The sequence below is a fragment of the Benincasa hispida genome, chromosome 1 (genome assembly GCF_027475165.1).
Source record: "Benincasa hispida cultivar pf3 chromosome 1, pf3_genome.v1.1, whole genome shotgun sequence".
Lineage (NCBI taxonomy): Eukaryota > Viridiplantae > Streptophyta > Magnoliopsida > Cucurbitales > Cucurbitaceae > Benincasa > Benincasa hispida.
The window spans coordinates 2052327-2124415 of NC_143478.1; the positions used below are offsets into that span (position 1 = coordinate 2052327).

Here is a 72089-nt window from a genome sequence, read left to right on the forward strand (position 1 = left end):
TCTTCAGAGGGAGAAATACTACTAAATGACTCTACAAGTCGAAATCTTGAACTTTAGGTTTATACTAGAAGAAACTTGACTCAAAGAGTCCGAGATCAGACAATTGACTTATCACAGGACCAATCAAATACTCCGATGAATGATCTTGAAGATCCAGGTATTAGACACTCTACTCCTATTTCTCCTAGTTCTTCATCTCCTTCTAATCCTTTACCTGATGTCTCTGATCTTGATATTCCAATTTCCCATAGGAAAGATACTCGTAAATGCACCAAATATCTCATTGAAAGCTATCTTTCTTATCATAGATTGTCCAACTGTCATAAAGCCTTCACATCCAAAATAACCAACCTATTTGTTCCAAGGAATATACAAGAAGCCCTAAATGATTTGAATTGGAACTTAGCAGTGATGGAAGAGTTCAATGCACTGAAACAAAATTGCACATGGGACATAGTCGAACTACCAAAAGATAAGAAGACAGTGTGATGCAAATGGGTGTTCACTGTAAAATGTAAAGCTGATGGTAGTATTGAAAGGTACAAGGCCAGATTGGTTGCCAATGGGTTCATTCAGAGCTATGGGTTTAATTATCAAGAAACATTTGCTCCAGTAGCTAAAATTAATTCTATTAGAATCTTGTTGTCTGTGGCAATTAATTTTGATTGACCTTTTTATCAACTTGATGTGAAAAATGCCTTTCTCAATGGGGATCTTGAAGAAGAGGTTTTTATGGACTTGCCACCTTGTTTTGAGGTGGATCTCGGGATTAACAAAGTGTGCAAGTAAAATAAATCATTATATGGGCTTAAACAATCTCCCAGAGCATGGTTTGAATGGTTTGGAAAGGCAGTCATAGGCTATGGATTCAGTCAAAGTCAAGTTGACCATACTATGTTCTATAAACATACTGGAAGTGGTAAGTTGGTCGTTTTGATAGTGCATGTTGATGATATCATTCTTACAGGTAATGATGAGACAAGACTAAATATCTTGAAGAAAAACCTTGCTAATGATTTTCAAATCAAGGACTTGGAAACCTTAAAGTATTTCCTAGGAATGGAGTTTTCCAGATCTAAAAATGGCATTTTTGTCAACCAGAGGAAGTATATTCTTGACCTACTGAATGAGACAGGTTTACTTGGTTACAAGATAGCAGAAACTCCTATTGAGCAAAATTTAAAATTGGTTGCTGCAACTGAAAAAGAAGTAAAAGAAAAGGAAAATTACCAGAAGCTTGTAGGGAGACTCATATACCTTTCTCACACACGTCTTGACATTGCTTTGCAGTTAGTGTAGTAAACCAGTTCATGCATGCTCTCGAGTCAGTTCACTTTGAAGCAGTTTATAGCATTTTGAGATATTTGAAAGGTACTCCAGGATAAGGTATATTATTCACGAAACATGATCACCTAAATATTGAGGTTTACACTGATGTTGATTGGGCAGGAAGCACGACTGATAGAAGATTTACTTCGGGGTATTGTTCTTTTGTTGGAGAAAATCTGGTTACTTGGCGAAGTAAAAAAACAAAGTGTGGTTGCAAGAAGTAGTGCTGAAACAAAATTTAGGGCATTAGCCCATGGTATTTGTGAAAGCACATGGATAAGAAGACTATTGGAAGAATTGAATTTCTCTCAGACAATGCCCATACGCATCTATTGTGATAACAAGTCAGCAATTTCCATTGCCCACAATCCAGTCCTTCATGATAGAATCAAACATATTGAAGTTGATAAACACTTCATAAAGGAAAAGATTGATGTAGGAATAATATGCATTCTCTTTCTCCCGACAACAGAGCAAATTGCAGATGTGTTAACCAAAGGTCTTTCAAAGTAGCAATTCAACAAGTTGATTGACAAGTTGGCTATGAATGATATCTTCAAACCAGCTTGAGGGAGAGTGTTGGTTATTTCCTTTATTGTGAAATTTTATATTGTACTTATTGTATTATATTTGCTATATTTTATTCATTCCTTATTTGTAATTGAGTCTTCTATTTAAGAAACTCTTTTCTCCTAAGATTAATAAGAGAAAAGAATAATGGTTTCTAGCAGCGATGATATTAGGAGGGTTCAAAATAGTGGAGTTAGTATATCGGCTACCACAATGCAAGTCTCTAGTGCTAAGGACAAGCTCTGTCATGTCATATATGACCTTTTATGGTGTAATACAAGAAATATGGGAGTTTGACTATCATGGATTATCATTTATTTTATTCAAATGTAATTGGGTTGAGAATAGAAATGGAGTCAAAACAGACGAGTTTGGGTTTACTATTGTGGACCTCAATCGTATTGAATATAAGTCAGACCCATTTATTTTAGCCTCTCAAGAAAAACAGGTTTTCTATGTAAAAGACCCCGCAAATTCGGGTTGGTCATTATTTTAACATTTCCACAACGAACAATTGAAGATGAAATAGGAGATATGCTACAAGAGTGTGGTTATGGAGGTATGCAAAGAATGCCCAATGTTGATACATCTATTGAGATTGATGATACAACATCCACATAGATTAGAAATGGTTGTGAGGGTAGATGAGTTGATAAATAATGTATTAAACATGGTATGTCATTTACTATGGTTATATGTATTAAATATTAAGATTATATGTTTTTTGTGTGAATAATTTTTTTTTGTTTTTGTTTTTGTTTTGTTTTTTTTTTTTTGCAGATTCACATGGAAATTCAACAAGTAGCAGTAAGGATGATAGAAATATGATTAGTATTCCATGTGGCCTAACTACTATGTTTGAGTTGGCACAAATAAGAACATCTGGGCAACGGTTGGCCATTGATTATAATGAACATGGACAACCGATTAGATTTGGTGCAAAGAAAATGCAAAGTTATATCTGAGGTTGTGTTCGACAACAAATACCTATAACATATAATTCTTGGAAAAAAAGTTCCAAACCATCTAAAAGATAAACTTTTTGATTGTATAGCGGTATGTTTTCTAAAACTTTAATTCATGTGCATAATAGTTTATTAGTTTATTATTTACTACTTTTTCATTGTGCAGATGTCGTTCGATGTGGACTCTAAGTCCAAGTATGGTATACTCATGTCTGCTTCTAGGAAGTTTCAGACTTTCAAGACCACATTGACTCAAAAGTTCATACTCTCATTTAAAGATGAACCCTCGGTCTTGCAATTTCCTCCTCAACAATATTCTCACTTAAATCAAGATCAGTGGACATCGTTTGTTAATGAACGATTAAGTGAAGAATAGGATGTAAGTCATTCTAAATAAATGTAATATTACCATTGTTTTGATAGGCAACTTCAACTAAATTGGTTGAACAGGAAATCAGTCGTCTTCAATTTCTCGTAAGGGTTATGCGAATTTTGCCTAAGAATTAGTAAATTTTTCGATTTAAATTAAATCTTTTTATTCTAATATGTTTATGCTAATTAAATGTGTATATTCATGTAGAATATATCGAGTGATCCTTCTTATCGGGCGACTTTATGGAAAGAAGCACGAAAAGGAAAAAATAATGAATACTTTGATGAAGCCACTTGAGAATGTGCCAGTCGAATTGTAAGTTTATATTGTGCAAAGTTTGAGATGAAATATATATAATGTCTGAAACTTGTGATAACATAGATATTGTGTGAAAATTGTAATATGTTTTATAGGATAAATTGGCCAAAGTCTATGAAGGTGAAGATGTTTTGACCAAAGCATTGGGTACAGATGAACATTGGGGACATGGTAAAAGAGTGGGTGATTTTGTTTACCATTTCCAATATTACAAATTAGTAAAACCAAAGTCCACAATGAGCCAAGAAATTGAAGGAGGCTTTAATGAAAAAAAATGTTTGACATGTTAAAGTGTCAAGAGAAAAAACTCATAGCAAAAAATCTCATCAAACCAAATCATCTATTGGAAGTGTCGCATTTAGTGCATCTGAAGAAGAAGATACTGAGAAGATGCCTAAAGAAGATTTAGAGGTAATTTATTTATTGTGACTTTTAAATTTTAATCATATTGTGCTTAACCGTGCATGACATTAGTTCTTTTAAATTTGTTAAGGGGACACTATACCACTAGGCCATAGGAACTCTAGATAATATTGTTGTAGTAGCCACAACATTTGATGATGGTGTGTCATGCTTAACTGTTAAAGTACTGATTGACATTGTCATGGGAGAAGATTTGTCAATACCAATTCCTGTGAAGGGAAAAATAGAGTCCTTAAATCAAACAGTGGGCAACTTCATAACATGGCCTCGTGAACTTATAATTATAGTTGACGAGAAAAAAGTATGTCGTTTTTTCAGTATATGAGTTTGGTTATTTATTATTTTTCGTACTTTGAATTTTTGTAACTTTGGTTATGGTAGGACCATTCAACAATTAAGAGTGTCGGCCACTCCTCCAAATATACAGACACCAATGGCACCATCAAATTCTTGAACGGACATGTCATACACAACATGAACGATGTAGACATGATCCGTATCAATTTGAACGAGCATATATTTGGAAGAGATAAATTTGTTTATTTAGATCGCGATGATCTGATCCAATATTGCAATATGGTTGAAATTGGTTACATGTTTATTGACATACATTGTGTAAGTATTACTCATCTAGATTCACTTATATATATTTTGTTTCATGTTTAATATAATAACTTTTACTTTGTTTAGGTATCTTTGGGATTAATATGGCCGTGATATTATGAAGAAGTTTTTTATAATTGATCAAGCAAAAATATCGTCACATGTGAAGTCTCAAGATATTTGATCCAAAAATTTAGCCAACCAACTAGAATTGGCTAATTTGGACCAATTAGTTCTTATTCCATACAACACAGGGTAAGTAAATACAAGTTCTTTAGTTATTTTTAATTTGCATTATATGCGTACTAATATTTCAAAATTGTTGCTTATTATAGTTATCATTGGATATTGATTGTAATCAATCTACAAGAAAATTGTGTTCATGTTTTAGACTCTATTCGAAGTAAGGTTCAAGAGGATTTTCATGGAGTTATAAATATGTAAGTGTAATTGAACTTTCTTAGCTCTTAATTGAAGTATTTATGTTTAACTAATGTTTTCAAACTATTTAGTGATCGAAAACATGGCAAGCCAAGCATGATCTCCAACACCATCGGTCTTCTCCAAAATAGAAACCTGTAAAGGTAAATTTACATTAATTTTTTAATAGTTTATGTTCATTCGAACATAAGAATAATTATTTTCAACTTCTTTATATGCAGTGCCCCCATTAATTAGATTATATAGGATGCGGGTACTATGTGCAAAAGTATATGTACGAAATAGTGCATAATCCTACTACTCCCATTACTAGCCTCGTACATAAATTATTTATTTTTTCTACTACTTCTATTACTAGCCTCGTACATAAATTATTTATTTTTTATATACTAGCTTTAATTTAATAAATGATGTAAACTTATGTTGAGTTTATCTTTTTTTTTTTCTTTTTTTTTTTTTGTAGTTCAATACAAAAAATGCATAATACCCAAGGAGAGATTGACGTAATTCGAACCCAATGGCCAAGTTTTGTTGGCCGATTTGTGTAAGGATGTACTTCTTGTTTTTTTGTATCAATAGAATGTAAATGCTAGCTTAGAATGAATGCTGATGAGTTTTGAGTAAAATATGCAAGTTTAGAATGAATCCGAAGTACTAATCGTTGGTTTGTGGATAGACGAATTGTTATCTAACCATGATCTGTTCATTGGAAGATTTATGTATAATTTTTTTATTTATGGGGTATTTGGTGTAAGTATTCATGGAAGTACTAATTGATATTTGTGAATGGAAGAAATGATTATTAATATTATAGAGGTGATTGATAATTATAATCATTGTTCTATGAAAGTGTGTTATCGATATATAAATGTTGGTTAGTATGTTTATTTCACATTTGATGAGTACTTATAGAATGGATTGGAAATATTAATTATTTTTTGTGGATAAATTATTATAGAAGTGTGCTTCATTGTAGGTAACTTTGTATTTAGTTTTGTGGTAGAGTGTATTGTTCTGTCTATTGTTATATTTCAGGTTTGAGTTCATTGAATTCATAAGTGGAAGACAAATATTGTTGGCTTGCCATGTAGAATATAACAAGCACGCATTATAATGAACAATTTTTTTTTTATATATTTTTTAATAAAAAAACAATGACGAACATTTCTTGACCCAACATGAGTCATATAATGTCGTTTTTAACTTTTTGACCCACATTAAAAATGGATTCGACAACGAAATTTAAAAAAACGGACAATAATTGAAAAAAAGGGACATGGATTTTGGGCTTCTGTCACACCCCGCCTTGAGCCCGCACTCCTGAACCCGAGGAGAGGCGTGAGAGACCGCAGATAACACCCTTTTGTGATACCTACCGTCCAGCTGAACCTCTTTAACATACACTCAGTAAACTTTAAGTCAAGGAGATAACAACAACTGGTTAAGTAGGCCCATTTTATTACAACAACAAAGTTTACAAGAACAACTCTTTAAAACCCTCTGGAAGTGTAACTGTGGCTTGTGGCAGACCTTGACCTTAGCAGCACCTTAGAATTTCTCACCTGTCGCTACCTGGGAAGAAAACATGAAATAACATAATGAGCTTCACAAAGCTCAGTGAGTGGTAAGCAACTTGTAGAGTCTATTTCAACTCATAAATAACAAGCATGTCATAAATACGATATTACATTCAAACCTCAGCCTTGAATGAGTATGTTCTCAACTCTATCTACACGCACGGTAGATAGCTAAACTGATAACTACTTAGAATGAGTACACTGTCTACCTACACACACGGTAGATAGTTAACTAATACTAATCATGAATACTTACTCAACTGAGTTTCCTTTTGTTCCCAATGTCTCCTATGTGAACATAGCTTTTTGTGCATGGGTTCAGAAGCTAGGCCCGTCGACCCTTTGACCATCCCATACGAGGTTCCTCCCACAAGCTCAGGAACTAGACCTCTCGGTCCCCTGACCATCCCGTGAGGTTTTACTTACGGGCTAAGGAACTAGGTCTATTGACCCCCTGACCATCCCGCTCACATAATCTCATTCTCATGCTAGGTACTCATTCATAACATAAGCATATACAATTTACTCTAAAAGATATGTTTTAAGACTTAAAGGAAAGTACCACTTACCTTGGTCGTTTAGGAACCTTTCTCTCTAGAAGTTCCTTGGTCTTCTCGGGCTCCTCTTGAACCCTAAATTCCATATTCAATTTAAAGCTTAGATTACTCATAGTTATAAGCTTTATCTCGAGCTACTTCCTTCTACAAACATGCTCTAAAATGTCTCAGGAAGCTTACCTTAAAACCTTAGCTCATAACTCCTCGTGATTTGGCCGAAATCTTCAAAATATCAAGACTGGCCCAAGATTACCCGACAGCTCGACCCTTCTGTATTTTCCTCATTCTCTAGCCCGATTCCTTGGAGCTTATTCTCCAGCAGCCATACCCTAAAAACTAGACTCTCATAGCTTTCAGGTGGCTTTGGAATCACTCCAAACACATGAGTATTCTGGGAGAACTCTTCGTCCCAAATTGATGCTACTTCCTGTTCTTTCTGTCCGACAACATCTCCTTCTCTAGAAACCCCTTAACCAACGCATGGTCTTGTTACCAATGCATGCGTTCTTCATCAACGCATAGTCTCCTCCCATTCATCCTTCATACACTCTTCTGAATGTCCTTTGAGGAGAATTTGATTTATGTTCTGAAGTCTTTGGCCCTATTTATAGGCGTCCAAGATTGCTCTAAGGCCGACACTTTCTACTTGGCCGCATGTCCAAGTGTCTTTTCCTTACACTATTACTGCAATCTTGTGTCAGTGCAAGCCAAGGTGTCTTGCTCCCTTTTTACCAATGCATAGCCCTCAATTTTGTATGTCTTCTTGTGTAGGCCTAAGACTTCTTCCTAACAAGCCACATGTCTAGATGACGTCCTTGAATGCGTCCATCCATCCTCATATGCGTTCGTCCAACTTCATATGCAGTCATCTAGCCACGAATGCGCCCATCCAATTGCCGCAATATTTCTATGTCTAGACACCACCAATTGGCGCATGCGTCCATCCTGGCTCATCTTACTGCCGCATAGTTCATCGTCTAACGTTGTTGCCGCATACTACCAATGCATAACGTTGCCACATAGCATCGACGCATAGTGTTGCTGCATAGCATCGATGCATAGCACCACTGTATGACACCAACGCATCCATCGCCGCATGCCCCTATCGCCACATGCCTCCATCGTTGCATGCCCCCATCACCACATTCCTCCATCGCCGCATACCTTCCTTGCCATATGCCTTCCTCGCCGCATGCCTCTATCGCCACATGCCTTCATCGCCTCATGCCTTCATGAACAACTGGCGCGCGCAACTCCAACGCCCAGCGCCCTTGTCCGTGCAACTTGAGGCTACCACATGCGTTGTTCTAACCTCTCAAGAGTGTTGTCGTATACCATCGACGCATACCTTCGGCCACACACCTTCGCATTGCCGCATGCGTAGCCTCATCGCATGCCCCCACACCGTATATCCTCGCGTAGCCTCACCGCATGCCTCGCATAGCACTGCCGCATCCATCGCACCGTATGCGTTGTTCTCTTGGCCACACTTTGGCTTCCTTCAACGCCCCAAATAGCCTCTAAATGAGCAAGGCCAACGCATGGACAACCCTTAGTCATTTTTTTCCCTTGGCTTCCAACACATGGTCATACTTAGCCAAATTTTCACTAGTTATGACTTATTTCCAAAGCTATTTATCAAATCCTATTTAAACACTTAGAATTTTTCTACTCTTTATCTTAGGATCTAACTCATACTTAGTTAATCTCTTTTATTTCCTGCTTAAAAGGGAAAATGGAATTTTGGGTTTCACAGCTTCAATATTGATTTAAAACCGACATTAAAGATGGTGTTATTAAAGCCCTATTATGTCGATTTTAAACCGATATTGTACACCGTCTTCAATGTCAGTTTAAAGACAACCGCATTAAAGGGCTTTAATAACACTATCTTTAATGTCAGTTGTCAACCGACATTAAAGCCTAGAATTCTTGTAGTGTATGTGAAATATTCCATTGTTTGTTCACTTGTACATGTAATATATTTCATTGTTTATTCGTACATATCAATTTATTGGATTTTTTTTACGGGTTAATGGTTATTTTAAATATACCTTAGAACATTTTGTTAGGTATTTAAAAATATTCTAACCAATATATGAAATATATTACAATTTATAAATTAGAGATGAACTCAATGCTTGACATAAATCACAGTATAAACCAGTACATGAAATATATTACAATATATAAATCTTCATAAATTCCATTTACACCACAATATAAATCATAATACAATAAGTCTAAATAAAAAAAAACACTTGTTTATATCAAATAAACGAATAAATATACCACAATGTATATTAAATTTCCTACAAAAGCTAAAAAAATATTACATATATATCACAACACATATAAAAAATAGGAAAAAAGTAAAGTTCATCTTCATACGGGGGTTTATAATACATAACACTCCATCTTCATCTCTTATTTTTCTTCAGCCATGGCTGCCGCAGATCTCTCTCCCTGTCGTTGTCGATCAGATTTGTTTGCCCTACTGTGCCGTCAATCGAACTGCTCCACCTTTCACCATCGGATTCACCCCACGCCGTTCGCACCATCGATTTGTCCAAGTCGTTCGTGTCACCTCATGTCGAGCCATCAATTTGCCCCACACTATCATCTACCGCCTACAACTCACATCGCCGGAATGAGAAAAAAGGAGGGGGAAGGAGAAAAAAGAGGGAAGAGGAAGAAATGAATTTGAATTATGAGGGAGAGAATATATGAAATATATTATTGGGAGAGAGAATATGCATGACGGAGAGAAGTATGCATGGAGGAGAGAGAAATACATGCATGAATATATATATATATATATAACGTAGGTGAGGGCCACTTATATGAGTGAAAAAAGGGAGATCAATAGTTTTTTTTTTTTTTTTTTTTTTTTTTTTGTATAAAATGAAATGTTTAAGATATTAATGTCTATTATTAAGGCATTTTATGTAGAAATCCCCATAAGAAATCTTTTTATTCTCAATTTCGCGGGTAAACCTTGCAGCCAAAGCCCAATATTCAAGTGCTCGGCTTTAATCTTCGGGTTTGGTCCAAATAAGCCACCATGGTCATGGGAGAACTGAAAATTGAGAAATTGTTACTAAATATTATATCAAATTATTGCATATTTTTTCAATTCCTTAACATATATTTGACAAAATTTCAAATGAATTTTTCAGTTATATATTTTTTAAAATTAATTTAATATTTTTAAATTTTGAGAAAGATCCATTTTTTTTTAAAAAATTAAGATTTAAGATATATATAAAATTGTGATGTTAATCTTATTTGAGATTTCATCCAACTCAAAAATATGAATTTCGATATTGATTATGTTCGAAATTTTATATATCAATTAAATTTTTAACTAAAATATCGTTGAACTAGTGACGAAAACTATTTTTACGAATTTTTAAAAAAAGTTTTATAAGCTAAAACAATTTGCCCTGAAAATTCTCTCTAGTTCTTTCTCATTTTGAATTTTGGCACAGAAACGCGAGGAATCTCTGTCGGTTCTGTGCAAATTCCGGCAGAAGAAGGAGGAAAAGGATGCCAGAATCTATGGAAGCTACACCGTCTGTACCTCCAAGCCTCGATCTTCAAGCAGTTCGCAGGTTTCTTCTGTCTTGCTTCTATGTGCACTAATTATGTGTAACAATGTATAATTCGACGGCATTTTTACTCTTATTGAAATCGCATCAGCGAGCTAGAAGAGTTGCAGAGATCGTTGGAGGAAAATGAAGCTTATACGCCGGATTCATTAGGTTCTGAGAAGTTACTGAAGGAGTGTGCTCTCCATCTCGAGGTTTTCTTTTGCAGTTTATCTTACTTTTATCCATCCCTTGCTTTTTCTCCATTTTGTGTTAAAGAGAAAAATTTGTGGCTCTTTTTCTTTGAAATGTGCAGAGCAGACTACAGCAGATTCTGTCAGAATACTCTAATGTCGATAGTTTCTTGGGGATTGATGATTTAGGTAATTCTATTAAGCTTACTTTTATGTTTCTTAAGCTTTGAATGCATTTGTGTGCGTTCATTTCAAAATTTTGTCCTCCATTGTGTTAGATGAATTTTGCTTCATTTTAGTGGCTATTACTATATTAACGACTTATATTTCCTTTCCTGCGTTTTGATCCATCTCTCCAATGTTTTTTTTTTTTTTTTTTGCTCCATAATTTGTTATATCTCTTTCTAGATGCGTATGTTGAACATATGAAAGAGGAACTTGTCGCGGTGGAAGCTGAAAGCAGCAAAATCTCCAATGAGATCGAGGTTCTTAAGAGAACCAATATAGAAGGCATTCTCTTTGTTTATGTTTTGATTTATACTTATCAGCCTCCTCTTTGTGTTGACATCCTCCTTTGGCTTCCAATTACAGATTCTAATAAATTAAAGATGGATCTTGAAGTATTAAAATTGTCACTAGATCGTTTTACATCACAGGTTGGTTTCTATTGCAAACAAAATTTACGATACCAATAGTTACCGGACTAGGATGAGCGGATGATGACCATGATTTACTTAAATTTTCTTAAAAGTTGCATTGCTTAAATGTTGAAACGGGATATATCAAGTGAATCCAACTATGGAAGGTGAATGTCCTTGTTTTCATCTCAATAATTAGGCGAATGAGAAATAAGGCAAAAACCAGATGGAGGAAGCTCTAGGAAATGCAATATCTGACAATAATCAACGAAGTCATATTATGTAGCAGGCTTGCTCCTTCTGTTATTTAATTGGTCTGGTTTGTCATTATGGAAAAACAAATGAAAATAGATTCTTTAATATATTGGATAAGATATTCTGCAAATGTTTTTCTAGACGTTACTGCCAATGCTTGGTTTTTGTTTACATGTCTTTCTCTCTCTCTCTGCTTTTTTTCCCCACCTTCCAATGATTTCCTCATTTTCAATTTTATTTTCTCTATTCTGTTTGGCCTAACGTGTGATTAGCATATACTTGTTTATATGCCTAATCAAAGGTCTTTCCAAGTGAGAATGTCTATCACCATGTTAACATTACAAATTACAATCTTGTAGGATCCTGAAGAGGCAACATTTAATTGCAGCTCTATGAATGGTGAAGATCAGATGAACATAGTCAACCGTGAATGCAATGCATTTGAGGTTGGTTCTATCACTTTTTTGCTTCTGACTTCATTTTTGGTTGTCATATCTTCTTTATAAAATTTTGATCAATTATAAGCAAGTTTCTAGGGAGCGTGCAATGGTTCCATTAACTGTTTCAACCACGATTTTGCAGCTTAGTGACAAACTATATGTGGTTTGACTTATCCTGAAGTGGTTCTTTTCTTACCCATTCATTTATAAGGCTTACAATCATCAACTATTTTACGAAACTGTTTATGCTTCTTCCAGGTTTTGGAACTTGAAGGTCAGATTGAGCAGAACAAAAAAATTCTAAAATCTTTGCAAGAAGTAGATAAGATATTCAAAAGGTAATATGTGTTTTGAGATGTGAATTGTATTTAAATCTCTTGATCTTGATACCTCAGTTATGCAACTCAGTTCTGTCTCTAAATTACATCTCCCAAGCTTAAGATTTTTAGTCTAAGATCAATTAACATATGATCAGTAGATTAGAAGCATGAAAAATAGATAAACATTAATAAAACGTCCAATTTCATTCCATCAAGAGTAATAAAAAACCGGTCTATAAAATCTGGAGGCTACATTAGTCCCTAAGAGCTAAAAGATTAACTATCATATTTCGCTCTGCACAAACAAATCTAATGAAAATACAGTAGTAAAGAGATAAATTGTTTTGGAAAAGGAGAAAAACTAAATCCAACGTGTCAATTGTCTGTCCTTAAGGAGATATCCACAATCTTGAGCTTCAAATATCTTTTCTGTCCGCTCCAATATGCTCTCCTTGCCCTCAGTTTTTGATCGAAATATCTTAAATCTGAAAATTTCTCTTTGTTAAATCTTCCTGCTCGCAGTGCACGAAACCTGGGTTGTGCTATTGCCATGGCATTGTAGGGTGGTGCCATGGTGCTGCCCTCAATTAGGGGGAAATTAGAAGTTCGGAGTGCCATGACCTTTCAAGGAAGCACCATGGCATTGTGCTGTAGCACCATTGTGCCTTGTGGTAGCACCCTTTTCTTTTTTTTCTTCATGCTGCTGCAGCACCACGATTTTGTAACATGCACCTTGGTGCTATTCCCTCGGATATTAGGCTCCTACCATCCTTGTGTGGTCTTCTCGCATATAGATTCTGATTTTCTCCAAATATCTCTATAGAGTGTAGATCTTCACTCTCTCTTTATCGTTTTATTTGTACACAACAAAAGTATACATACACAAATTTTGTTGAAAAATCAGAGTAGTTCTATACCAATGTTGAAAAAATCAAAGTAGTTCTGATACCATTGTTGAGAAAATGGAATCGATGAAAAATAAGTAAATGTTGTGGAAGCAAACCAACATCTCAATGTTCGTTAAACAAAGAGAAGAAAAAAGAAAATGAGAGTGAAACTCAAACTTCTTATTGAAGTAGGAAAAAAATTGGTGATACTCAAAATGTGATACTCAAAATGTAGTACACAAAATGCATGGTAGCTCACCCTTATATAGGACAAGGATATGAACTTAATTAATACTACTAACTTACAATTTAAAACAATATTAAAAAGAGAAACTCACAAAACGTTAAAAGCTTAAAAATAACAAACAACTTAAATCTTAGATCTAACATAGACGTCAAACTTAAAAGTAAATATAATAATAAATTTAAAAGACTTAAAAATTGAAATTTTAATGAAGAAAAACCTCAAATCTCAACACTTCTCCTTGAGGGTTTTCTTTGTCGCACCCAACTTTTGGTGTGGAAATATAAATTGCCTATGTGGTAGAGCTTTTGTGAGAATGCTGAAAAATTGTTCCATGATTTCACTTTCTTTCTTTCTCTGCTTCTTTCAATAAATAAAATCTTGACTTTGATGTGCCTTATTCTTCCATCTTGTACCAAAATGAAGACACTAGCAACCAAATCAAGTTTTCCTTTTAGATAAGGTAGACCGTGCATCTTTCCCCCTTCTTGAAAACCGTTGTAAATCTAATCAATAAAGGTAAATTTGAAAATGTTATCAACCATGTTAGAAGAAGGCAAAATTTTCAAAGCTTCGTTGTTTTCGTGTCCAAAGCATTGATGCCACCTTTTGCTTTCTTCTACTTTGGCATTAAAAGCATGATGACACAGTGAGTCACCACATAAAACAAAAGACACAAACTTGGTCTTTGAAAAACACATAAAATTGATTATGCAACAATTGAGCAATACTAAGCAAGTTTTGAGATAACTTTGGAACATATAAAATGTTGGATATTTTATATTCACCTTGCTTAGTATGCATGACAACAATACTTTTGCCTTCAACTAGTAATGTCTCGCCATGTTCGAGGATCACATAGACCATGTAGATATATCAATCTAGCTAAAAAGATTGACATCTTTTGCCATATGGGAAGTGCATCCACTGTCAATAAGCCACGAGGTCGACACTTTGTCATCAAAATGAGATGCCATAAACAAAAAAATTGTTCCTTCATTGTCATCTGCGCAATTTGCTAGTTGTTGAGAATTTTGGATTTGGTTTTGTTTACTATAACAAAACTTCTCTGTATGACCGTCCTTGTTGCAATAATCGCAATGGTAGACTTGCTTGTTTTTTAACCTACAATTCTTTTCAGCATGTTTTAGTCTTTTTACAAAAACAAGGAGGAAATTTATCTTTTCTTGACACTCCTCCTTTTTCCATACTCACCCGATTTTTAATTGCATGTCTATCATCTTCTCCAACAAGTTTCTTGTCTTTAAACTTTGCATGGAATGCACCCTCAACTTGCTCCTCATTACGCATTATACCCCTTTTTTCATGGGCTTGTAATTTGCTAAACAATTCAACTATAGAGAGAGTTGTTAGATCAGAAGACTCTTCTATGGTTGAGAGTTTTTACTCAAATTTATCAAGAACACTGACCATTATTCTTTCCACGACTCTTTGATCTGGAAAATTTTCACTAGCTAGTTTTATCTGGTTTACAATGGTCATCACTTTTGTTGTGTAGTTCCTCACAAAATTTGAATCCTTCATTTTTGACATCTCAAACTCTTTCTCAGTTTGACAATTTTCACCCTTGCACTTTCTTCAAATTCCTCATGCAATTTATCCCAAGCTTCTTTTGCCGTTTTACAATCAATAATCCTACAAAATATAGGGTCTGATAAAGCAGCATGAATCAGATAAAACTTTGGGCTTCTTCAATTTCTCCTCTTCATGAAGTCTGATCTGATTCAACGTAGGATTTTCTCCCAGTGGTTGAGGATCAACATCAGTTGAAACTGATTCCCAAAGGCCAAGTGCCTTGAGATAGGATTGCATTTTAGCAACCCAAAACTGGTAGTTTTCACCATTGAAATGTGGAGGAGAGGAAATACCAAAATTAGAAGACATTTTTCAAATACAAAAAATGGAAAAAAAAAATCACTATCAAACAAAATCACAGGCCTCTAAACTAAGGCTCTGATATCACTGTTGAAAAAATCAAAGTTGCTCTGATACCATTGTTGAAAAAATTAAAGTAGTTTCGATACCACTATTGAGAGAATGGAATCGATGAAAAATAAATAAATGTTGCGGAAGCAAACCGATATCTCAATGTTTGTTAAACAAAGAGAAGAAAAAAGAAAATGAGAGTGAAATTCAAACTTTTATTGAAGTAGGAAAAAAATTGATGATACTCAAAATGTAGTACACAAAATTGTGATACACAAAATGCATGGTAGCTCACCCTTATATAGGACAAGGATATGAACCTAATTAATACTACTAACTTACAATTTAAAACAATATTAAAAATAGAAATTCACAAAACGTTAAAAGCTTAAAAATAACAAACAACTTAAATCTTAGATCTAACATAGACATCAAACTTAAAAGTAAATATAATAATAAATTTAAAAGACTTAAAATTGAAATTTTATTGAAGAAAAACCTCAAATCTCAACAAATTTGACATAATTATCATAAAAGTAACAACAATCAAGTTATAATACACGTGAATTACAGCCCAGAAAGTGTGCTATCAATCTAGTACTGACGCTTCTCTCTCCCTTACTTCCTCATAACTTTCTCTTTCTAGTTTGGATGTTATTGAGCAGGTTGAGGACACAATTGGTGGTATGAAGGTCATTGATGTTGCTGATAATTTCATTAGATTATCATTACGTACACACATTCCAAACTTGGAAGATTTTTCAACCTTACAAAGACTTGAAGGTATAATTGAGAAATCTGTATTGGATCACGAGTTGCTAATAGAAGTTTTGGAGGGGACAATGGAGTTAAAGAATGCTGAGGTATATTTGGTTAAGTACCACAATTAATTGCATCCAAGGTTATGTTGGTGTAATCATTATTAGAATTAAGAGTCTAAGTAATTCCATCTGTTGGCACCTATTTCTCTCTCATTTATATAAACTCTGTTGAAGGATTCATTAATAATTTGCACAGATCTTTCCTGGTGATGTCCACTTGCACGATATCATCAATGCTTCAAAGTCAATCAGGTATGTTTCTTAAAAATTCCTGTATACATTTGGCTCCACTGTAGTCAAGGAGAATTCGGAGAAACTGGGAAGATTCTGTTTCTTAAATTGTAATGATTTGGCTACTATTTAAAGACTCTTTTGGTCGGTTGGAATTAGAATCAAGATCATTCTAGTGAACTGTTATTTAAATAGGCTTATTTTCAGAGAGAGAAAGAGAGAGTAAAGGGAACCATGCAGTTTAATTAAGCATATCTAGCTGGTACTGGCGTATAGGCTGCTATAAACATCATATAGTGACATCACCTCTATTTATCCGTAATTGAGATGATTTGGCTATAACTGATTTATTCACTTGTGGAACTCAGCAATTTATCTTACCCATTCATTGCTTTTGCCTGAGCAGCAATTCTTCATTGGAATGGTTTGTGAGAAAAGTACAAGATAGGATTGTTTTGTGTACTCTTAGGCGGTTTGTTGTGAAGAGTGCAAACAAATCAAGGTGAGTCTCGTGAAATTTTCAGATCTTTTGGATAATTAAAACTAATGTATAAAATAGTAGGGATTTTCCCCCCCTTGTGGAGAATTCCATCTCCATACAGGAATTCCTCAACCCACATTTCCAATATCAGAACGGGATGGGGAATGCACCTCAATCTTGACGTAAAATAATGTAATTCTATCTTTTATTTGTTTTTGAGACTGAAATGCTTACTTTTGATGCAGTCATTCTTTTGAGTATTTTGATCAAGACGAAATGATAATATGTAGTATGATTGGAGGGATTGATGCGTGTATTAAGGTGTCTCAAGGTTGGCCATTAGCCGATTCTCCTCTGAAACTTATATCGCTCAAGAGCTCAGATCATTATACAAAAGGAGTTTCTTTAAGCCTCATTTGCAAGGTGGAGGTAATATGCGTTTATCTTTTTGGTTTTTGTTCATCGTCTTTTCCTTTTTGTCATTAGGGGATTATGTGTATAATCATCTTCCGATTATGTCTGCATCCTTCAGAAAATGGCGAATTCCTTGGACGCTCGTATTTGCCGAAATCTATCAAGCTTTGCGGACGCTGTTGAAAAAATATTGAAGGAGCAAATGCATTTAGAACTCCAAGCTGACAGTGGTTAAGAACTTTGGTTCTTCATCATGCGATTCAGATTTCTAAATTCTATCTACTAGTTTCAAGTGCCCTGTAGAGTTGTTGCTGAGGAATTTTGATTTCTGAAAATTTTAGCTCAATTATTAATTGCTATATATTTTTTCCCTTTTGTCTGTATAGACTAAAGATTTGTTGCTTTGTGTATTTATTTATTGTTATTGTTTTTTTTTTTTTTTTTCCTACAATTGGGATATCAAAAGCCCTATTTCTTTGCATCTTGCTGAAAGCCCATCCCAGAAGTATCTAGAGAACTTGGGGAGACCAAGATTTTATTTTAAAGCTAAATTACGTATTTTATATATAAACCTTTTTAACTTTACCCTTTGTTTCAAAAATACTTTTATTCTTTTCGACTTTTGCATATTCATTTCAAAAGTATCCTTGAATTTTATGGTCTTCATTCAGAAGATGGAAGTTGAGACTTGGAATAGTGTGGTGGTAGCCTAGAATGAGTGTCGATCCAATTTTTCGTCCCAATTTTCATTCAAAATTTTAAAGTATTTCTACTCCAATGATAGTTTTTATGATAAAAGGTCAAGAGTAATCTTAGTTTTATTAACAAGTTTTGAATCCAAAACTTAGAATTTGGGACCTTGGACGAACTAAACATAACCTTAACTGATTGAGACATATCATGTTTCCGCTTCAAGCACTTGACTTTTAGGATAAATTTATAGTTTGGTTAAAAGTAAAACATCACAAGTTAGTTGTTTGCTACCAACTAATAAGAAAAGTAAAAGGAGACTATAAACAATATCATTAGGCTCAGTCGTATCATTGTATATATCAACAATATCATTGTATATATCAACAACAGTCAAATTAATCACTGTTAAATGAACTTTCTGTCAAAATAATTACAATTGTTGAATCATCAAAACTAAATGTTGGAGAGTGAGAGAAAGAGAACATGATCGATATTGAAATCCCCAAACCTAGAATTTCTGCCAGAAATTTGAAATTGTGTCCTCAAATGTTAGCTAGTAACTTCTATTGAGTACCTTGTTTACCACAACCTATAATGTATATTGTATGATTTTTCTTTTTGATTTTTTTTTCTTTTAAAAAAATTAAAATTTGAATCTGTACCTCACAGATGAAAAGTGAGAGAACCAATCCCTTGAACTCCATTTGCCTTTTGCTAATGTGCCACCTGGTTTGCTTCTTACAATAAATTAACAAGAATCTTCCATACAAAAAGCAATGATCCCTCAATGATGAGTGAATTTGTATATCTAAACAAAGTCTTTTGGAGGGGCTATGGATGGAAAGAGATTGGGTTTGTGATGCTCTGCTCTTCATTTGTTTTTCTTTTTCTTTTTGTTTTTTGTTTTGCTCTGCTGCTAGTCAGAATTTGTGTTCGTAGTAGGTCGTTTCGGGGACCTAACGACAATTGGGCCATCGGAGGAAGGAGAATTTCCCATATCCCTAGTTTTATGTAGGAGAAAAGTTCCAGAAAGAATGGTAACGAAACCGCATAGTTCGGTTGCAATTTGTGATGCATTTTGTGAGTCCCATTCCTGTTGTAGGTAAAACAATCAGAGAGAGAGGGAAAAACATAGGGATTAGGTGAGAGGGGGAAAATAAGTAGAAATTTCCGCAGAGATGGTTAGCATTTAGAGCTTAACAAAACTAGTCAAGTAGAAATATTGTGTACAAAATATCTAGAGGTTGACCCGACCAACATAAGACTTTGATGGCAAAACACGAACATTAACTCAATATCATAGGGAGTATAAAAAGAATAGTTAAAAGCATATGCATAAGGGAATGTTTGAATGTGATTGAAATGGTTAAAATCTTCCTTTTTTAAGGTTGGAAATGAAAAAAGTAATTTTAATTATTTCAAAATCACTTTCAAACATGTTTAGGAGTGATTCATTAAAATCACTATGAAATATATTTTAGACTTTGTTTGGTAACTATTTCATTTTTTTTTTTTTTTACAATTAACTTTATTTCTTCTCAATTTCTTTCAGGTTTAATTCTTAACCAAATTAAAAAAAAAAAACAAAAACAAGTTTTTAAAAGCTACTTTTTTTAGTTTTCAAAAATTTAACTTATTTTTTAAACCATTAGATAACGAAAAAAAATTGGAGGTAGAAGTAGTGTTTATAGGCTTAATTTTTTTTTAAAAAAAACTAAAAACTAAATGATTATCAACCGATATCTTAATCATTCGAAACTAACTTTGATGATATGTAAAATTAAATATTAAACTAATTTTGAATGATTAAACCTGAAATAGTATTCTTGAGTTATTTTGAAAGTTTTTTGACAATTTCAAAATAACTCCATTAAGATTGATAGTGTGGGAACTAGAACTTGATCTTTTTATGATTGGATATGGACAAAAACATGATGAAATTAGTTGGTAATTTGGAGCATAAAAAAGGTATCTATTCACTGAGAATTACATGCCATTCCACTATATGAATATAATTTTAAGTTTCTTTTACGAGTGCTGAATGCTATGTTTGTTTGCAATACAAATTATTTATAGTGTAATAAGCATTCATTTACATAATATTAATCCTCAAATTATTCATATTATTATTATTATTATAAAGAGAGAACACATTTTGGTACTATTATTATTCTGTTACAAATAAACATTTTTTTAAATTATATAGACACATAGACATGAGTGAAATGGTGATCATGGTAAGTCCAACTGATAATATTTTAGGGAAAGAAGAAATATGGTATAAATTACCTTGAACATAATCATACTGGCAAGGATGGTGAGTGATGTGAACATCACATAGTAAACTGGAGATACAACAGCAGTGTTAAAGGTGTCCAAAGCCTGCAGGATTTAATATAAAATTACACCTTTCATGTTGCCAACTTAAAATAAATAAATAACAATAATAAAATAAAATACACAGTACAACTAATATATCTAAACTAAGATAGAAACAGTACAAAAATACAACGTGATAAATAAAATACACAGTACAACTTAAAATAAATAAATAACAACAATACATTAATTAAGGAAAACAAAAGAGAAAAAAATGGAGAGAAAAACTTCCACTCTCTAGTCACTTATATATACTGAGTAAAAACTACCAAGTTAATATGTGCATATGGATCTTAAAGATTTTAAATTTGGTATGGTCCATACTCGTTTTCTATCTCAATAAGGTATTTTAAAAATTATTTTTAAATAAGATATTAAAATTTAAAATAAAAAATATGTTTCTCCCTCACTTCTCGTTCTCGTCCTCTCTCTCCTTCCCTTCCTACGCTGTTTTTTTTTCCCTCTTCATCTTCTTTTTAAGCCCTCGTCCCACAGATGTCGATCGACGCTAAGGAAAATCGACTCTGCCCGAGAGGGAAATTCTGAGAAAAGAAACTCCCATTTGTTAAAAGAATGCTTCAAGAAAATTTTCTCCCTATTGAGTCCACCCAAATCCCCTGTTTGTTTGGCTATTGAGAAAATTTCAAAATAAAACGAAGAAGAGAGAAAATCACGTCTCCAAAAGTTCAAGTTCCCAGTTTAGATACTAAAGCAATCAAATTAACAAAATTCTCCCATAAAAAATCTAGGAAGAAAGAAACCCCCAAACCATAGTCCCTTGTTTCATAGTCATAACCAATGGAAAACTTTTTAGTTCCTCAAACTAGAAAAGGAAACAAATATCAAATCCCAAAATGAAACCCTCGAAATCAAAGATCAAAAGAGCGGTTGCAGAAGCTTTACCAGAAATTAACAGAATTCTGATGAAGGGAGTGACTGGAGATTGCAGAGAGGTAAAGATGAAGATGAAGAGAAAAGAAGAGAGAGAATGGGAGGTGAGAGGAAACAAATAGTTTTTCCATTTTGAATTTAAATATGTTTTTCAAATAATTAAAAAACCTAAATAATGTAAAAAAAAAAAATAGAAAAGAAAAGAAAAATAGGATGGAACTTTTAAACTTATTTTTTAAAACTTGAGATCTAAAACGACTAAAATGAAACCTTGGGACTAAATGTACCCATTCCTGATACTAACTTGACTTTATAATATATATATATATATGTACTCTTTATTTAATATGGAGATTTAGATTTGATAATTTTATGTATTTAATTGCTTAAAAAATAATGAGATTGATGCATTATGTTCTTAAATTTATTAGGGAAAAAAATATCTTTTTTATGACTAGATTTTGAGTCTAATTTTTCATTTTTAAAATTTTATAAATTTACCTTTAAGTTTTGAATTTTGTTTCAATTTAGTTCCTAAAGTTTCAAAAAATATATTTAACAAACTTATTTTTAGTTAACACCCACTTTTAGTTTTTTTTTTTTTTTTTAATATTCATTCATTAATTTAAAAGAATTAAATTAATTTTCAATAATTTTTTTATCACTATTAAAATTAATTTAAAATTTTCTTGAAGTTATTTGGGTTAAGCATTTAATTGGTTTTCTTCTTCTTTTTATTTTCCTTTTTCTATATAATATATTTTACGGAAAAGCATCCCTAATACACTCTAAATATGCAATAATTACAATGTTAGTAAGCAGAAACATGTATAGGAATAAATCAAAAGAAAGATGGAAGTGAAAAGAATGAGAGGATTATACTGAGAAGGCTTGGAGTTGAATATACCTTGTTTAAGTAGTTGACCTGTAAAATGCTACCTCCTACCACAAGGACCGTAAAAAACCACGTCTCAAAGTACTTAAACTGATTCATCCCTGAAAACGTCAGCTTAAGTGCAATTCCTACTGCTTTTACGCTCATAACCTACAAATTAATTCGAAACTAATTAATTAAAAGACGGGGAAAATTGAAAATTATAAACATGTATGAACGTGAGTGACGTGATGGTGAGAACAAACCGTAAGAGAACCCATGAGAGAACAAATTCCAACATAAACAATCATGTGGGTTTGTCCAAATCTTGGAACATATCGAACAATGAGAACAGCAACTAGAACCAAAACTATGACGGAGTATACCAGAAAACCTGGTAACAAACCAAAGTATTGTGTTAATTCTCTAAAACACCAAAGATAGAATAAAGTAAAAACTGAAAAAAAAACAAAACAAACAAAACAAACAAAAACAAAAAACAAAAACGAAACAAAACTCTGGAAATTTATTAGTTTAAATTCATTAATTTTGAGGAATTGAAAAGATTAAAATCTTTCAAACAGCACAAATTTTAACAAAAATGTCATTTAAACACCAACTTTCTATTAAAGCTTCATTAGCTCCGTATTAGGCGCATGATTTATATTGATTAATTAAAAGCATATGAAAATATTTTCATTGATGATTTTTATGGAAAAATACAACTTTGATCCTTAGGTTTTAATTTGGTTTCTAGTTAACCCTTAAATTTCAAAATGTACACATTCAGTCAATAAATTTGGTTTATTTTAGTCCATAGATTATAAAATTTTATAAATTTATCCTTGAAATTTGAACTATATTCTAATTTGATCATAAGTTTCAAGATTTACACTTTTATCCTCGATTAATTACTAAAAACTCACTTTCCGTTTTTAGTGTTAATGTCTAATAATTACTTAAAAAAATTAAACGAATTATAATTAATTAAGTTTTTTTAATCATTAGTGAAATTAGATTTAAAATGTCAACATCATAATTATTTTGAATTAATAGGCATTAATGTCAATTACTAAAAGTAAGTATTTAATGAAATGACGAGATTAAAATTGTAAATCTTGAAATCTAGGGATCAAAATTGAAACAAAACTCAAATTTTAAGGATAAAATTGTAATATTTGAAATCTAAGGACTAAATTGAAACAAAACTCAAAATTTAATGACTAAATGTGCGATATTTTGAAATCTATGGATCAAATATAATTTAATTTAAAAATTCAGGGACCATATGAAGTATTTTTCTTATTTTAAAATAAAAGCCTTTCAAAAGGGTAAATTAGGAAGGAAATGAGAAACCTGGCTCCGTAGCAAGCACCCAAACTTCCTTGACGGATTCAATATTTCTCTCCTGAGGAGCATGCAAAACAATAGTTGTTGATCCCACCACACATAGAGCACATCCCAGCATGCCGAAGATATGTAGCCTCTCCTCCAAAATGAAATGAGCTAGTACTGCACTGCAGAACGGTGTTGCTTCATCAATGTATTCGCACAGTTTAGCACACAAATACGATTGAAATATCAATAATGAGATTTCTGTTTTTCAGATATGTCAATGGATATAATTAATATAATATCGATATTGACAAATCTGTTAAAAAAATATATTTTAATTAATGGTCAAAGTTGTGTATTTCCTTCCAAATCTAGCTATAGATCCTTGTCATTGTTATTCATATCCATATTCAGATTAATAGAATATATATTTTCTTAGATCAATGCCGAATCTTCCAACTTATAAATATATCAATATATCCACGGCCATAGATGTTTTAAGTGTATATTGAGTGGTATTAGAAGTATCAAAGTTTTCTTTATATACCTGAAAATTATACTTAAAGCTCCCAAAGGAGTTACGAGAATTGCAGGAGCATAAGCATAAGCAACGAAATTAGCAACCTCTCCAACAATCACTACACAAAATGAAATAAACTTATTGTTAGTAGAAAATTCATAAGCAATCTAATAATAGTATATGTAAACATTCAAAAGCAATCTAATACATGCATCTCGCCTCTGTTTTGGTTATTTAAAAAACAAAACCATGAGAATTATCTCAGCTCTTACTGTGATCAGCAAATGTTGTTACAGTTATCCAACTCCAAATCACTCTACGCAACTCAAGAAGCCTTATATTGATCACATCTTTAAAATTCTTCCAAAATACATCTTTAATCGCTCAAATTTATTTTAATATTTTATTTTATTTTTAAATACAATTTTCTTTTTCATCAAAATTGATTTTGAATAAATAAAAAACATATTTAGGAGTGATTTTGAAAATGTAAAAAATGATTTTAACTATTTCATAATCTTAAAAAGCATGGACACTAATACGCGACACGAATACGACATGACAACACATCAATTTATAAAAAAGTAGGACATGACATGTTGGAGATACGTATTTATTTATTTATTTTTAAAAATAAATGTACGTGATATATTGTGAAATTTGTGCACATATATTTAACAAAAAAAAAATTATGAAAAAACATAAATGGAAAAACAAGTAAAGATAAAAACAAAAGTTTAAAACAGAAATGAGGAAAAAAACAGGAAGAGAAATCGCATAAGTTGTCGGCGGTCGTGGGTCTTGAATTTGAAGTCACCACCATCGATGAAGTTAGAAAGAAGAATTAGGTAACATAGTGAGTTTTTTATTTTTATTTTTTTGAAAAAGGTTGTAGGTAGATGAAGTGTGCTAGTATGGATAAGTGTGTAAACATTCTAGAATTTTGAAAAGGTTGGGCTGAATAGTTAATTTTAAGCCGAAATGTTCTTAAATGAGCTACCAATAGTTGGTCTTGTTTCATTATTTTTTTTCTATAAAAAATTGTATATGGAGTGTCCTTGGTATGTCCTAGACGTGTCTTGGCGAGTCCTGACATGTCAAAAAATTAAAAAATAATAATAAAATAGCTGACATGTTGGTGTCCGATACTAACACTAACGACACCAACATGTCGCTAGTTTAGAAGTGTCGGTGCTTTTTAGTCAAAATCACTTCCAAACATACTATGTAAGTTCTTAAAAAAAAAATCCTATCAATAATTATCCATGTTTGATGGATCAAGTATTTCATCAAAAAGTGAATGAAACCTATTACAGTTGTAACATGTGTGCTCGTCCTTTCTCTTGGTAATTAAAAATAAATATATGATTCTGTGTGGACAAAGAAAATGAGGGAAGAAGACGGGAGAGAGATCCAAGATATGTTTAGAACATATTTGAAGATAATTTTGAAACGGTTAAAATTATTCTTGTCAGGTATAAAATTACTCTCCAATCCATCTTTAATCTCTCAAAATCAATTTCAATACTTGATTTTTATATTTCTCATGCAAGTTTTATATTATTAAAATTAATTTTGAATGATTAAGAATATTTTATGATTGATTTTGAGAACTCCCAAACATGCCATTAAGCTCCCACATATGGTAAAATTAGAAAAACTCATAATTCCAAAGGGAAAAGCAGCGGCAACTAATTTGTACCTTTATATTGAAGCATGCATATCCATAGATAAGAATGCTTCGACTTCCTAAATCTTAACTATTTGGAATTGAAAAAAGAAACACTCATAGATGAATCAGCTGGAAAAAAAGAGATCAAACACACACGAGCAGAGTTTGAAAACTTATGAAACAAATATCACTTCAAGTGCAAGTGTAATAATGCTTTCTTGAGGACAACTGCTAGTTTTAGCAATTCGAGGTTTAAACAGAACAAAATTATGAATAAGCAACCAAATAAATGAAGAAGAAACTTACTACTTATCATCCCAGCCCACCACATAGGTTCATACAAATACGAATATCCTCCAGAACCTGATTCACTTGAAAACAAGTTCAATAAAATAGAAGAATTCTAGAAATTATCAAAATATCGTCCCTAACTACACACAAAGCCCTATATCAAAATCATGAACTAATCGCTTCTACTTTTACGCAAACATGAAATTCAACTATTAAATCGAAATTATTCAAAGATGATTGAAGTATTCTAAAAGCAAGCAAACCTGCTCTGGTTCCACTACTACCGGCTTTCATAAGACCTTTCTTCTTGATAATGAAGCTACTACCGATGAAGATACTCGAAGAAACAGCAAGAATGAGGCCATGAATGTTATCGGAAGATAATCCCATTGCTTATAGAAACGGAAAAGAAAGACTCAGAGATAATCTTCCGATGCCGAAATTGACGATCCGGATGGTTCCTGTGGATTGAAACATCACGGAATTTTATCAGAGAAAGCAAACGACGATGCATTATTATTACTAGAGGTACATATATGAAATTGCGTTTGATTGAAGGTAATTGCAGAGAGAAAAATGGCGGAAATCTGACCTTCATAACATCAAATTGTTGATGAATCTGGAAGCTGGAGATCGAAGAAGGAACGAATCGGATCAGAAAGTGAATGGAATTGGAAAGGATAGAAAGAAGGGGAGAAAGAGAGAGAGAGAGAGAATGTGGGAATTGGAGGCGCTAAGTGGCAAACGGTGAATCCGTTACATTTGTTTCTTTTTTGTTTTTTAATTTTTAATTATTTGTTTTAATTTCACAAAAAGAAATTATGGGCCACAATTTAAAACTTTCGCCTCCGAATCCCGCGTTTCTTTTGCTGTTGCTTGACGAAACTGAAAAATCCTACGACGTCGTTTCATTTCGTTTCTTGTTCTTCCTGTCTCTTTTCCTCTCTGTACTTTGGATGGGAATTCGAACGTCCTCCACAAGATGAAGGTTTGAAATTTTGTTCTCATGCATTTAAAAATATTGTCAATTATGTTGGTGTTGGTATTAAAATTGATCGTCTGATCTTTCACTGTTATATCAATCCAAACTTAATCATCATGGATTGGCCTAATGATCGAGAGAGGTCATAAATTTGATAAAAGACACGGAATGAGTTCAATTCATGGTAATTACCAACCTAAGATTTGATAATCTCACAAATCTTGTGAGATTAGTCAATGTGTGTATAAATTGGTCCAAACACTTATATATATATATATATCAATCCAAACTTAATCATCATGGATTGACTTATGAGATTAGTCATTGTTATATCAATCTGAACTTAATCATCATGGATTGACCTAATGATCGAGAGATGTCATAAGTTTGATAAAAGACACGAATGAATTCAATTCATGGTAATTACCAACCTAAGATTTAATAATCTCACAAATCTTGTGAGATTAGTCAAATGTGTGTATAAATTGGTCCGAACACTTATATATACACATATACACATTTAATTTGATGGATAAAAGTTATGAAGTTGTTGGTGGTTGAGTTGGAAGCAACAATTTCAGAGTTTTGATTGCCTTTTGTATCAATCTCATAGCTTAGAAGTGATTTATAATTTATGTTAGTATATTAGTTTTTATTATGTATTACACCTTCAATTTAGAAAGAAGATAATATATCTTTATCTAATGAGTTAGGTGCGTGAGTAGACTATAACTACTTTTTTAGTTCATAGATCATTTGTCTTTGTATTCAATTTCTAACACTAAAATTTTTATTGTGTTTGACAACATATAAGAGTGAAAAGTAATTTGAATCTATGACCTCTTTGATGTATATGTTTTAAAAGCTAAGATATGCTCAAGTTGGCCCTATGATGATAAAATGAAGGCTTATCCAATAAACTCTTAATGTCTCTATCAAAGGCAAACTTAGAACTAACACAATGTAGGAGATAGTTTAATTTTTATAAACAAATCTTATTAGTTCTTTTTTTAAATTTTACGACAAATAGAGTTGGACGCCTAAATCTTCTACATTTTGATAAAAGATGTATGTCTTAACCCATTAATCTATACTCAAATTAGATATAGGTTTTAAAATATAATTTTATTTTTAAAAGTGGACAAAATTATTTGAAGTAATTAATTTTAGAGCATTTTTTATTCTTTCTTTTCTCAAGTCAATAACATTTATTATTTCTCAAAAAGAATATTTATTATTGTATATTGATAAAATAAATAAAATAAAATGTTGTAACCTCATAATGTCCAAGAATAATTAAGTGGTACTTTAAAGACAAAATTTCTTATTGTAAAGCATGTTAATATCATTTAAGGATAGCGTAAAATGGTAACATTTCTAATGGTAAGAAATGTCAATATCATTTAAAGATGGTGTAAAGCCCGTAGCATTAAAATATTAATTAATAAAATAAAATTTATAGTGTGATAAGTAAATTAACGTCAAAATGAGATTGACTTAACGAAACCTTTTTCTCTAGAGGTGGAAGCTTGGTCTCCCATCTTGCAAATGTGATACTTAATACTGAAGCAACTCTTTTATCATCCTCAAATAAATTTTCTTCCTATTCATATGTCTAGGATTGCCTTTCTTCGTATAAGGATCCATCATTACTAGAAAAAATTGATTTGATTTTTTTTTTTTTTACAAAGGTGTTGAATTAAATACATAGGATAGAAGAATCGAACCTCTAACATCAAGATTAGTGGTACAAACACTATGCCAGTTGAACTATACTCATTTTAGATTTATTTTGATTCTAATTTAGGAAGCAATACTAAATGAGAGAGGTAAAACGTTGGGGAATTATTTAAGATTTTTTCTTTGATTACTGTCATTATTATAGTAACTCAATTTTTTAAATCCTGCCATTATTATAGTAACTTTCTTTTTTAATTCCTGTCATTATTATGGTAACTGAAGCATTGATGTAATTAGAATAGCAATTTGGCACAATTTTTTTTAAAAATTTTTTTAAGAGAAATAAATTTTATTAATGAATGAAACGAGGAGAAACCAATGCCTATAGGTGTATGTGTATTACACGAACGTTCTTCAATTTGAAATCAAGGACAAGCTGTAATTGTTAAACAGGCATGAAAATGAATAAATCCAAAAAAATATTAAAAAAAAAAATTGAGAATGTCCCAAAGATTCAACCACTCCTTTCACCACCTTGAAAAGAAAAAACTCAAAAACTATAACGAAAACAAGTCATGATAACTTTTTGGCGCCATGAGATGGATGTCCCACCAAAAGGAAAGCTAGGAGATGATAAATGTCGTTCGACAAGGCCAAATACCACACAAAGGCATCCAAAATCGTTTCTCAATTAGCAGGAAAAAAATACCCAAAATCTCAAAAAGATCGTTGCACACATAGTACACGGAGGAGAAAGATTGAGTTAAGGCATTCTCCCTTGAATAAAATCATCTCTGTGTTTATAGCTCTGACTGAACTCCCAAAGAAAGATCTTAATCTTCCTCTGATAGAAGCCATGTCAAATCGCTCAATAAAGGTTATTTAGAAGACTTAGAAAAGGTCTTGCATAAGAAATTCAGGAGTAAAAATATTGAAAGAACCGAGAGGTGAAGACCAATAATTATTTATATTTCAAAAATGGATGTAAGGAGATGAGATAAAAGCAATCCATCCAACTATTTCCAAATCATTAAGCTTCCATCAAAGAATCAAATCTCAAACTGCAGATGCAGTAAGACGAAATAAAGAAGAGAAAAGCCGTAGCAATAACTCCACAACCCAACCAAGGATTATGCCAAAAACTGAAAAAACTATTTCAAATAACACTAATTTAAAAACATACCAAAACAAGTAGTAATTTTTAACAGAGATGAAAGAGAAGCACATTAATTTGTCTGTTAGATTACTATGGGTCGTTATGACACAAATATTGGCAACAGAAGCATCCTGTAGCTAGACATTTATAAGAAATTAAATGCAAAATTTAAAAACTAGTTTTTAAATCTCAAATTGGAGCAATCCAGGACAAGGAAAAAAAAATCTGAACTTCTTAAATCCCAACTATTCATCAAAGTTGATGCAAAAAGTTCTAACCTATCCTAACCAGGTTATAGCATAAACATGATGAAGACTCAACCTGTCAGGTTCAACGTTATAGCTCGGTGCTCAATTCCTTCAGAAACAATAGACCGAGCACAAACTAAGACATTGACATCCACCTCATCCAAGTCGCAACCCGAGTTTGAAATCAAAGACTGCAGCTCTCATACCGTCGTTTTCCAGGTTATCCTACCAAGAAATTATTTGAAAAGGAAAGACGAGAAGATGGGGAGTGGGCGGGGAGAAAAGAACAAACACCAGAGAAAAAGACTAAACAATTAAGTTTTTACCCAACCAATATCTACCACTACACTACACCCAACAATCAGATAAATTACGTGAAGCTTAGTCCAATATTCTCCCACAAACAATTCACAATCAATTTCATCAATCATGGTGGTATTTTTTAAAACTCAAAGGCTAATTATTATTATTTATAGGAAACAGAAAATTCAAAGACATTATGTGCTACAAAAAAGTCTATAATTAAAAGAAAAGAAAACCTGTAGCCATGCATCGAGTCTCATCCAACATGCATTTCCCTATAAATATCTTCAACCAAGCAGTTGCATACAACATTACCTGCCATATATATATATATATGCAATTCACCGCGATTAAAAATTGCTTCCAAGTGAGTCAGCCATTCTGATCATACCCAGAAGGAGGAAATTTTGATGCAATTTATCTCAGCAACATCTGGTTTCAACCGACCTTTAATGATAGCTTGGCCTAACGAAATAAAATTTGGGAAATTGGAGGAAAAGAGGAAAGGAGAAAAAAAAAGGAAAAAAGAAGACAGAAGAGATATGAGGGAAGAAGACAACAGCACCAGAGCAAATTGTACTGCGTAAAAAAATGTATAAGATGTTCCAAAATATACAAATCATCGTGCAAATGATCCAGGACTTAAATGGAAGGTTGCTGTTAATAACTTCCCACCGCAAAAGCATACCTTCGTGTAAACAAGAGAAAATCAACCCCGACAAACCTCCAATGACAATCACCCCGAATAACCTGCATGTATATTGGATAGAACAGGTCCAACGCCCATTCAAATGGATATTAAAATGAAACCCATGCATCGGCCACATCAAAAGAACTTCTAGTGTGAGCACTAAAAATTCTAACCTAAAACAAGAGGTATTTTGATTGTGCATAGGAGAAACCCTAAGAAATATAAACTTGAAACTCATAATGAGATCGACTCTTTAGCCCCAACCATGGTTGTCCTCTCAGCACCCAAAAATAAAAATAAAAAATAAACAAAAATAAAAAAGGAAATACCAACATACTTCAATTCCTAAGTTAACAATATCCTTGTTCAAATAGACAATTCTATCGAAAATTCACCATGTAAAAGAAGGTCATAGTTAAACATACATCAAGTAGTAAAAGAAGCTCGCTACAGATACTGGGTGTCTTGTCTCGTAGACAAAAGAACAGCAATACTTCAAACGCTTAAAGCAGACCAACATCAACTGAAAGAGTCTAGACTATAGCCTGCCAACCTGCAAAAGATAACCAAAGACAAAAGACATGGATGAAAACTAAAAATCAGAATTTTCTGAGCACCCAAAGAAATGGAAACAAATCTTCAATCAAGTAGCCCTTTCTCAAATGAAGTATGCCCCCGAATACGCCAACAAGCCAGCCTGAAATTGCTGAGCGTGAAATTTGACCTAGGTTATCAAGGTATTCAAGTCCGCAACAATCTTCTATTCATGTGATTCATGAGTTACAGTAAAGCATTTCCATGTCAAATTTTAAATGTAACTCCATCTCCTGAAGGTCAATCACCAGAAATTGCATCTGTATTAAGGTGACATCGAGCATCTACTGTCAGCATTATCCAATGAGAACTTGAAAAACTACAACCTCCATTAAACTCTAGTCTCTAACTTCCTGCGTTAACACCCATGAACCTATTTGTATAAATATTCATTGCAATTGAAAATGGGAAACCCAAAAGAAACGCATTTGCTGATCTTACCAGCTAAATCAACTTGCTCAACACCAGCCACTTCGATTTTGCTTGGTTCCTCGACATTAGAATATTGGGAATTTAAACCTTCTCTACCCTGATCTTCTCCTGGTATGTCATCCTTTGAGAGACTAGATTCATGGCCTGAAAAGATCAATCCATATCCATCAATGTTTATATGATTCACGACTCTTTAATTGTTCATCAATATTTTGATATCTTAAATCATTTAATTGTACTTACCTCCTACAGGTTCTAGTATTGATTTCTCTCCATGTTTAAATTCATTTTCCTTCGTACTTGGAGATAAATTACTTTCTCCATTTTCTCCTGAAATTGACCTAGACCTCTGTCTCCCATGATGCTTTGAATTTTCAGCTATATATCCATTATCTATATCAGTAACATCAACACGAGGCTTATCTTCAGGAGAGAGTGATCTCCTACGTTTTGATTTATTTTCATCAGAACTGGTAGGTGACAACCTAGTCACTTTTTGCCGTCCAGCCTCAGGAGATATAGATCTGGATGACCTTCTATCATGATGCCTCAACTTTTTGTCTCTGCTTCTATCTGATTTCTCCCTCCTGTGATGCTTACCATCTACAGATTTTGACCTGGATCTTCTTCTGCTACGATGTTTCAGTTTTTCATCTCTAGAGCTATCCACCTTACCATCAGGGAGATGTTTACTTTCTGAAGAACTTGACCGTGATCGCCTTCTACCATGATATTTTGATGTGGTATCATCAACCTTTTCCCTAGAATTTGATCTAGACCGCCTTCTATGTTTAGAAATGTTCTTGTCCATGCTTCTAGGCGATGATCTTCTTTTACTATGCTTGTTTTCCAGCGAGGCAGATCTCAACCGCCTTCTATCCCGATTCTTTGACTTTCCATGTCGCGTTTCATTAATTTTTTCATCAGAATGATGCTTAGTCTCAAGAGATTTAGACCTTGACCGTCTTCTATGTTTTAGTTTGTCACCATCATCCTTTCTTGGGGATGATCTGCTTTTCCCATGATGGCGACTAGGTGATCTTAAATCAGAATGATCTGATTTCCTACCTCTTTGTGGTGAACGTTCACGCTGGTGACTGGGAGAATCAGAACCTGCTCGGTATGATTTTCTTCTGCGAGGACTTATGCTTCTACTTCTATTTTTCCTTGAGATGGGTGAACGATGACTTCTTGATCTATCTAGATCACGCCTTCTAGATCTTTCACTAGCATCTCTCCCTTCTCTATAAGCCCTCCTATCATCTTCATACCTAGAATAATGGCGAGATCTCAATGGTGATCTAGATCTATGATCTCTTGAGTGCCGATACGGAGGTGAATAAGTTGGAGATCTCCGCCTACTTCGGTACTTAATAGGTGATTTTGATTTGGATTTTGACCTCTCCCTGGACAAGGAAGGTGACCTGCAAAGAGAAGGGGGAAAATCAAAATTATACTTATTAAGATGGAATGAACTCAACTCGAAGAGGATAGACCCTGGACTTTATACACATGACATACGACACAAGTGAAAGGCATACAAGTTCATGAGCAATTTCCTTCCTGCCAAATCATACATGTGGAGAAAGGGGATGATAAAATGCAGTTGTGGTATATTTCAACAGAATAATGTGGTTGATATTATTGAATAAAGGATTGAATAATTTGAATTTATCCAAGCCATCAATGCTCATTGCTTGCAAATTCAAGTCTCTTGAATTTACTCAAGAACCCTGAGGTCCTTTGTCCTATTTTATTTTATAACTCAAGGCAGGGATATATTATGTATAGCAGAGGGTGCAGGATTGATGATCTCACTATAGCATACCTTGATTTTTCTTTTGTCTCAGTTTCTTCATTCCCAATTCCATCAACTTTAAGTTTTTTGCTTATTTCCGCTGCTCTAGCTGCTGCCAACTCTGTTGCAGACTTCATAGTTGCTGCACGATTAGCAGCCTGCTGAGCTGTCATAGTTTGTTGCATCAACAAAGCCTGTTGGAATTGCATTTGTTGCATGGCTACAGCTTGCTGCATCATCATGGGCAGAGAAGATGAAGCAAGTGAAGGGTTCACCGCAGCTGGTTTCTGTGGAAGCGACTTTGCCATCTCTACATTTAAAGGTCGACCTCCAACATCCATATTGTTCAATGCCAAAGCAGCAGTAGCTTCTTCGGGCTTTGAGTATTCGATGTAAGCAAAATGCTTTGAATCAGTAATGGTACATTCAACAACAGTTCCACAAAAACTAAAAAGTTGCTTCAGCTGTTCCACGGTGAGAAGTGGGCTTAGATTGCTAACTTGCAATGTTCTCTTCAGTGCATCAGCAGCCTTTCCAGATTTGTCAGATGAACCTTGCCAGAGAAACATCGATAAATAACCAGAAGCTCATTAAAAAATAAAATATATAATTTATGCAGTCTAAAAGTTAAACGACAGAACATAAGAGAGCCAAAACACAAACAAATGCACCTCAAAACACCGTAAGGTACATTTCAAAAGAGAAGCACAGGCACAAATAACCAAAGAGTAAAAATTAAATTATCCCAAAAACTAAGAATACCAGAAGAGTCTTTGGCAGACTGAGCTTGTTGAGCTTGCACTTGAGCAGCATGGGCTTGAAGCGCTTGGGCAGCAACAATAGCCTGAGCAGCTGCCATAGCAGCAGCAGAAGGGGCCATAGGCACTTGACTGATAGTTCCCATGCTGGTTGTTGCAGCTATTGCAGTCATAAGCAAATTGTGAGGTGGATGATTTAACTTACAATCTGTTTTCGCACATTGACCATTAAGGTATTCTCGACATACTTCTCCAAGAGATGCTCCAATTCCAGGCAAGATAGCACCACCAGAAGCACCAGCTACAATGCCTGGAATCATTCCCATCAGCCCAGGAAACGCCCCCGAAACAGACCCTGAGTAATTAGGCATGTTGGGCATATTTTGATTCACCAAATTTGGAAATGAGGATGCAGGAGCTAATCCCAGGAGTCCACCAGAGCTTGTTCCTGGTTGGTGACAACAGATAGCTCAGTCATAGATAACATTGCATTGCAGACTGAATCAGACAGATGATTCGATAAGATATGAGGAAGATCAAAGCAATTAAAGATAGCCAAGGAATTAAGTTATCAATGTCTAATAAATATTCATACCAATTTTTCATTTCCTCTTCTCCCTCGCCATCTTTATTTCATTTTTATGTCCAAACATCTCAAGTACAAAAATACAAGTCACATTGAAAGAGCACTGCCACACTAGCCACCTGGTTCATCCAGTCGGCCTATTCCAACTAACAGAGTGAGTAACTTTCCTTTTTTTCCCTCCATTTTGAATTCACATGCATTATCTTTCTTCTCCAACTCATTCATTCAAATACATGAAGCATAATCATATAATAATTACATATCATCAAAATATCCTAATTAATTCTCAATATCGCATGAAACATTCAGGACTTAGGATATTCTATGCACTTAATAGATTAATCAAACTTCAAAACCTCTAAAAACTAAATCTATAAAATAAGACCATGAATATTACATAATCATCGAGTACCTGCACTAAAGAACACTGGGAACGGACTACCCATGATTGGTCTTCCGTTGCACTCAATATTAACCATGTAATTTCCTCTTTTTGGCACCACATAAGTTATCGTATATGTACCATCATTCATATCCTTCACAATGCCATCTTGCTCGGTTCCACCAACACCTACGCCAGGTGACACCTTTACTTTAATCTGTGCACCACCATGGGGAACTTTCCTCCCATCGACATCCTTAGTTACCACAGTAAACGAAGCTGGCACACACGCTGTGCCACCAGCTATGCCTGCTCCAGCTGCTGTGCATCTAGCAGGGTCAACAGGGCCAATCGGCTTGTGTTCCAAGTCCTCAGTATCTTCAAAATCACTATCTGAGGATGCTGCTTCTTTTGCAGGAATCTTATCTACGCCTTTAAAAGTAGCTTCGAAAGCAGCTTTAGCCGCTGCATCTTTCTCAGCCTCGCTCTTCAGTTTCGCCTCTTCAGCCTGCTTCATCCAGATTGGTTTCGCAACAACCAAGTTACGATCAGCCATCAAACCTAAGTCTCCTCGATTATTATGTTTGCGTAAATATCAAACCCTTAATTTCCCCCCAAAAAGAAAAAAAATAAATAAAACTAAATCAAATCAACCCACCAAGGCTTCCACAACATCAAAATTCGCGCCACGGAACTCTAATACCTTGGATAGCGGGAAGAATTCCAATAACAACACACCAAACTTTACCCAAACAGATCAATAAGTCTATAAAATCTCAGACGTTCAAATACCCAATCCGAACAAGAAATTTCCCGCTCGTTTGCAGAGAAGACTAAGTTTCGCCAATATTTTCCTTGTAATTGTTAGCGCAAACATAAAACATAAAAACGAAAACGAATCCTTGTAGTTTCCAGGAAAATTAAAGAACAGCAGAGAGAGTAATCCCTTAATTTCCCAGGAGCCAATGAGTAAACCCTAGATCTGGTGGAAGTCCGATGAAGCGAGAGCCAACAGCGCGCTATCGATGAAGAATGTCGAAGGAAAACGTACCTATTTCGGCGACGGCGATGAGATAGGGCGCGCGATTGAGTGGAAGGAACGAGGAGGACAAGTGGAGTGGCTTCTTTGAACCCCGGATTTTTCTCCTCTCTGTGATTAATTTTTTCACCAATTTTTTTTTTTTCATTTTTGTTAAATCGCAAAACTTAGGTTTATAATGGGAATAGTTTTGCTTTATGATAAGAATTTAGTTCCATTTGATTTGACGAAATTATTTATGAAAATTTTATTAAATTATAGATAAGTTTTATTAAATTATAAAAATTAAATTCGATCTATAGCAATCAATTTTATAATTTATTTTTTTTAATAATGTTATTTCTAATTTTATATGAAACATGTTTAGGTGTTGGCTACTTCCTTATCCCTTAATTAAAATTTATCATATGACAAATATTTATTTAAATAAATAAAAATTTATTTTATTTTATTATTATGCAATAAAGGAGGGATACATGAAATATAAGGGTAGCTAATATTTATCAAAATTACTTTTATCATTTTTAAAATTACTATATAACATATTTTTAATCCTTTCAAACTAATTTCGACGACATGAAAATTGTATTTAAATATGTAAAATTTAATATTAAGTTAATTTTGAGTAATTAAATGAATGAATTCGATGATTTTAAACCAGTCTCAAACATACACTAAAAACATTACTTAGATTTTTTTTTTTTTTAACTTAAAAGGATTCAAATTTCCTCATCTTTACTTATAGTTATTTGATGGCGATATGCCATGTTGGACCATTGGTAATTTAAACTCGTGTTTTAAAAAGAAAACAGAAATAAATTTCTTGCTTGGTTTTGGTGAAAAACTTGTGATATAAATTTAAATTTTGTAAACTGTGTTTGGTAAATTTTATTATCTAAAAAAAATATTATTGAATACAATTATTTCTAGTTGAGAATCTTGATGAATAAATATTGTTTAAAAGAGTAGAATAAGGTCAATCGAGTTGGTGCTTAATCCTAAGCCGATGGAATCTGATTAGTCGATTCTCCCAAGTGTTGTTAATTGTGAGGGAGATATTTCCGAATTGTTTGGCTTGACCCAATAGATTATTTATTTATTCGATTAATAAAATACTTTTTAAAAGTTAAATACTTTTTAAAAGAATGGAATAAGGTCAGTCGGTTTAGTTTGAAAATTTTGTGTTCTATTTTGTAATTTCTCTTCTTCCCCTATAGATTAGGGGTATTCAAAATATCGATCAACCCAATCTAACCCGTACAATTTGGGTTGGATTATCAACTCATGTTTTACCTAGTATAACTCAAACCAACCCGAACAAATCTGAATTTATTATTAACTTTAAAATATATATTTCTTATTACTTATAACATAATTATTTATATATATTTATTTTAATTTTATTTAATTCCAATATTTTTTTAATATTGTATTTTTCAACAACTCTTAAAAGTAGTTTTTTTTGCATTATAGAAAGAAAATCTTCACTAGATAAATTGAAATTGAGTTGTTAATCTTAATTCAATATATAAAAATAATTAAATTAAATTTTTATATATTTACATTTGCTTATTTTTAGAACAAAATTTTAAATACATGACCCAATTAACCCAAACCAACCCAACCCAACCCAAGTATTTCATGGTTGAGTTGAGTTGGGTTCATTTTTTAATAAGGGTTATTTAGGTTGAAAAAATTTACAATCGAAGTTGAATCTAAAAAGTCTTCCAACTCAACCCAACCCAACCCATAAACACCCCTACCTAGAAAAGATGATGGGCTATGTTCTTCTCTGGTTCTTCTCAACTCAACTATTTTTGAGGTGGTTGATGTTTTTGTTTCTACTTTAGTTGAATGAACTGTTTTTCATAATAACAATAACAATAATAATAGTTGATGTCAAATGGTTATTATAGCTCACTCTATAAATCTATAAATTTATGTAAACTATTTCTTACTCATCATCTATTTTTCTTTTTGTTACAATGCTATTAACACAGACTATTATAACTTATTATAATAACTAATTCAATGTCACAAATGGCCAAAAATTTTATCGAATGTTTTTATAGTTTGTTGGCTTAGAGAGTGGACTAAAATGTAATCCAACCCTTTAGTCATAGATTCGAAGCCTAGTATTAGAAGTTGATTGATATTCTTCCCACGTGTGTTACACTATGTTCATATTACCATAGTCATCTACATGGATGTGCAATGTATCTAAGAGGGAAAGGGTCAATGAGATTTAAGTTTATTGGTTTTTGAAGTTTTAATAATGCCTCAATAAAACACCAATGAACTTTGATGACGTGGTTTAAAATATAAAATTGACAATTTTTTTCTCCACTTACCTAAAAAATGTCATACATGCTTTTTAACCACAACATCAACTAATTGTCAAGTGCGGAGACTATTTAAAATCACATTTCAAACCTTTATGCTTAGAGCGGATTTTTAAATCTCAAATATACTGCTTGGGTCAACTTTAACTAAGAATATGTGAGAATATAAAAAAACAAGCTGTTCTACCCTGGGTTTGGTCATAACGAAACTTCTCATTTTCACACCTTAAGCAACACTCGAGCTCTTTCATAAATGGTAAAAGTTTTAAAGAGAGCAAGAAAAGAAAAGCACATCGTAGCTACTCTACACTCTGCAATGGTTTTATCATCTTGAATTGCTTCACCCTCTCAAAATCTGGAGCCTGGAAATTTCTTTCAACCTCCCACGCTTGTTGAGACATGCCGTTAAATGTTGACTTTGCACCTTTCTCATCTGTAACTTCCCTCGGAAACGGAATTCGGATTTCAAATGTCCCATTTTGAGGAGAGAATACGCGCACGTCGAAGCCTAACCGATCTACCCATATCAGTTTTGCTTCTGTAAACTGTCAAGGAAAACGGAGAACAGTGAGAATTCTACAGCTGGTGAGGGAAAGAGAATTGACTGGCCTGTAACTATAAGAGCCATCTACCCAAAGAATCCAAGTGTTCTTATGTGTTTCAGTATGAAGAAACGCATAATCTAGCTGAAGCTATTTTGGACATGCTAAATCTACATGTATTACTAAACAAAGCAATGCATGAAATATTTTTCATTGTAGATCTCATGATAGTTTATGATACAAGATCTCCCCAAATATGTATGTTTTGAGCAAAGGCAGTGAAGAGTCTTTGTTACATCTTCTCCTCCATTGTAATTTCAGCTGCAAAGTTTGGGATTTCTTGGAAATAGGTTCGGTTTGAGCTGGAGTAAGCCAGGGTTCATTTTTAGATTGGTTGGTGGAAGCATTAAACAATTGGAGAGATATGTATGTTTTGAGAAAAGGCAGTGAAGAGTCTTTGTTACATGTACTGTACTCCTCCATTGTAATTTCAGCTGCAAAGTTTGGGATTTCTTGGAAATAGATTCGGTTTGAGCTGGAGTAAGCCAGGGTTCATTTTTAGATTGGTTGGTGGAAGCATTAAACAATTGGGGTTTAAAAGGAAAGGCAAAGGTGTTGTGGCCTTTCTTTGTCTTTTCTTTTTTTTGCCTTATATATATAGATATAGATATATCAGTGAGTTCAGGCCAGTTTACGCATACCTCAACTAATCTCACGGGACAACCTGCCTGACCCTACAACATTCAAGTGTCAAAGAAACTCGTAGGACATTAAATCCTAGGTAAGTGGCCACCATGAATTGAACTCATGACCTATTAGCCCTTTATCAATCCTTTATCAAGGTGATATTTCCCTATTTACTACCAGGCCAATCCATGATGGTTGCAAAGGAGGTGTCGTCTAACATGGCTAAAGTTATTTTTGTGGCTGATTTGGAGAGAGAGAAACTCTAATTCTTTTGTTTATAAATGTGATCTTAAACAGTCCATGGCCTCTAATTGGAGCCATCAGAACTCCTTTTTGTAATGTCCACTTCCCTCATTAACTTGGATTGGAAGGTGTTTTTGTAAGAAGTTTCTTGCTCTGCTTCTTATAAAAAACTAATGATAACAAACAAAAATTAAATTAAATCCTCATGCTATATGATGTTTGAGATACTTTAGATGATATCTCAATGAATGTATTTCTTTTTAATAAGAGACAACTCACTCACTGAAAATAAAATAAAAGAATATATAAAAGCGTAGAAAAAAACAAGTCCACAAATGGAGTCTCAATACATGTATCATTTTAAGTTTTTAACACATCCTAAAAATCATTTTGCAACTCAAAAATGAAGGAACGTTCAAATCCAACTTCTATCCCACAGTAGATTAAACATATATTCCATCATTTCAACATTCACCCAAGAGAGACTTGGTCCCTGAGATTGCTCATAATGGAAAATATTCGACAAAACTTAGTGAGTCGACTTATAAGGTACATTGGTTTTTTTTCAACGTTCTGATTGTATTCATATTGTATAACAAGTTATTAGCTTACATGGGGCGACAGATTTATCCCACAGTAGATAAACATATAGAGCTTGTGTCGTGAAATGCAAAATTATGGAAATCAGAGTTTTCTGTGCTGCAGTTTGATCGAAAGGGGTCAACTCTATTAGAGGGGGAGGGGTGGAACCAATTGACTTCGGTTCTATGAGTGGTGGTTTCCAGCTAGAGAATCTAGCCTTGTAGCATGACAATATTTCGGATGTTTATATTTTAAAAAAATGCAGAAAAATAAAAAGAAAAGAGCAAGGTGGCTCAGTGTTTTCTTGGTTGGCTAGAGAAGAAATAAACTAAAAGTTGAACCCAAACTCCTAGTAAGCCAAGAATCAATTAAGATGCTGAAGACTGTACAGAAAAATGAGGTTGAATGCTAACCTGTAAGTTCAAATCAGCATATATGTTGCAAAAGCGAATAACATCTTCCGCGTTGTTTGTGTTTATCTCATCCACTAGCTTTTCTGCACAATTTCGAAGAGGATCTGGGCTTGCAGTTTTATAATCTGAAGAGTTTACCCAAACACCAACCTGAAATCATATGAAATATTACATTAATATTCAAACGCACATTTCTACATTTTAGTGCATTGAAACTGGTCTCTGATTAGTGATTAAACACTGCATAAACGAAATAAGTGCAGAAAATGATGCCTGTACCTCCCCAAAGTCATCAATCTGAAATACCCTCTCCACTGTAACAATATACAGAAGATCTTCGTTAATGTCTTCTCCAAATCTTTTTCTCCATGTAGTATGAAGCCGCTGAAAATGTGGCATTTAACATTTAATAAAGAGTTGATCCAATCCTACGAGGATAGTATTGAACAACGACATACTGTTGCCAAAGCCATAATCAATGCATAAGTTGTTCAAAAGTTATTAAACAGTAGCTTGAATAAAAATCCAAAAGCTACTAAATTACGGATACATTAATGAGAAGATAACAGAGTTTCAAAAACACTTGCATTATCTCATAGTTCCAGAATGAGAAGGAAGGAGGAAATCATGACATTTTGGGTGTATTGGTAACTTTAAGAAGCCAGAGGAACGATAAAGAAGTTCGCTGATCCTCCCCATCTTCCATACATAACCCATAATGGCTTCAATTCAGAACCACCTAAGGGCATTATGTTGCAATCCATCTCCAATATTTACTACACGACTTAATGGTCCAAAACAGAAATTGTTAGCTTCTTTGATCATTATGTTTCCAAAATGACTCAGATTAATCTGTGCACTAGGTAGAAAAAGGCCATACAGTTGGCTCCCAGCGATTGTTAATGAATGTGCCTAAAGGATGTAATCCCCAACTACTTTTGTCCTCCAAACTAAGCCGTAAATAATGCAGAATTTGAACCAAACCTCCCCCCCTCTTTTTACTCCTCTACCTTCTTGCTAGAACTCTTCAACATTTGGTACTATCTTCCCACTGGTCCCAAGCACAAATAGTTTCAGGTTGAGCCAAGCACTTCAAAACACCGAGGAGAGCACGAGATGGCAAGCGGTTTTCAAGATGTGATCCCAAGTGGAAGTCCTTTCATCAACTCTATTATTGAGAAGTCAATATATGACCAAGTAATTTTGTAATGTTCTACCAAAGGCTTTAAAGAAAAACAAAAACAAAAACGCATTTCCTTGCTTTTGTGAGCCACCACTTCTTCCTTACCATAAATGCTGGTGACCGCTTGATATGGAAAATAATTGGTAATGATTGGCTGAAGCATTAAATGGATTATTTCCAAGCTAAGCTTCCAAATAGAGTTGAAGCATATTCATCCACATATTTAACATTACATGTATGTATTTACATTTATGAGGGTAGTTGAAGAGGTCTTAGATGAATTTAGACATTATAGGTGAAAGGTCGTGTCCTTTCATAGTGTCTTTTCAATTAGTATAAATACTTATGCACCATTGTAATTAGGGAAAAGAAATGGATTTTGAATGATTTTTCATAGAGTTGAATCTCTCAAGGTGTGTTGGCCCAAGAAGTTGGGAAATACGAGTTGTGAACTCTACTTCTTGTTTGGCCCCAAGAGTTGGTGGGTCTCACTACTAAAATAAAAAACATCAATTTTATATCTTATCAACTCATTACACTGTGGTCCCCAGGAGTTCACAACTCCTTAGACTTCATAACTCCTTACTCCTCACTGTTCCACCCTTTACCCCAAACACCCCCTCAAACTCTATGCTTTCTTTGTATTCTTGTGTTAAACTTTCAATCTAGCCCGATCAATTACATTGTGGATAGTTCAAAATCTTGAAATTAGGAACAAGTTCTCCTTTCTTCTTGATCTTTGATCAAATCTTTCAAACCAAATCTCTTTAGCTTTTTTGGAGTTGTTATCAATTCGTTAACCAGGGTTATGCTTATTACTGTTGTTGGAAATGACTTTTGGGCTTAGGCCCATAGGAAAAGTTAAGGGGAGTGGGAAGTTTTGTCCCACGTGGATAGATTTAGAATTGCTTAAAGGGTATAAATACCAAAGCATTCTAGATGAGAATCCAAAGTGTGTTGGTAGTGGAAGTATAACCCTTTCACCACATGCGCGTACTGCTGTCGCTGCCGTCCGTTTGGTCGAACGGGCGGGTTCGGGTTCGAGTAACCGCACTTGCATGAAAAAGAACTAAATTTTTATTACTTATCATTTTAATTACTTTTTAATAAAAATTTTGATTAAATCTTTTTATTGATATTTTTTTAGTGTTGATTTTTTTTACCGTTTACGGACCGTTCATTTTGTGACCGCTCGTTTCAGACCGTTCGTGTCCTCCTCTCCACTGCTATTTAATACAGATCAAACCTGAGAGAGGAGACATAACAACTCGATTTTCTTCTAAATTCTTCTTCTATTCTGAGCATTCTTCTCATCGATTCTAGTCCATTTTCCGACGAGTGCACGTCTGAATTTGGAGACTGCATTAACCTTGGGGAGCAACCGGCATAGCGATTAGTACCGAGGTTGTGCCGTAATTGCTTTCAAGGCAGTGGTTTCTCCTCGACGCAACTCTCTATTCTAACAACTGTTGCAGGTGTTCACCTTGTTTAAGGGGGAGTTTTCGAACATAATTGAGGCAATTCCCTTTATCACCACTTTATATTCCTCGATACGTTGCTAACTCTTGGATATCTCCAAAGCCATGTATTAAGTAGCTATTGTTTCTCTTATCTCAAATCCTGTCTTCTAGAGGCTTCTCAAAACAGTGTTTTGACTTACTAAATGACCAACCTTTCCTTACTCCCCTTCCAAAAAAGGACAAAAACTAAATTGATAAAATAGAGAAAATACCTTGACATTGAGTTGAACAACCTCTTCCTTTTATAGGTAATTTCGGTTAAGCGACCTTCTTTCTTTTTTTAAAGGTAACTTCAGTAAAAACAACCTCCTTTTGACAGACAAAAGTTCTTCCTACAATACATCCAACTTCTACAAAATGACTTCCTGTTGTTGGATTCCACAATTCTAGTTTCTTTGACCTTCCACCGAGGGCATTCCAAAGGTACGAAATCGGGAGAAGTTCAAGCTTGCACCCAGGGAAACAACTACCACTTTCAGCCCCTCTGTAGACAAGTCAACAACGCTGAAGAAGATTTCTTCAGAAATCTACCGTTTAGAAGGCATCTCGACATTTTTTAGACCTTCGGAGAAGGTTTTCAATCAACACATCGTCATCTTTGAAATTTTGATTATCTTGTAAAATGTTTTTGATACATAAACTCTGATCTAGAAAGGCATCAAATTTGTGGCTTTCTCTTTGAGTATTGAACCAAGTTATGTATAAAAAATTCTTCAGAGCAAAATAGACTTAACATTAGAAATAGTTTCATTCCCACCACAAGCATATAAATTGCTGTTAAATACATAATTGTATACGAGGATAGATAGCTTAAAGCATTCTTGTGGCTTGATGTACGAAATAATTCCACCACAGTAATTTGTGAACAAATGACAACAGTTGAGGCTAGTTAAGCGGCTAAGCCACAACTCAGCCAGACTCAACCAGGTAGTAAGATTTGAGTATCTCAAAAATGCTACAAGAAATAGCCAAAGTAAGCCTAGCTCAACAGTGATTGGTTGATACTCCTCTCCTTGTCATGTAAGGTTCAAAAATGCTAAAAGGAACGTGTATCCTAGAATCTGGGAACCGCAGAAAATTGTACCTTTAAAATCATTTTATTGTCTGGTTTGCCAATACTTCCTTGAATTGTACACTGAGGAGTCCGCAATCCACACTGTTCCAACTGCTCCAAAGAAAAAATGGTAAACATGCGCGGTTTTACCTCATTCGTAGACAAGATTTCAATGTTCAGTACTAGACTGATAAGAACAGATAGTGCACATTTATTCATATCTCTGAACAACTTTCACATCATGAATTCAAACGGGAAACAAATAGTAATGAACTTATATCGATTCAGAGATTTCATTTTTCATTTCCTCAAAATCCCACTTGGAGCCTTGACATATGTTGTATCGATCCAAACAAAATTCTACGTTATCATTAGTAACCCAAAAAAATGAATAACCTGAACATGGAGGCTGGACCTCCTGTCGATAGACTCCGGCAAAGATTCATTCAAACTCAAAAGAGGCGTACCATCTTGGTCAACAGCGAATCGAACGCCAACGCCGAGAGGCCATCCCTCTTGGCTCAAAGAAGAAAGCGTTCCAACAGAAGACAGCTCCATGATCGTCCTCGAAACCTCGGCTGGAAACGGCTTCACATTCCGCAACTTCGTTGGGGCCGACTCGGAAATCGTCGTAACAGAACATTTCAAAGCCCGATACGAAACTCTATGGAACCGGCATGCACTTGAATGAGCGAATCGAGATTTCGAGGTTGATTTTAGAGGAACGACAGAAGGCGGGAACTGATTCGTGAGAGTTTGAGCTTGAAGATGCATTTGATGATGCTCCAAAATCACCCTAGAGTTTCAGAATTGACGAAATCGAGCTACTGTTGTTCGAAATTGTTGAGAAGGATAAGGAAATTCAGCTCGCTGATAGTAGGATGAGAATCAGCTGTGAGAGAGAAGCTTGTGAGGATTGTGGTCGACTCGCGACGCTCTAGCAAGCAAACACAGCGAGAATGGAAGACGAACACGACAACACAGAGCTGTGATCTGCTGTATTGTAGCGTATTGTGGCTTGTACGTCAAACCTGTTCTTCGGCCAATCAAAATTGAACGTTGAAGGGATTTAGTTATTTGTGGGCAAATTATAAATACTTTCCTTAAAATATAATAATAGTTGCAATTACACCTTTAAATTTTTAATTTTAATAATTGAGACCTTACTTAAATATTAAAATTGGGTCAAATTGAACCTGCAAACTTAAAATTAGGACAAATTGAATCTACAAACTTATATAATTGTATGAATTACAACATTTGTGTAAGTTTGAGGGTTCAAAACCTATCAGGTGTGGGTTTAATTTCTATAATTATCGTACGTTTGAAGGTCTAATTTTAATATTTGTAAAAGTTTAAGGGCTCAATTTTTACAGGAGTTTTTGTACAGATGACCCAAAAATTGGGTAAAAAAAGTCAAATGACCCAATTTTTTTTAAAAAAAATGTCGAATGACCCAATTTTATTATAATATACTGGTGTGCATGCGAAAAAGTGTCTAGCTCTCTCTATATCTCTCACTCTCACTCTCACTCTCACTCTCTCTCCTGATCTCACACTCTCTCTCTATCTCTCGCTCTCACCCTCTCTATTTATCTTTCACTCTCTCTCTATATCTCCGTCATTTAACACCGTGGATCCAAAGTCCATGGTTTTTATGTAAGTTTATTATTGCTACTTGGTGATCTTTCTATTTTATTCGATGTTTCTCTTTGTATTTGGTAATTGTTCATAATGGATTTTATGTGTAGCTTAGCTTAATAATTTTAGTAGTTTCTTTGTATCTCTCTTGGTCTCACTATCTATCTATCTCGCTTTCACTCTCTCGCTTTCTTCCATTCTATCAACTCTGGTTTTGCTGAAGTTGGTTGGATAAGAAGTCGCAAGCATCATTGGTAGAGAGAAGAATGGTTGATGCCTTGCAAGTTGGTTTTTCAACGCCACCAATAAGAAGGAAAAGAGAAAAAGAATAAAAAGTTGAAAGTCACGCTATAGAAGAATAAGGAAAGAGGAAAAATGGGAAAGAAGGTTGAAGGTCCAAGGAGAAGAAGAGGAAGAAAATAGGGGGGAAAAAAAAGAAAAAAAATGTTGAAGGTCACACTAGAGAAGAATAAGGAAAGGGGAATAAATAAATTAAGGGCATATCCGTAACTGTTGGGGTTAATGCCTTAAATCTCATAGGATCCTGTAGTTTGTAAATAATTGTATGAATAAACATTCTGTGATTTATAATATATGATATTTTATTCACATTGTCTATGAAATATTTGATATTTTAATTGCATTAACCACAAATCAATAAACTAAGATCCATGGTTATCATTGTAACTTAAACATGTATGTGGAGATACAAGTGGATCGTGCTTTAAGTGATATCCTAAATGGTCTGGACTCTGTAGTTTATGGATAAGCCTGAGTACCTTATCCTAGTGACACTACAAGTATGGCCCACTTTGTAGATATTACAAATGTTGTAAAGTACTATAAATAATCTAATCCTGATCATTCATGTATTAGACATGTGAGCGGAGATATTCTATATAAAGGAGTTTATATAAGATCGGACCACGAAATGTTTAGTTTTGTTATATAACACCGTTCATAATTGAGTGTCACATCCCACCCCAAATTACCCTCTAAACCTGGATAGAATGGTGACTGCAACAGTTACCAACTCTTTTGCTGTCACTTACCACCTAACTATCCTGTTAACCTTTACTCAAACCCTGAATACATACATATCTTCAATATACCAACATATTAACTCGGAACTTAACACATTTACATTACAGGGTTTTGCAACATTGTTCATACATGAATATTACAACTTAGTGAGCCTCATCTAGTATACTAGTCACTAGACAGACACATGTGTACTAACTAACATAGGTCTTTAATTACGCTTCCTTCAACCTGTTTCTTTGAGTGGTAGAGCAGTAGCAGAATAGTCTTTTGGGAACTAACCGCTACCTGAAAGAAAACATTTAAAAACGTGAGCTAGAAGCCCAGTGAGTGACTTAACAAAAATATAAATCTCATGCTCAAAACTGGAAGCTTGAAACCATAATACTAAAACTAAAGTATACCAAGCAAACGTGTAAATAAAACCTTTAAACCACCATTAAACATCATTATTCCTTAGTTGAGAACGAGCATACATCGCTCTAGCTCCCAACGTCTGTTACCGGCCAAGAGACCCATACTTCGGCCTCCCTTTGATGGTATATAGCCTAGGAGACCCATACTTCGGCTTCTCATTCGGAACTACCTACGGCACATAGAGTTTTCTATATACCGTCAACACCTTAGGTACATTTATTCAAATACCTTTCTTACCTCCAGTATCCGGCTCACTTAAACTATCAAGTTCTCGAATATAGCATAAAAACTCTTTAGGATACCTTCCCTACCTTTAGTATCCCTTTCCATTATGTTTAGGAATACCAATGCATGTACTTTGACAATCTTAGGTATTTAAAACATAGTACATCAAGTTTCATTCAACCTTAGCTTTAACCCTAACGCATGTTTCATACTTGTAAAATAAGTTGACTTAAATCATGTTGAATTAGCTTGTAAAAACTATTAGCATGCGTTAGATATGGAAAACATACTTGGAAAACTCATACATTAGTAACATCATACGTTGATAAACATTCATAAGCATTAGCAATTCCAAACTATCCTTCTAGCCTAGGAGAGAAATATGACTGCCTTTATCCTTAGTTGAGAGTGAACTATTAGATCTAACCCTCAATGTCAACCTTGGTCGGGGAGAACCCTTTTGCTCAATCCCTCGACGTCGTATTACCTACGTGCATGTGGTTATAATTGAGTACCGTCATACCTTAGGTACTTGACTATGATACCTTCTCATTGTCCTTCAGTATCCTTAGGATACCTTCTCATTGTCCTTCAGTATCCGTCATATAATTAGTCATAAACATTTAGTTGAAAAGATACTTTCTCATTGTTCTTCAGTATCCGTCATATAACTAGTCATAAACATTTAGTTGAAAAGATACATTCTCATTGTCCTTCAGTGTTCGTCATATAACTAGTCATAAACATTTAGTTGGAAGGATACATTCTCATTGTCCTTCAGTATCTATCATAACATTTAGTTGAACACTAAGGTTTAGTGCTCAAATCATCGTACTAGTTCATCCATCATACTGGTTCATCATAAAAATGGAGTTACTTAAACATACTGATAATATTTGGACAAGATAACATATCTAAATCATGTCAATTTCATGGAAAACATGCTTTATTTAACCTAAGAAACAGTTTCACAAATATGTTGCTTGGCAATCCGTTTAAACACTTAGCATGGGAAATATCTTCAAGAAATCATAGTTTCTAAATCATTAAAATGGTAAGTCATCACATTGTCACTCACAGTTCGTTGGCCTCTTAACGGGTTATACGCCTCTCCTCGTTCTTCTTGGCCTAAAAGGACATAATTCCCGGTTAGACTACTCAGAATTCTTAGCAAAATACCTCAAATAGTTCATTTACTAAATGAACTTTTATCAACAAAGATAGCTTTACTAGCGAGATCCTTCTCATGAGTTAGATCAGCGAAATTCTCATGAGCGAGATCAGCGAGATCCTCATGAGCGAGATCAAGCTTTTCCTGGCAAACTGTCATCCTAGCGATACTAACCTTACCAGCGAGATTCAACCCAATTTTTAGCAAGATTCCCTTCTAGAGCAAGATCCTCATCACAAAATTAGCGAGATTTCCTTCATTAGCGAGATCCTTAGCACAAAATTAGCGAGATCCTCTTTCTCCATATGAGCTATTTGCTTGTTCTTCCCAAGCAGTTGTCTGCTTATTCACAGCTTTTCTATTACAATTTCAAACTTTCATAACTCAAAATTCAGCCCTCTTTTGAAGAAACTTTCTTCTACAAATATGTTTAAAATTGAGTTAGCAACATTACCTTAAAATTTTAGCTCAAAATTCCTCGTCGTTTAATCTGGATATTCAAAATTTCATCATTGGCCCCAATTCAAGCATCTGCCTGCTTGTTCAATAATTTTCAGTTCAAACTTCAAAATTATATAACTCGATTTCCAGGCCTCATCTTAAAAAGTTTCATTCTACAAGATTGTTTATAATTGAGTTACAATATTTTCTCAAATTTTTAGCTCAAAATGCTTTGTAATTCGTCCTGGAGCTTCAATTCTTCACTGGTGGCCTAGATTCACATGAGAAATGAACCCTTCGTCTTTATTTTGCCCCTTCGGCCTTATTTCGGTGAGTTTTCCTTCTAGTAGCCCAACCACAAAAAATAGACACACAGAGCTTTCGAATGCCACTAGAATTACACAAATAGCCTAAGTAGTTTGTCGAAACTGATCTAATGAACTCGACCTTCTTGCTTTTATTACCGCCTAAAATCCAGCATGAACTCTCCTTGTGCCACCTAGCCCACTATTGGTGATGAAGGACTAGGATTTAGCAAATTTCCTTTTGCTAACTTCACTCACAATATTACTTCAGCATCATACCTCATTAGATGGCATGGTCTCATTCATATGCTTATTATGCATTCCATCATCAAGCATGACCTTCCTTAGCCTAGCCGAGTTTTGTCCTACTTTTACACTTAGCTACCTAAGAGCCTATTTCTTCTTGCTTACATCTTCTACCCTTCCTAAGACATGGCTTCATTTAGCTCATTAGAAGACATCACATTACTTACTCTTACTTGAAGTAATTAAGGTTCGGGTTTTACATTGAAACTTTCATTTCACTAGGATGACCATAGGTAACATGACCTTAATTCTAAGTGACTTGTGAACTTCTGCCTATGAGGGCGGTCCTTTGATTTTCATGGGTGAGAAATGCCAGATCGCCGACTCAACAAGCCTACCATTTTGGGGATTTGTCTGATTGGAAAATTGGGAACTCAGCTATACAAGATGGAATTCACTCATTCCCCGAAACAAGGGTAAATAGATAAATTGCTCACTTAAAGGCTAAATCTGAGTCTTGAATAATGTGGCGCCACACCCTCTCTTGGCCCGAAGGGGGTTTAGTCATAGTGGGAATATGATTTATTGTTCATTAGAGGGATCAGTGGTACTTAAGGAGTTAGATGTAACTATAGGGGGAAAACGGTAATTTGGCCTATTTGTACTTACGAGCGGTTTATGAAAGGTCATCATATTGTTGATTGGTTATATCCAATGGACACATAAATATATTTGTAGTGCAAAGAGTGCATCTGTCAGTCTTTCGGCACTTTTGCCCGACAATTAACGAATGGTGGATAATGTGATTAAAGTAAAGCTTCAAGCTACAGGTTCATAAGGTCCCCTTGGTAGTTCAATGGATTTAAATTGAGAATCATTTTTTGGGATTAATTTGAAATGTTCAAATTAATAAGAGTGAATTTGGTTATATATGATATAATTAAATTAATTCAGTTATGTATGATATAATTGATATAATGTATTTGTTTGATTTGAGGAACTAATATTTGAACATGATTCAAATATATTTTATATGAATAAGATTCATAGTCATTAAATTTAATATAAATATGATTTATATTAAATGTTATAAAATAAAGAAAAAGAACTATGGTTTATATATTTTATATGATGCAATATTAAAACTATAAGTTATAAATATAATATGATAAGTTAGTTATTATATTTATTAATTATTTGATAATTAAATTATTTTTCTCAATAACCACCCTTAGTGGGTAATTATTTAGTTTTATGAAAAATTTGAGATAAAATGAAATTTTATTTCAAAATCTAAAACGATGGGCGTGATTAGCAATCAAGTAAGAAAGTCTTACTATACGAACACTCGAGAGACTACACAATCGAGTGCATTGTCTATGCAATAGACTTCATCGTCTACACGACTGTGTTGTTGTTTATACGATCGTTTTCCTCCTCCACTCTAAACCTTCCCTCTAACCAAAATAAGTTAGAGCCCACCACTCTTGGATTCTTACATCGAGAATATCAAGGTAATCTAGTGGTAGTGTCCGATTGTTGCTTGTTGCTGTTCAAGGGTTTTCGAGTTGTTCGCTGCATTCGTGAACAAATTTGATCAGGGGATTTACTTGAAGAATGGTTCTTCAAAGGTATAATCTCTTATCCTTTGTTTTTATTTCAGAAGCATGCTGTAATTTAAGTTTTGTGCATAGTCTATTCTGTATGATTCTAAATTTATGAGTTCATTCACAATGGAATTTGGACGATCCACTTCTGCTCAAAGGTCCTCTGTAATTAGAGATCCTTCAGTAACTTCACTCAACCATGATATCAGTAAAAGGTAATTTGGCATTTTTATTACCTTATTAGTAGAAGGACCTTTTGCAATTAGCCCTTATTTGTGTGTGTGTGTGTATATATATATAAACTAAAGGAAAATATTTAGGTATTTTTGCTCACCCACTTAATCGTCCAAAAATTTTTCTTTTTAGGTAGAGGGTATGAGAATTGAGCTCTAACAAAGACAGAGTTATTGTTGTTTATGCTCTTGTGACATATTTGATACTATGAGTTTTATGAATATAGATATTAAACAAGTTTCTAATAAATTCGAGACTTTCCTAGTCTTTGCATAACTCAATAGGTTAATAATAGAGAAATTGTTTCAAATGGCAAAACTACTATAAATATTTCAAATATAGTAAAATAACATGTTTTCATATGAGAAAACTTTTTACCATTTTGTTGTATTTGTAAATAAGTTTGCCATTTTGTTATATATGAAAACATCCCCATTATTGAACGGAAAAAAAATTCATTGTAATTAAATTGTAGGGTAAAATACATTTTTGGTACATAAAGTTTGAGGGTGGTGTCTATATGGTCCTTAAGGTTTCAAAAGGGATACTTTTAGTCCCTGAAATTCGAAAAACAGTTTAAATGGTCCTTGAATGATGATATGACACTTGGTATTGATAAAATTTTGGTGATGTGTAATATATTAAATGATGTGGCCAACATTGATTAATTTTATATTTAAATTTGCCTAGATGGATTTCTTCTCCATTCCATGTCACCAATTTCCCTCTCTTCCCCATTATTTCTCTTCCTTAGGTTCTCTTCACTGTTCACACTTTTGCGCCGACGAAGTCGCGTTGGTCGGCGGTGGACGTGGTCTCTTCCAATCTCTGACTCGATTCACATCAAATTGCTCCTGCCTGGATTTTTTTTTGGGCACAGAGCAACTAATTAGTGTTCCTTCCAAATGCTATTTGATTCAGATGATGGTCAAGATTGTTGGAGATCAATTTCTCCCACAATCTATGGTGATCAATGACAAAAAATCTCTGATTTGGTTAGGGTTTTCTTTGGGTCAGGGATCTATACAAAGTTTTTGAAAAGATAAAGATAGTGCAATGGAATCTGAGAAAGGAAAATGAAGTGTCGCCTACGAGAGTAAAGGAGGTAAAGTCACTGTTTATTGATGATTAGAGACAAAATGCGTGGTTGATTTTCTTGAATATCTTAAGAGGCATAGGGATTTGGATGGATTGAAATGTTGTGAAAGAGCATAGACAATTTAATTGGAATAGCAATTTTTTTTTTGCAGACGTGCAAGTTGTGTAAAATGTCGTTAGAATTGCAGCTTTCTTATTTCATTTCTATACATATTTTTTAAACATTTGGCTTACCAAACCTATGAATAACCTAAACTAGGAGGAAAAGTGACTTTTGGCTCTTAATCTCAAATTAATTAATTTTAATTAATTAATTAACTAATGTTTTGATAACTTACTCTTATTCACTGACGGTTGGAGTGTTTTGAAGTAAAACAACGATTCAAATGCAATTCGAGTAACTCAAATCGGAGCTCTAACAAAGAAGTTATGGCTAAAACAAAATCTTTATGCAATGATGTCGTGACAAAGTCAACGGTCAAACTGATGATGTGACACATGACTTGTAGACAGTCAACGGTCTCTATTGCATTCTGTTTGGAGCATAGGGTTGGGGCATCGCAACACTCGCTTTACGGTGTAACACAGAAGCCTAACGCCGTGGCGCTGTTGCCGAGTGTCACAGTCATGTTTGTCCAAGGCGTGTTGCCCATGGCCGCATGTCCGCCTCCACCTCTTTGTACTATGCTTTCATTCGATGTATTTCCTTTTGCTAGGTAGTTAGTTTTATATGTACTTTTCTTAGTGAGTGACCATTTGCCCATTTCCATATGCAAGGGTAGCGGATGTGTTTTTGTTCATTATGCACTATATGGGGATAAGACTAACCACCACTTCCTCATAACCGGAGTAGTATGTTATAAGTTATTGTTGTTGCTTATTGCTTTCTAGCCTACTACAATATTTTTCTTCTCTATTCTTACATTCAAACTGTTTGTTTGCGAAAACCTTTTCTCCAAACCCATTTTCTAAAACAGTTTTCTCTAAAACAGGGGTGGAGGTTACGAGAGACACCCAGTGTGCCATCAACGTTCTGTATTCGAATTGGTTGACTTGTTTGTGAGCAAAAACAAGTGTCGCACAATTGTTAAGTGAAGCTTTTGAAAGTGCGATTGTGACACCAAATGTTGCGATATGGCGTTGCAATGTTGGGATCAAAAGCTACGGCACAAGCGCTGTGACGCTTTCCTACAATGTCGTGATGCTCCGACATCTACAGAGGCACGTTCCAGACGATTGAGGTCGTGGGTTTGAACTTTCCAAGAGCAATTTGGAGCTTTTTTTTTTTTTTTTGCTTATTTGGAATTTATTCATTCTTTTGTAATTAATTTGTAATATCAATTATTTTAATTATATTTCAATTAATTAAATTAATATAATTGTTATATTAATTTAATTAATAGTTTAGGATGCCAATTTTTGGTCCATTATTGATATTTATTGTTTTATGCATGTGATGTATGATTTAATTATTTATATAGTAGTATGTCATTAGATTAAAATTCCACCATATGATAAATATAAAATCATGCATCATTATTAATATAAGTGTTATATATATAGTTGAATGATTTAGTTAAGCATGCTCATGCATCATATTTAATATAAATGTTATATTATATGATTACATGCATAGTAACATATCCATGCATCATATTTTAATATAAAAGTTATATTATATGACGTATAATATAAGTGTTATATTATGTGATGGATGTGTTATTTATTTTCATTAATGTATAATATAAATGTTATGTTATGTGATGAAAATGGAAATGCATGATACATGTCATTACTTTACAAAATATAATTGTTATATTATAAGTATATCATTAGATGCATGTATAGGTTTTAATTGTTTCATTAATTATTTATAAGTGTTATAAGTTTAATGAAATTAGAGTTAAGATCTATAACAAGAGTTGCATGCGAACATAGGTTAAAATTAGTTTTAAATGGTTTAAATTGATTTCACCTAGACCTATGTTAAAAATATTTATAATGAGATTAAAAATATGTTTAATCTTTTATTTTCTTTTTAATAGGATTAAATTTAATTAATAAAAGATTAAATTTGTTTATAAGGAATGTTTGTCTAAGGAATGTTCTATCTAAGGCTGGGGTATTTAAGCAGACGAAGATGGAACACCCCTACCTTGGAACAGACCTAGAAGGTGAGTTAGACAAATATGTTATAAGCATGCAATAAATGATTGGGTTTATTAAAGTGTTTAATAAAGAAGAATCATATATTGTTAAACTATCAAATATAAGAGTTATATTGGGCTAATTTAATAATTCATTTAGACAAATTAATTAGCCGAATTTACCTAAGTAATAAATCCTAGGTTATAAATACTTAATGGGAGAAAAAAGATGTATATGATATGTCAATTTTTCACTCACGATCTCCTTTAATGTTCACACCACAAGACTCATTTTTGGCCTTGAGGCGCCTTAGGAGCATCTCCCTTTGGATGGTGTTTACATGGGTCAATATTAAGGTGAATGGAGAAAGTATTTATAGTAAGTGGGAGGAGGATGCGTGTCAACATGTCCTATGGTCTCATTCATTGGTTTGTATTGTGGGACCTTCTTGCACAGCCTCGATGCACCCTGGAAGCGTCCCCCTTCGGATGGTTTGTGCATTAGGTCAATATTAGGGCAAACTACAGAAATTGATAGGATCACTTTAGTTTTTCCCCTAATCAATTTTTCTTTCAGTTGCTTCATTGGGGCATAACTCTAGGGTCTAAAATTAAGGGTTACACTTACAGGATATTGTTAAACAAGTTAATGATTTCTTGACTAAATCAATGGTGACTAATTATCATGGGAATAAGAGTTATTCTAGTGGAATGATTGGTTGAAAGTATCTCAATTTAGTGAAGGGATGGCTGACCACCATTCAATGGCTTTTATCTTAAATCACTGGCATCATTGTAAAATTTAGATGTAAAATAGGGTTTATTAAAATTTTGCTAATCTTGATTGGATTTATAAGAGTTGTGCTAAAATCAAATGTACAATTTGTTTTATTTCAGCAATATGTCAAGTTCAGTTCTTTCAATATAACCTTTATTAATATGACCAAAGCTAATTATACAACATGGAAAGATATACTTAAAACTATTTTTCTGGTTGACAACCTAAATTTCGTCTTAACTGAGGAATTCCCTCCAGTCCCAACTTTTGCAACACGAAATGTTCATGATGCATATGAAAAATGGACGAAGGCCAATGATAAAGCCCAAGTTTATATTTTGGCAAGCATACTTGATGTCTTAACTAAAATATTTGAGAATATGGTCATTGCACTTCAGATCCATTAGTGCAAGAACTGTTTGAGCGGAAGTCCTTGCAATTCAAGCAGGATGGGGTTGATTTTGACAAAACCAGTAATGTCAGCTCACTAAATGAACTCCAATTCATATTGAATGTCAAAGGACTAATAGAGAAGGAAAATGTTGCCAACTCTAGTGAAGTTTATCAAAGAGGTTCGACCTCTAAGATAAAACTTGAAGTTTATGGTAAGGGGTTTGAAGCTGATCCCATTGCTCTCCAGAAAAAGAATAAATCCAATGACAGTAAATCCGATTTGATTGTCTTGCAAACCTGCTTAGTGGAGAATGATGATTCTGCCTGGATAATTGATTTAAGGATCACTAACTATGTCAGTTATTCTTATCAGAGATTTAATTCTTGGGGACAATTGAAAGCTAGAGAGATGACTTTTCGAGTTGGTACTGGAGAGGCTGCTTCAGTTGTTGCCGTAGGCAAACTCAAGTTAATTTTGAACAGAATAAACATATATGTTATAAGATAACATATATGTTGTTTATAGGAAGAGGAAGTTAATTTTTGTTTCTTGTTTGATTGAACAAAAGTATTCTTTTTCATTCTCTGAAAATAAAATGTTTATTTTTAAGAATGGAATAGAGATAGGTTTTGATTTAATGGAAATAACTTAGATGTACTAAGACTGTTAGTTACAAAGGTTGTCCAATACTAAAATGTTCATAACAACAACAACTACTAAGAGACCAAGAATTTATCCTAAAGAAAAAGCCCACTTTTGGTATCTAAGATTAGGTTACATTAATCTTAATAGGATTGAAAGATTGGTTAAATGTGGACTTCTCAATGGTTTAGAAGAAAACTCTTTACCTGTATGTGAGTCGTGCCTTGAAGATAAAATTATAAAACAACATTTTACTAGAAAATATTATAAGGCCAAAGAGACATTGAAGCTTATATATTCAGAAAAGGGTATGAAAATTTCATCTCTTTCATAGATAATTTCTACCTAATGCAACACAAATCTGAAGCCCTGAAAAAGTTCAAGGAATATAAGACTGAAGTTGAAAACTTATAAGGTAAAAAGATAAAAACACTTCGATCTAATCGTGGTGGAGAGTATATAGACTTAAGATTCCAAAACTATATTATAGAACATGGAATAATGTCTTAATTCTTAGCTCCTAGTACATCTCAGCAGAATGATATATCAGAAAGGAGAAATAGAATCATGTTGGACATGGTTTGATTTGTTGGGATTGATGCCTTAAATCTCGTGGGTTCTATAGTTTGTAATTGTAATGTACAAATGATTTATTTAATTAATAAAATTTGAGGTATTTTATTTGACATTTAGTAGCATTAACTCACAAAACCAATAAACTAACATCCGAGGTTATCTTCTGTAGCTTAAACATGTATGTAGAGACATACAAGTAGATCATGTTTAAGTAATAACCTAAATGATCTGTAATAGATGGATAAGACCGGGTACCTTATCCTGGTGACACTACGAATACGACTCATTTTGTAGATGTTGCAAGTATTGTAAAGTGCTAGAAATGATCTGATCCTGATCATTCATGTGCACATGTAAGGAGGTATTATATACAAAGGAGTTTGTATAAGACCAACTATCACACCCCGCCCCAGACCACTCTCTTAGCCTAGGAAAGGGCGTGACTGCAGTAGTTATCAACCTTTTGGTTGATACTTACTGCCTAATAACTCTTGCGGAAATAACTCTGATACCAAGATATAACTCATATACAGCAGAATGCCTTTTAGGCCCATTTTATATTATACAATGTAACGTTTATACAACTTCCAAGACTTAACAACAAAGTTACAACAAAAACTGTAAAACCCTCCGGAAGTGTAACTGTGGCTTATGGCAGACCTTGACCTTAGCAGCACCCTGGAACTCTTCACCTTTCGCTACCTGGGAAGAAAAACATGAAATAACAGAATGAGCTTCACAGAGCTCAGTGAGTGGTAAGCAACTTCTAGAGTCTATTTCAACCCATAAATAACAAGCATATCACGAATACAAGGTTACATTCAAACCTCCGCCTTGAGTGAGTCTGTTCTCAACTCTATCTACGCGCACAGTAGATAGCTAAACTGATAATTAACTAGAATTAGTATGTTGTCTACCTACACACACGGTAGATAGATAACCGTTACTAAATACAACGCTTATTCTTTACGTTCCCTCTATCTCCTATGTGTACATAGCTCCCCGCTCATGGGCTCAGAAGCTAGGCCCGTCAGCCCTCCGACCATCCCATACGAGGATCCTCTCACAAGTTTAGGAACTAGACTTCTCGTGTCCCCTGACCATCCCGTGAGGTTTTGCTTACGGGCTCAGGCACTAGGTCTATTGACCCCCTGACCATCCCGATCATATAATCTTATTCTCACGCTAAATACTCATTCATAACCTAAGCATATACAATTACTCTAAAATATATGCTTTAAGACTTAAAGGAAATTACCACTCACCTTGGTCGTTTAGGAACTTTTCTCTCTAGAAGTTTCTTGGTCTTCTTGGGCTCCTCTTTTGAACCCTAAATTCCAGATTCAAATTAAAGCTCAAACTACTCATAGTTCTAAGCTTTATCTCGAGTTACTTCCTTCTACAAATACACTCTAAAATGTCTCAAAAATCTTACCTCAACATATTAGCTCATAACTCCTCGTGGTTTGGCTGGAAACATAAAAAAATCAAGACTGGCCTAGCTTACCCGACAGCTCAACCCTTTAGGATTTTCCTTATTCTCCAGCCCGATTCCTTGAAGATTCTTCTCTGGCAGCCCCACAATGAAAACTAGACTCTTTTAGCTTTCATATGGATTTTGAATCACTCCAAACGCATGAGTATATTGGGAGAACTCTTCATCCCAAGTTGATGCTGTTTTCCAGACTTCACTGTCCACTACGTCCTCTTTGAAGTTCTACGATCAACGCATGGGTTTTGCTCTCAACGCAATGTTTACTCAGCTATCCCACTCTTTTTAATGTCTTTTTGAATTATGGTCTAGAAAAGAAATTTTTGGCCCTATTTATAGGCATCTAAACACTCTTCAAGGCCGACACCTCCTACTTGGCTGCATGTCCAAGTGTTTCCTCAATGTAATGTTTCAATCAATGCAATCTAAGTGTCCTTCTCCTACATAGCCAACGCATGGGCTTCAATTTTCATGTCCTCTTATGCAACCACCTCATTTGCTTAAGGCTTAAAGTTTCCTCCCAAGAAGACACATGTTTGATGACGTTTTCTATGTGAGCTCATCTTTCATATGCGTCTACAACCCTTGGATGTTCAACGCATAGTGCCATCAACGCATAGTAGGCCTTTGTTCCACTTGGTGTCCAACTCACCACCATCGCAACCCAACTTAGCCATCACAAAACCCAGCCACCACCAACGCATAGGATGGCCGCTAGTCCTCGACCCATCGCTCACTCAGCATCATCGCAAGGCTCTTTGGTATCGACTCATGGCGCTTGGCATAGGCGTTGGACATCGCTCGCGTGGCTCGCTCGGCCGCATAGGCGCTTGGCAGGGCGCTCGAAGCATGGCAGGGGTGCTCGATGCATGGCCGCTCGGCAGGGCGCTCAACGCATAGGCTGAGGTCCTCGATGCATGGCCGCTCGGCCACTTGATGCATGGGCACTGGCATCGACACACGGGCTCGCTCGACATGGGCGCTTAGCATCGCTCATGAGGCTCGCTCGGCCGCATCGATGCATGGGCACTGACATCGACGCATGGGCTCGCTCGACCACGAGGCATCGATGCATGGGCTCGCTTGACCACAAGGCATCGACGCATGGGATGCTCGACCGCATCGACACATGGGATGCTCGATCGCATCGATGCATGGGATGCTCGACCGCATCGACACATGGGATGCTTGATCGCATCGATGCATGGGATGCTCAACCGCATCGATGCATGGGTCGCTCAGCCACAAGGCATCGATGCATGAGATGCTCGACCGTATCGACGCATGGGTCACTCGGCCGCAAGGCATCGACATATAGGATGCTCGACCGCATCGACGCATAAGACACTCGGCTGCATCGACGCATAAGGCACTCGGCTGGTCCAACGCGTCCATCGGGGCCAACGCGACCCTCGCATGCTCCCGCGCCCTTGCCTGCCCTTTGCATGGCCCACCCTCGTGCCATACCAATGCATCACCCTCGGTTGCCTTCCTTCAGACGTATGGATGCATACCATCGTGTCCAACGCATCCACCACATCCATCATCTAATGCATCCAACGCATCCAACACATACAACGCATCCATCATCCAATGCATCCAACGCATCCAACGCATCCAATGCATCCAATGCATCCAACGCATCCAACGCATCCAATGCATCCAATGCATCCAACGCATCTAATGCATCCATCATCCAACCCTTCTAATGCATCCATCATCCAACCCTTCCAATGCATCCATTGAGTCTAATGTGTTGGTCTAACCTCCAAGGCATGCGTCACTCCCACTTCAAATTCTTCATTTTCCCAAGTAATCTTTCCAAGATCTTATGGCCAATGCATAGCAATGCCTAGTCCAACACTTAGTCAATTTTTATCAATTAAAGCTTAACTCCAAGCTACTCAAGGAAAATCTATTCAACACTTAGAAATTTCCTTCCCTTCAACATAGGATTTAACTTTCACCTAGTTAATCCCTTAATCACCTGCTTAAGTAAGGAAAATGAAAATTCAGGTTTCACATCAGACCACAAAATGATTAGTCTCATTATATAACGCCATTCATAATAGAGACTTACATTTCACTAGGATGACCATAGGTGATATGACCTGAATCCTAAGTCAGTTGTGAACTCCTGCCTATGAAGGTGATTCTTTGATTTGTATGGGTGAGAGTGGTCAGATCTCCGACTCAATAAGCCTACTATTTTGGGAATTCATCTGATTAGGGAGTTGGGAACACAATTATTCAATACGAAATTCACTCTTTGCCTAATGTCGGGATAAGTAGATAATTGCTCCCTTAAGGGCTGATTCTGGAGATTGAACAATATGGCGCCACATCCTCTCTTGGCCCGAGAGGGGTTTGGACATAATTGGATTATGACTTATTGTTCATTAGAGGGATCGGTGGTACTTAAAGAGTTATATATAACTACAGGGCTTTAATGACAACTTTGGCCCAATTGTACTTACGAGCAATTTGTGAAAGGTCATTGCACTTTTGACTGGTTATATCCAATAGACATAGAAATATATATGTAATGTAAAGAGTGCAATTGTTGGTGTTTAGTGAAGTGATTGGCAGTTAATAGATGTTGGTTAATTTAATTAAATGAGTTTAATTAATTATCTGAATACCACTGAAGCTTCAATCTACAGGTCCACGAGGTCCGATCTGTAGCTCAATAGAGATTATTGAGAATTAATTTTGAATTAATTTAAACTGTTCAAATTAATTGATTAAATTAATTATATGTGATCTAATTGATAAAATGTATTTGATACATTATAATATAAAGTTTATTTCGAGAAGAATTAAAGATTTAAATTTGATTCAAATACTAATTATATGAATGAGATCCATATAATTAAATTCAGTATAAATGTGATTTATATTAAATACGGTAAATTACTGAGATAATTCAAACTATAGGTTATATTATATTTGATATAATGTAATCTATAGGTTATATGTTATATTATATATAACATACACCTTATATATTAAAGTGGTTAATATATGATTGATATATATTAAATAAGCTTAAATTGGTTTTAATTTATTTTTATTTAAAATTTTATTTTTGAATTTAAAATGGAGGGAGTTATTTATAACTCTTTCCCTCTAATTTCTCTCAAGAGGAACGTGGGAAGTTGGGAAGAGGAGAGCTTTTCTTCGTTATTGGTTATGGGAATTCAGTGTGTGTGAAAATGACAGAACGTCTCCCCTGCAAATCCTTCCTCTCAATTACTATCCCCCTCTCCCAAAATCATTTAGAGCCCACAACTCATGAATTCTCACCCTACCTTAAAGGAGAATACAAAAGGTTCAACTTGTTATGGTGTTTTGTTCTTCAAATTTTGGTTCGAGAGTTCGTGATTGTTCGTGGAGAGGAGGAATTTTATGAAGAATCAGTTCTTCAAGGGTAAGTTAATTTCTTCTCCAATTTCCTCCGTAAGTTAATTTCTTCCCCAATTTCCTCCGTTTTAGCATGCTGTAATTTCCTGTTTGATGCATAATTTTTATGTACTGTAATTTTAATTCGGTAAAAACGAAATTGGGACGATCTTGCTTCCGCTTACGAACCTCACAGTTCTTTCAATTAGTATCAGAGTCAGGTTTTTGGTCCCAATTTCATTTTTTCAAAATTAATTTACAAAATATGATATGTAGTATTTTGAATTCTGTTTATGTTGATGAATGTTGAATGGTTTGTGATCTATGGATGTTTCCGAGATTGGTTTGTAGATTTATTGCTTTAACTTTTACAAATTGGTTTGTAAGGGCCCAATGCTTTGGACATTAATTAAAGCTATCGCTGTAATTTTTTTTTGAGTCATTCGTGAGTTCTCCGGCGACATTCTGGTGAAAGCGAGGCCCAAGTTGGTGCAAGATCGATGGAATTCACGATTGTATAGTAGGCGACTATACAGTAATTGTTATAATTTATTATAAATATCATTATTATAATTTATCATGAATATTATAGATGTTATAATATAGTTACTTGATTTATTTTATAGCATGTTCATGTTGGGAATGTCCTAAAACTCGTAGTTCGTAAATATTGTGAACATATTCTATTGATCAATAAAAGTATTATTGAGTATTTTATTCAATAAATTATTATTGATATTGCATTTTGTTATAAAAATTCAATAAACGAATCCATGGCTATAATATGAATATTTTAACTTTATGTGACGAAATAAAAAAAGATCAAGTTTTAGTATGTAGCCAAAATGGTCTATAAGTATATGGATGAGATTGGGTATCTCATCTTGGTGAAACTATTTGATGCTGCCCATTTTGTAGATTGATACAAATGATGTAATCCCAAAATCATTCATGTGGAGACATGTGAGTGGGGGCATCCTATGCAATGAGTTTGAATAAGACCGGACCTTGAAATAGTCACTTTTCTTTATAACGACTGTTTACTATTAAAACTGACTATTTCAAATTCTATGACCTAGGGTAACTTGATCTTAATCCTGAACTAACTATGAACTCCTGTTTATTCAAGATTATCCTTTTATTTTCATAGGTGAGAGTAGTTCAATAGCACTGCTTAATAAGCCTTCCATTTTGGGATAAGATCGGATAGATAGTTGGGACATAGTCTTGTAAGATGAAATTCACTCCTACACTATTTAGGGTTAGTAGATAAGTTGTTCCCTTAAGTACTGACTCCTGGTTTTGAACAAAGTGTTGGGGTTGATGCCCTATAGTTTCGTGTCCTGTAGTTTGTAAACAGTTTGTACGGACGCTTGTGATGTATAATATATGATATTTACTTCATTTCTTGACCTTGCACATTTGGATGTTTTATTTGCTTTATCACAAACCAATAAATTTAAAATCCCTAGTTGTCTTTATGTAACTTAAGCATGTATGTGGTGACATACAAGTGGATCACGTCTTAAATGATAACCAAAATGGTATGTTGTATATAGATATAGGAGGGAAACCTTATCCTGGTAACGCTACGGATGCGGCCCACTTTGTGGAATAGTTACCAGTGTTGTGACTTGTCACAGATGGTCTGATCCTGATCATTCGTGTAGGGGACATGCGAGTGGGGGGTGTCCTATACAAAAAGTTTGTATAAGACTTGATCACAAAATGTTAACATCTCGTCATATAACCCTGTCCTGATAGAGACTTCATTTCACTAGGATGACCATAGGTAATATGACCTTAATCCTGAGTGAGTTGGGAACTCCTACCATTGAGGGCAGTCCTTTGATTTGCTTGGGTGCGAGTGGCCAGAGCGCTGACTCAAACCTACCACTTTGAGGATTCGTCTAATTTGGGAGCTGAGAACTCAGCTACACAAGATGGAGTTCACTCCTTCCTCAAAGCAAGGGTAAGTAGATAGATTGCTCCCTTAAGGTTTGATCCCGGGGCTTGAACAATGTGGTGCCACACACCTTCTCATGGCTCGAGAGGTGTTCACACATAGTAGAACTATGTTGTATTGTTCATTAGAGGGATCAGTGGTACTTAAGGAGTAAGATGTAACTACAGGGGTAAAACGGTAAATTGATCCAAATGTACTTACGAGCATATGTGAAGGGTCATCGTGCTGATGATTGGTTATATCAGATGGTCATAGAAATATATCTGTGGTAAGAAGAGTTCAGCTATCGGTCTTTAGTGGAATGCCTGATAGTTAACGGATGGTGGATATCGTGGCTAAAGAGTTTAGTTAGTTATTCATGTACCATTGAAGCTTTGAGCCATAGGTCTATAAGGTCCCCTTGGTAGCTTGGATACAAGTTGAGTTTTTGGGTCAGTTTGAAATGTTCAAATTGACAAGAGGGAGTTCGATTATATATGATATAAATGAACTAGTTAATTATATATGATATAATTGAACTAGTTAATTATATATGATAATTGACTTTATGTATGAGATACATTAATTTGGAGGAAATTGGATATAAATATGATTTACATCTAGTGGTAGAAAAATACTATGGTTAATATATGATATTAAACCATAGGTTATGAATATAATGTGATTATATTAATTGGACAGTTATGGGATAATTGGTCAGTGTCTCTTCTGTTTTTGTAACTAATGAGTAAGATGAGGAATTTTTTTGAGACGCTTAAATAGCTCACTGTGTGTTAAGCATTTGATCGCATAGTGTTTCAGAGGGTCATCGCTTAGTAAATCAGAGCCTATACGATAGTGTTGTTTATTGAACGATCGCTTACACCCACGCGTGCCATTTACTAAACGATCATTTAGCGCCCGAGCTTTACTAAACGATCGTATAGATGATCTTTTAACTTTTCTTACACGATCGTATAGACGATCTCTTAGCTTTTCCTACACGATCCTATACTTCCCCTAAACGATCAAGTATTTTGTCTATACAATAGATGAACCTTTCTCCCACTTGCTTGATCGTTGTATACGATCTCTTTTCCTCCTCCGCTCTACCAAATCCGAACAGAGCCCCCTCTTTGGATTCTCACTCTTAGAATATTGAGGATTCCAAGTGGTGATGTCGTCGCTTTTCTTCATATGTTCGTGTGGAGACTGTTCGTGGTAGACGATTGGGTGTTCCTGAACGATAGCTTGCCATTCCAGCGAAAGCGAGATTTTCTGTAAAGAGAGTCTTCAACTGGTAAATTTACTTGTTCTCTTATTTATTTATCTCTAAGCATGTCGATAATTTAGTATTATGATGCATATCTATATGTATGAATGTAAATGTGGTAATTCTGTCACAATGCTTTTGGAAAGATCCGTTTATGCTCAGAGGTACTTTTGTTTAAAAGTTCCTTTAATTGGTATCAGAGCGCTCGGTTTCTGATATTCCAAATTCATTGCTGCAAAGAATTGCATTTACATTCTCAGTGGGTGCAACATGTATACTCTCTATTTTAATTATTAATTCGTTTGTGGATGTGTTGATCAATGGAATTCTCTGGGATGAAACCTCAGTTTGTTAAATTCTTTTACATTTCCAGTTAATTGTAAAGGTCCCTATGTTTTTTAGCATAATTAACTGCTATTGAGTCTATAATTTCAAAGTTAGTTTGAGTCTTGAGTCATTCGTGAAGAAATTCGGAGCAAGAGTTGTTGTTCTTCAAGGAAGAAGACGATCAAACATTGGTTAGGTTGTGTAGACGATGAGGTAGACGATCGCTGAGTATCAGATGCTCGGGTGTCGTTTAACACGCACGCAGACTAGAGGATTGTATAGCTTAGTAAGCCTCATTGCTTAGTTATTGACTATACGATCGCGGAGTAATGCGTGGTAAATCGTTTACCTTTCGTGTATTAAGCGATCGTCTAGACGATCAGGCTTCTTGGCCTCGTTGTCGTCTATGCGATCGTTTAGCTTTCACACTATTGTCTAGTGCGCGCTACAAGATCGTTTACCTAGAGACGTTTACTAAACGATGGAGCTTCGCCTGATGGTTCAAGACTCGGTTCGCTTGTGAACCAGTTTGCTCGATGGAAAAATGTAATAGATAGAATTTTCATTTCGGTTTTGTGTTGGTTCATCTTAGTCCATTAATCTATGGTTTTATACATGCGATATATGTTTTTTTTATGCCATATGGTATGCACATATAGAAAAATCCCACCTTAGGTTATGCATTGGTCATGCATCTTTTCTTTATTATAAGTGGTATGATTTAGAGAAGCATGATTTAAATTACGTAAGTGCATGCTCATGCATCATATAATATAAGAGTTATATTTATGCATGCATTATTTATTAAGCGTTATATTTATAAGCGTTATAAATACCTCGTTATGTGGCAATGTATGTTTTAGTTGTTACTTCTATAAAGGTTATAAAATGAAATTAGAACTAAAATCAATAATAAAAGGTTAAAGTGTAGCAAATCTATTTATAAGGAACCTTTTGTCTAAGGCGAGTTCTGTTTAGGCTAGGGTATTTAAGGTAATGGCAACGGAACACCCCTACTTGGGAACCTACTTGGAAAGGTGAATTAGATAAATTTGATGCATGCATGCAAGTTAAGGAAAGTCCATTAAAGAGTTTAAATATGACTAGTTGAACTTGTTTTATTTCAAAGACAAGCGTTGTTTTTTAGCAGACTTAATAAATTACTTAAGTATAAAGAAATATGAACAAATTGTAATTAAATAATTAACTTTATCACTAAATTAGTTATTATAGTTACTTTTACATGACAATTTGAATTTAAAGATAAATTACTCAAATTTTGGCCTAAAAAAGCTAATTGAATTTTTTTAGTAGAAAGAAATAAATATAAATCAAATTGTTCACATATATAATCTAAATTTAAATGTAATATTTATATAATAATAATAACAATATAATATTAGATAACTATACTAAATAAATATGTAGAAGCTAATCGGGGCGGGGGCGTGGACAAGGAATGCATGCCCCGTCCCCATCCCCATTTAGCTCATGGAGAATTTTCCCCCACTTCTTCTCCCATTCCCCGCCTAATCGGGGAATCCCCGTCCCTTGGAAAAATTGGTCATCTCTAAAATTAAGTGTAATTAGAGTGCTTATTGATTTTGATTTCTTCCGCTGCATGTTAGTTTACTTTATCAATTCATGCATCATATAATATAAGTGTTATAATATATGTTTGTATGCATAATAATATTGTCATGTATTATTTATATTATAAGAGTTATAATATATAGTTGGATGTATGTATGAATATTATTATTCAGATTTCATTACTTCAGTATATAAGTGTTATGTATGTTTAGTAATGAAATGGAGATTGCATGAAGCATGTCACTACTTTAGATGATTTTATAATTGTTTTAATTTTACTAAGTATGTCAATAAATGCAATGAATTGTTTTAATTTGTTTCATTTATTTTATAATCGTTACAATTAAATGAAATTAAAAATTAAAATCGTTAATTCAGAATTGCATGCAAACTTAGGTTCAAATCATTTTTAAATAGTTTAAAATATGATTCACGTAGACCTAGATTCACAACATTTCTAATGAAATTAGAAATTAGTTTAATAGGATTAAATTAATTTTAATAAAAGATTAAAATTGTATCAAATGTGAGAGACCTTGGTCTAAGGCTAGTTCTGCCTAGGCTGGGGTATTTAAGCTAACGGAAACGGAACACCTCTACCTGAGAACTGACCTGGAAGATGAATTACATTGATTTGCTAAGAGCATGCAATTGTTGATTAAAGTTTATTAAAATGTTTAATTAACATTAATCAAAATTGTTTAACTATCCAAAGTAAGTGTTATTCTCGGTCAAATTTAAACAACCACTTAATAAAAATAATTAAATGTATTTTTTAAGTTAAATTAACCCTAAGTTAACACACGGTGGGAGGAAAATGGTGTATACGATACTTCATTTTTTTCTTTTCACGTTTTTCCCTCATAGTTCACACCATGAGATCTATACTTGACCTTGAGCCACCTTTGTTTGTGTCCCCCTACAGGTGATGTTTGTATACGTCAATACCAAGGTGAATGGAGAAAGTGTTTATAGTAAGTTGGAGTGGGACGTGTGTCAACACATTCCACAGTCTCTCTCATTAGTTTGTAGTAAATTTTCATGCTCGATCTCGAGATACCTTTGCTTGTGTCCTCCTATGGATGACATTTGCATGACTATTTACTTAAACTCCAAAAATGGATAGGGTTGCTTTGGTTTTTGCCCTAATTGGTTTTTCCATACGATTGGCTCATTAGGGCGGAACACTATAACATAAAATGAGGGGTGATAACTTGTAGAAATACAAATTATTTTGCCTCTTTTATCTAAAATAATTAGGACAAAGCTCTGAAAATGCGACAATTTGCTAAGAAAATCCATAGAAATAATTGTAGAATGCGATTGCATACACTCATTGTCTAATCTGTCTATTTTAAAGCTGAAATCACTTTGTTTAAGTGCAGAATGTCTGCTGATGCGAACAAATGAGAATTCTCAACGGTTACACATTATCGCATAGCTGGCCAAGTCGATGACTCCAATCAATGAGACATGACATGACACGAGGGCGGTGGAGGTCAAATCAAAGATTCAGTTGGTAGCTGATAAAAAAGCTTCGCTGCAGAGTCAATAAACTTCTGACGCGTAGCAGGCGATGCATTAGGGTATGGAATTTAATGCACTTATCAGCAAAATCATGAGCAAGAGAAGAAAAGCTATCCTCAGACGTCTATAAATAGCCATGGAATCGTCATGCAAAACACAGGCTTTCTTACAAGAAACAAAATAAAATTCTGTAAAAAATTCTTCTCTTACATCCATTTTTTAAAAAAACCTTAGTAAGAGCTTTGATTTCCCGTGGAAGTAGAGGAGGAACTTCATCTCTCAATACTTGCAGTGAAGTAGTCATTGAGAAAGCCAGAGGAAACAATAAATCGTGCACCATGACTTGACTCCCTATCCTTATTCCTTACCTTAAGTGTATCTGTATTGTTTAAACATTGAAAAGACTCATTTCTTCGATATGAATACATACTCATTTAACCTTTTATCCATCTTCTCCTTATTTATTATGAGCAGCTAAATTATTTATGGGTTGAGAAGCATCCAACTAACAAGAACTAAGCAATATTTAAACCATGTATTTTACTTGTTTTATGTTTGCCTGATAAAATACTTGGACAACTCGAAGATTATCTAAGTAGTTTAAATCTCAATTTGAAAGAACTAGAAATTTAGAACTCATAAAACAAGAAAAGAGGTTCCTTACAAGTAAGTAACATCTTTTGCATTATACACTAATTGCATGCATCCTAGAGATAGGATAGTGTGGCTATGTACACTAAGAAATGTAAGTTATAATTTCGAGTGCACTGCTTGAACGCATGATTTATATATTTACTTAGGGATTTTTAGTGAACATTCTTCTCAACCCTATCATCACATATCTACATTTCACAACCATCACATATACTGTTTCACTCAAAGTATAAACCTCATCGCACATAACTTAGCGTTAGAGTAGTACCAAAATCAATCATCTTATTAGTATTCAATCACGTCAAGATTAAAGCGTTAGTTTTCATTGCATACTTATAAAGCAATCCCTGAGTTCGACCCTGGACTTACCAGGACTCTAGTTGGACTTGCACTTGGGTTTGACTAGATAAACGTTCATTATAACCTCACAATCAATATTCATTTCATCACATGGTATGAGCGAATCAAGGGTTACACCTATAAGAAAATGTTAAGCCAGTTAACAATTTATGGATTGAACAATGGTGGCTGATACTTATAGATACAAGGAGTTGTTTTGTATATTGGTTTAAATGGTCTCATTTCAGTGGGGGTACCTGATCACCCTACAGTGACTTTTACCCTGTCTCACTGAAACATTATTACAAAATAGATGTCACATAGGGTGCATGAAATTATTTTGCTAATTTTGATTGGTTTTTCTAACTGGGTAATGCACGAATACTAATATAAATAAATTTTATGTTTCAGCAAATTTTCAAAATGACTTCTGCTACATTAAACATGCTCGCTGTCGATAAATTAACAGACGATAATTACATCACTTAGAAAAACACGATTAACATAGTTCTGATCATCGATGATCTAAGATTTGTCCTGGTGGGAGAATGTCCTCCAATACCAGCTCAAAATGCCACTCGAAATGTTCGGGAGGCATACGAGCGTTGGGTATGGGCAAATGAAAAGGTCCAAACGTATATCTTGGCAAACCTTTATGAAGTCTTGGCCAAGAAGCGTGAGCCCATGCTCACTACCCGTGAGATCATGGAGTCCCTGTGGAGAATGTTCATCATAGAACCTTTACCTGAAATTAATTAATTTTAATTAATTAATTGATTAATATTTTGATGATAACAAATCTACTCTTATTTACTAACAAGTTGAGTATTTTGGAGCTCTAACAAAGAAGTTATGACAAAAAAAAAAAAAAAATCGAAGGACAAACTAGATGCAATGATGATGTGGCAGTAGTCGAGGCGAAGTTAATGGTCAAACGGATGACGTCGCACATGACATGTAGACAGTAAAAGCTTAACTAGCTAACGTGACAGATGACACGACACTTCAAACAGGAAAAAATCTAGTCCTATGCTAGTATGGACTCTTCCATATCTCTCCCTCTCCATGAGTGACACGTGTCACCAT

General features: G+C 34.4%; 4 protein-coding genes across 9 annotated transcripts; 1 reads left to right on the forward strand and 3 right to left on the reverse strand.

Annotated features, from left to right (window-relative positions):
• The first annotated feature begins 10446 nt into the window (after positions 1 to 10446).
• LOC120085576 (reverse transcriptase-like protein) lies at positions 10447 to 18099 on the forward strand. Its single transcript, XM_039041631.2, has 12 exons — positions 10447 to 10770; positions 10859 to 10961; positions 11063 to 11129; positions 11349 to 11450; positions 11532 to 11596; positions 12193 to 12279; positions 12532 to 12611; positions 16318 to 16534; positions 16689 to 16744; positions 17130 to 17225; positions 17450 to 17633; positions 17737 to 18099. Exons 1-12 carry the CDS (start codon positions 10706 to 10708, stop codon positions 17851 to 17853), a joined length of 1239 nt encoding a protein of 412 aa, XP_038897559.2. The 5' UTR covers positions 10447 to 10705; the 3' UTR covers positions 17854 to 18099.
• A 578-nt stretch (positions 18100 to 18677) lies between these two features.
• Positions 18678 to 27019, reverse strand: LOC120085590 (putative magnesium transporter NIPA2). Its single transcript, XM_039041650.2, has 9 exons — positions 26866 to 27019; positions 26537 to 26734; positions 26289 to 26345; positions 24338 to 24428; positions 23812 to 23972; positions 22722 to 22849; positions 22489 to 22626; positions 20601 to 20693; positions 18678 to 19404 (listed from the first exon to the last, which is right to left on the reverse strand). Exons 2-9 carry the CDS (start codon positions 26661 to 26663, stop codon positions 19228 to 19230), a joined length of 972 nt encoding a protein of 323 aa, XP_038897578.2. The 5' UTR covers positions 26664 to 26734; positions 26866 to 27019; the 3' UTR covers positions 18678 to 19227.
• Positions 27020 to 30251: 3232 nt separating this feature from the next.
• LOC120088158 (RNA recognition motif (RRM)-containing protein) lies at positions 30252 to 37102 on the reverse strand. 6 transcript variants are annotated; one of them, XR_016532214.1, is made up of 10 exons: positions 36935 to 37091; positions 35914 to 36391; positions 34920 to 35363; positions 34188 to 34710; positions 32603 to 33783; positions 32369 to 32503; positions 31759 to 32280; positions 31331 to 31392; positions 30958 to 31107; positions 30252 to 30564 (listed from the first exon to the last, which is right to left on the reverse strand). XR_016532214.1 is itself a non-coding variant. In XM_090317914.1 (7 exons), the coding sequence occupies exons 2-7, from the start codon at positions 36032 to 36034 to the stop codon at positions 32273 to 32275; spliced, it is 2412 nt and encodes an 803-aa protein (XP_090174040.1). In that variant the 5' UTR covers positions 36035 to 36391; positions 36935 to 37091; the 3' UTR covers positions 31648 to 32272. The 6 variants fall into 6 exon arrangements, 2 of the variants coding, with proteins under 2 accessions (XP_090174040.1, XP_090174037.1); XR_016532210.1 differs by having other exon boundaries at positions 35914 to 37102; XR_016532212.1 differs by having other exon boundaries at positions 30252 to 31107.
• Positions 37103 to 39373: 2271 nt separating this feature from the next.
• On the reverse strand, positions 39374 to 46539 carry PGR7 (proton gradient regulation 7). The gene is made up of 5 exons (XM_039019039.2): positions 45885 to 46539; positions 45519 to 45599; positions 42011 to 42115; positions 41732 to 41881; positions 39374 to 39809 (listed from the first exon to the last, which is right to left on the reverse strand). The coding sequence occupies exons 1-5, from the start codon at positions 46260 to 46262 to the stop codon at positions 39564 to 39566; spliced, it is 960 nt and encodes a 319-aa protein (XP_038874967.2). The 5' UTR covers positions 46263 to 46539; the 3' UTR covers positions 39374 to 39563.
• Between the last annotated feature and the right edge of the window lie 25550 nt (positions 46540 to 72089).

Bases quoted from the DNA above. Each gene is read 5' to 3' on its own strand.
- LOC120085590 (XM_039041650.2), bottom strand. From the start codon at position 26,663: ATGGGATTATCTTCCGATAACATTCATGGCCTCATTCTTGCTGTTTCT. The intron at 26,346-26,536 runs GTTTGCTTGCTT...CAAGTGAATCAG, and splicing joins TAGTAGTGGAACCAGAGCAG to GTTCTGGAGGATATTCGTAT. The intron at 19,405-20,600 runs GTAATTTATACC...TACCTACAACAG, and splicing joins CCAGTATGATTATGTTCAAG to GAATGGGACTCACAAAATGC.
- PGR7 (XM_039019039.2), bottom strand. From the start codon at position 46,262: ATGCATCTTCAAGCTCAAACTCTCACGAATCAGTTCCCGCCTTCTGTC. The intron at 42,116-45,518 runs GTACAATTTTCT...CCACATTTTCAG, and splicing joins ACAATAAAATGATTTTAAAG to CGGCTTCATACTACATGGAG. The intron at 41,882-42,010 runs GTACAGGCATCA...ATATGATTTCAG, and splicing joins AGATTGATGACTTTGGGGAG to GTTGGTGTTTGGGTAAACTC.
- LOC120088158 (XM_090317911.1), bottom strand. From the start codon at position 36,439: ATGGCTGATCGTAACTTGGTTGTTGCGAAACCAATCTGGATGAAGCAG. The intron at 35,364-35,913 runs GTACTCGATGAT...GTCACCAACCAG, and splicing joins CCCAGTGTTCTTTAGTGCAG to GAACAAGCTCTGGTGGACTC. The intron at 32,504-32,602 runs GTAAGTACAATT...TGATCTTTTCAG, and splicing joins AATACTAGAACCTGTAGGAG to GCCATGAATCTAGTCTCTCA.
- LOC120085576 (XM_039041631.2), top strand. From the start codon at position 10,706: ATGCCAGAATCTATGGAAGCTACACCGTCTGTACCTCCAAGCCTCGAT. The intron at 11,451-11,531 runs GCATTCTCTTTG...TTCCAATTACAG, and splicing joins TAAGAGAACCAATATAGAAG to ATTCTAATAAATTAAAGATG. The intron at 12,612-16,317 runs GTAATATGTGTT...TTCTCTTTCTAG, and splicing joins GTAGATAAGATATTCAAAAG to TTTGGATGTTATTGAGCAGG.